Source organism: Mustela lutreola, chromosome 1, assembly GCF_030435805.1.
Source record: "Mustela lutreola isolate mMusLut2 chromosome 1, mMusLut2.pri, whole genome shotgun sequence".
NCBI classification, from domain to species: domain Eukaryota; kingdom Metazoa; phylum Chordata; class Mammalia; order Carnivora; family Mustelidae; genus Mustela; species Mustela lutreola.
The window spans coordinates 258,252,160-258,324,248 of NC_081290.1; the positions used below are offsets into that span (position 1 = coordinate 258,252,160).

General features: G+C 38.9%; 1 protein-coding gene across 2 annotated transcripts; it reads left to right on the forward strand.

Moving 5' to 3' along the window:
• The first annotated feature begins 11,337 nt into the window (after nt 1–11,337).
• ARL14EP (ADP ribosylation factor like GTPase 14 effector protein) lies at nt 11,338–30,546 on the forward strand. 2 transcript variants are annotated; one of them, XM_059138667.1, is made up of 5 exons: nt 11,357–11,460; nt 17,056–17,114; nt 23,610–24,109; nt 26,107–26,234; nt 27,270–30,546. In XM_059138667.1, the coding sequence occupies exons 3-5, from the start codon at nt 23,687–23,689 to the stop codon at nt 27,496–27,498; spliced, it is 780 nt and encodes a 259-aa protein (XP_058994650.1). In that variant the 5' UTR covers nt 11,357–11,460; nt 17,056–17,114; nt 23,610–23,686; the 3' UTR covers nt 27,499–30,546. The 2 variants fall into 2 exon arrangements, with proteins under 2 accessions (XP_058994640.1, XP_058994650.1); XM_059138657.1 differs by lacking the exon at nt 17,056–17,114 and having other exon boundaries at nt 11,338–11,460.
• Nucleotides 30,547–72,089: the final 41,543 nt, after the last annotated feature.

Genomic DNA, 72,089 nt, shown 5'->3' on the forward strand with positions numbered 1-72,089 from the left:
AGTTTTAAAATTCATACATTAACTTGCAGCTGGACATTGTTTTGTGGTCATCCCACAGGCCTCATTCTCCATATTTCCCAAATCAAATTCATCATCTCCACTAGAAGAGGTACTCCTGTTGTATATTCTCTGCTTCAGTGGGAGACACCATCACTCACCTATGATAGAAAGCTGGGAATCGTTCTTCACTCTCCCCCTTCACATCTATGTATAAAATAGCATAGTAATTTAGAAATTAGTATTGAACAGGTCTTTGCTCATAATGCATTACCTATACCAGCAAGTTATTTGATGGCAATTTCATATGGTTCAACCTAGTTCTCAGGTTCTTTAAGGTTCTTTTTTCCCTCCATCTATAAAATGGGGGAAAGTGTGATACATATTATGTAGAGAATTATTATGAAGATTAAATAAGGTAAAGCATACAAAACCCTCATCCTCCCACTTAATGTAAATGCTCAATATATATAGCTAGTTTTATCAAACTCATCAAGTCCTGACTATTTCCAAAATACATCATGAATTTATTTCCTCTATCTCATCACTATTTACTTCCTCACTCATTTATTGACTTAGCAAATTTTTATTGTAATATTGTTCCAGATACTAAGATGGAATTGTCTCATATAGTTACTTTGGGAATTCATGATGAACAAAGTAGATATGGCCCCTGTTCTAGTGGTACTTTCAGAATGGAGAGGAAGACAGACTATTACAAAGTAATTCAATGAAGCCATAAAAAGTCAGGACCCAAGGATTTTCTCTGGTTAGGGACAGAATACATTTTCCATGTCCCATCCCCTTCCCACAGGGTCCTAAGTGAGAGAACAGCACATCACAGGCTGGGAAAGGAGAGAAATGTTGAGGAAACTTCTGGCATAGTAAGCCATCTAAACCACAGATCTCACAGTGTCACTGTACAAACTATTCTATGGCTCTTCATTACTTTCAGGGTAAAGTTAAATTGCCTAAAATGACAGATTTCCCACTTCATCTGTCAGCATTCTTTCTTTCATTTTATGTCTTAACAATACTGAACTATTTATATTTCTCTATACAGGTCATGCCTTTTAAAGTTTCTATGTCTTTGCTTCTGCAGCCCGTGAAATATCCTTCACCCTCTCTCAACTTTGGTGACTCTTTATACCAGCTGGGATTCAAAGGAAAGAAAGTCAACTCATACTAGTTTAAGAAAAAAGAGAAACTTACATGGATACTGGGGTGTCTCATGAAACAGAACAGGTAAGTAGCTGCATATATACTGTGGTCAACAAGAGAACCAGAGGCTTGAATGCTGGGAAGATGCATTCTCTCCAGAGCCTGTCTGTGTCTCAACTTATGTATGTCAAGTAATGTCAAGGTTATTATGTTGTTTTCCTCTGACAAAAGGCAGAAGACAAAGCAGCCAATAATTCTCCAGTTTCACTGGTTCCCATGTTGAAAAATCCTAGGGAGGGACACCGTTTGGCCCAGCATGTTTCCAGTGTCCACTTGTGAACCAAAAACATTTAGCTTAGGAATGCAGAGTAATAGTTTACTGAATGACCACTCTCAACATAACTTAATCTTAATCTAATTACGATTAAGATTAAAAATGCATCAAATAGAATGCATTCATACTCATCCTTTATGACTTAGCTCAAGTGGCCCTTCTCCAGGAATCATTCCAGATCCCCTTACTGGGTTGGATATTTGCATTCCATGCACTCTTACTACCCAGCCTATATGCCTCACTGTATAATACTGCCATTAAATTTTTCAGTGATCTGTTTCTATGTCAATCTCTCATGAACTCTGCGAAGACAAGTGTGTATCACATTCAGTTTTATACACCAAACTCTGAAGATACAAAAACAAAGCAATAATGAAAGTGTAAATTTATTGGAGATTTCTGGAAAAGCTTGTACATGATTACTTCAGCTGACATGTGGGCTTTATTTATAAAACTCTAGATATAAAAAGTCATCATTTCAAAATTTCTCTGGATTCAGTTTACATTCATCCTCTTACAGAGCAAAATCAAGGGACTAATGAGAGAATTCCAAATCCTATTACACTGTTAGTTTCTCTTAGAAGTAATCTCTATATTTGATTATAGATATTCAAAATCACTAAGTTACCCAATATTATACAGAAAAGCATGTGAAGGCCACACATAAATTCCTAATATGCTTAAGGACTTTCCAAACACAGCTCACTTGATAGCCTGTTGACCAGTAAGTTAAATAAAACACCAACTCTGAAATAGAGGCATTCTCTACCCTCCCCCCAAAAGTAGGAAAAGGTAGCATTTTTCTCATCACCATCAAGGAATATATCAAATATGTGCAAAAAAATGAAAGAAAGGTAAAACAGCAAGCAGGAACTTGGTAAAAATTGGCAAAACAATGTTCTGCTCTCCCTCTGCTGGCTCCTAGGCAGTATTGCTCTTCAAAGATCTGCCCAAAGGCCTAATGAGGGTTCTCTCACATAATCCCTAAAAATACTTAGAACTGTTCATATTGTTCATCTAAATAAGCCCCCTCGGGCCAAAACATCCCCACCAAAACCGTCAGTACCCACTTCTCTCATAAATAATGGCCAGTATAGAAAGGCTAAAACGTGTAGACTCGAAGAGCTTGACTCCTAATTTTCCGAGAGAGTAATTCAAAGGACAGTTATATGTAATATTATATTTTCTGGTTTTCTAAGAATATGATTCTTACTCATAGATTGTTGTGTAGGCTGATAAAGCAGGGAAAACACTGCATTTTGAGTTAGATGACATGGGTATGAGTCTTGGCTTTCCCTATTACTTACTGGTTGTGTAACCTTTACTAATTGTCGCTTATATATTGGTTGTATAATATTACTATTTCTGGAGCTGAGTTTTATCAACCTCTAAAGGAAAAAGCTGTGCAACAGAACTGTTGGATCCTTTTCCAGTTCTAATATTTTATGATTCCAAGTGCTGTTGAATTACAAAATTTTAATGATTTATTTCTGCTTTTTCTTTATACCATTTGGGTCATTCTCAGACATAAGCAAAATGGTTTAAACTGTTTCTGTGATCATCAGCTTCCTTCCTTGCTGTAGTGCCAAACACACTGTGGACATGCAAACTAATCTTAATTGATTCAATAATGATTATGATGGCAATGAAGAGCCCAGTGATTTTAATTTGAGCCAAATTCTCTCCCAGTTATATGGCTAGTATTTTGAGTAGCAGCTGTGAACAGATCTGCATTTCCTTCCCCACGCCACCCTCACAACAGTCTGAAATCTTTGCTTCAAATGAGAAAAATCAGAAGCTAAAAATGCAGCTTCAATCTGTCCTACTGTCCAGTCATTAAACTCCCTATATCACATTTCTTTAAATCAATCAACTCTTAAATATTATTGCAAGGAAAAAGGGTACAAAGTGGTAAGAGGGAAGTCAGAAGATAAAGGTTCAAATAACAGCAAATCATAACTCAGGTTAATATCCATCTTTCAAGATTAGAACATAACATGTCATGAATGACAGAACATATGTGAGCTGATCACTCCAGTGTTTCCAGATATAATTGGAGGTTCATAAATAGTAGCAGGAGTAATTATAGCTACCAGTTACTGAGAGCTTACTGTGTGCCAGGTACTTTCTATATGAGTGTGTGTGTGTGTGTGTGTGTGTGTATTAATGAGATATATACATATACATGTGAAGGGTATGTGATATTATAATCTATAACAAGAAATTTATATTTGGTCTTGGTCTTCTCTTTTAGCAGGAATATAAACCCCTTGGAATTTCCTAAGTGGTCAGCATGATAAAAGTGTCTTTTATGATTCATAACGAGCCCCTTAAACCACACCATAGTTTATGTTAATGAAGGGACTATTGAAAAGGTACAAAGTTGGGGAGGGAAATGGGGCTAGAGATTAAGCTAATCACTGGTAGCCAGTAATTTAATCAATCATATCTACTTAATGAAGCCTCCCTAAAAACCCAAAAGCACAAGGTTCAGAAAATCTCTCAGGTTGGTTAACACATGTAAGGTTCTTGGAAAATGCTGTGTCCCAGAGATGGCAGGAAAGTGCCTCTTCCTACATACCTTGTCCTGGGCATCCCTTACTTGGTGGTTCCTGTTATATCATTTTCTAATAAACTGATAATCTATTAAGTAAAATGTTTTCCTGAGTTCTGTGAGCTACTCTAGCAAATTAATTGAACCTGATTTATAGCCAGTGGCTCAGAAGCACTTATGATTCGCATCTGAAGTGGGGAAGCGGCAATCTTGGAGGACTAGACCCTTAACCTGTGGGACCTGACGCTGTCTCCCAGCTGGTGTCACAGAACTGTTGTAACTATTAGTACTAGTGCAGCATCGTTTGTGTTTATAATACCTTAAACTTAGTCACCAACAGAAATCACAGATTTTTTTGTATCAAATTAAAGTTGTAACAGATATCTTAAAATATTACTTATATTCATAAATATACTTTGAAATTATCATAGTTACTAGATTTGATACTAGACTATGCCATTTTATGCAGTTTTTAAATATATCTGCAAATTATTTTTATATTCCTCCCATCAAGAGGTAGGTGCTATGTTCCTATCTCTTGAATCTGGACCAGGCCCAATGACTTGCATATAATCAATGGAATGAGGTGGAAGCGACAATACACGCCTCCAGGGGAAATGCCATAAAAGGCTATATACAGTTTTCCCCTTGCTGGAACACAAGCACTGGGAGCTCTGAGCCACTATGTAATAAATTCAGGTACCCTACGGTTAGTTACCATGCTATGAGGAAGACCAAACAAGCCTAAGTAGAGAGACCTGAAAGACAGACAGAGTGAGCAATTTGACCAGGCTCCAATTATTCTTGTTTTGATTGGTAGAAATAGGTGTATTACAAGGTCTCTCTACTCTGGCTGATGGGAACACAAACTATTCCCAGCCTTGTGTAAACATCAAAAAGTGTTTGGCCTACTGTTTTTTGGCACCAGGTCTCATGGAATTTCAGTCTTCATTGCACAGATTAATACACAGCCAAACAACAAGGGGAAGGCTATACCAAGCAGACCAACCTCTCTCTGTGCCGCTTCCTCCTCTCTGATATCTTCTCACGGGTTTACCTCAATTCCCATCTCTGTCTCCTCCATTCAGTGAAACGCCTAGTCTCTGTTTAAATTTCCTCCCAGTGAAACAACTAGTCTCTGTTTAAATTTCCTCCCTGTTCTGCCCTCCATGCAGTAGGCTGGAGTCATTGTAGGACTTACCTTTTTTCTCTTCTCTCAGGGATCACAATTACGTATTGCCTGTTGTCCAGTGTTTGAAAACAGTCACTTCATACATTATGCCCAATTTTCTAGTTGTTTCCAGGGGAAAGGCAATTCTGCATAAGCAGAAGTTCAAATATAAATGTTAAACCTTACATTAAAAAACTGAATTATGCTGTCTTAAATTCATCTTCAAAAGTACAAAGAGCCCCTCATACTATATTATTAATAGCAAATATTCTCAACAATGTTCTCTATGGTAGCTGTTATCATCTCTAATTTCTCATTCTTTACCTGGGTATATTCTGACTTCCTCACTGAAAGAGTTCTTATCACACTATCTATGATAACCCTTATTACTATAGCTAAAGATTATACTTCAGTTCTTTTCTTACTTGACCTTCTACAACTGTGATACCCAATATGGTAGCCACTAGCCACATGTAGCTACTGAGTACCTGAATTGTGGTGAGTTCAAATTAAGAGGTGCTAGAGGTATGAAAGACACATCAGAGTTCTAGGACTTTGTAAGGAAAAAGGATATAACATACCATATTAATCTTATATGAATTACATGTCCAAATGTTCTAGATATAATCAGTTAAACAAAATAGTTTTAAAATTATTTTCACCTGCTTCTTCTTACATTTGTAATACTGCAACTAGAAAAATGTGACTCTCATTGACGTCTCATGACCAGTACTGTTTTATAGCAACCTCTTGTACTAATAAAACCCCTGCTTTCAACTCTCTCCTTCCATAGTTTGGGGACTCTGGTCTTCCCTAGTTTTCCTGCTCTCACTGTCTGCTCCTCAGACCTCTCTTCTGAGACCTAAAACTATTGTTCTCAAATTTTGGCATGCCGCAAGATCACTGAATTGCCTGCCAAAAATGCAGATTCTTAGAATTTATCTGTAGAGATTCTAATCTAATCTGGTATAAACCTTTCTTATTAAGAAGATTCTCAATTTCGTTCTCATCTTCTGTTTTTTTTTTTTTTTTTTTTTTTTTCCAGCTGCTTACTGCATATCTTGGGGATGTCTCAAACTTAACATATCTAACATTTATTTCTTTGTCTCTATTTTCCCTAACCCTTTGTCCTCCTAGTTACCCAAGCTAGAACCCTAAAATCATTCTCTCCTTCTTCCTCACATCTATATCTAATCAGTTATAAAATCCAACTAAATCTAATTGCTTAACCTCTATCCTCTTTATGCTTTCTTAAATCCCTTACTTCTTCTCAATCTTGACACTATTGATATCACAACAGTTCTTTGTTGGGAGGGATTGTCTTGTGCATTGTAGGATGGTTAGATGTTTCCCTGTCTTTACCCCAGGAGTTATCAGTAGCACCCCCTAGCTTGAACAATCAAAAATGTCTCCTACATTACCAAATGTCTTGGGGATGTCATAGGAATTACCTTTTCTCTCTCTTATTTTTTTTAAACAGATTTTTTTTTTAAGATTTTATTTATTTATTTGACAGAGATCACAAGTAGGCAGAGAGGCAGGCAGAGAGAGAGAAGGAAGCAGGCTCCCCGCAGAGCAGAGAGCCCAATGCAGGGCTCAATCCCAGGACCCCGGGATCGTGACCTGAGCTGAAAGCAGAGGCTTTAACCCACTGAGCCACCAAGGCGCCCCTCGGAATCACCTTCTAACTCCACAGAGCCACTACCTTGGTTGATTGAGGCCTTCATTATTAATCACCTGCATTAGGGCAAGAGATTCCATCTGGCCCTCCTGCCCAGAACTGGACCTCTTCCCGATTTCCCAGTCTCCTTATAGTTTTGCAGTTTTCTTCAGTATAAAATCTAGTATTTCTAATATGCAACAAAGGAGGTACTATCTGTCCTCTACTTACCTCTCCAGCTTCCCACTCCAATTATACTGAATTCCTCACAGTTTCCTTAAGGACGGAAGAAAGTCATAAAAAGTGTTAGTCAGAAGAAGTGTTAAGCACACTAGTAGCTTAGGAGATAAATGCAAAGCTCCTGGGATGTTTTATATATAGAATATGAGTAACTATATACTTTGTGAAACATAGGCAGAATTTTGTTAAATATACATAGTAAGTTTGTAAACTATAAGGCATGCCAAAGTTAAATAAAAAACATGATGGGAGAAGGTCATTGATAGTCAAAAAGGGATAAAAAAGCTAAGATATGAGTAACTGTGCCATCTCTGGTCTGAAAGCTTTGTCAGCCCTAAATTAGCTACCCATGACACATAGTATAGTTTCACATGTATGTGCTCTATCCAAGAAATGCAAATAAAATCAGCGCTCTGTTCATCAAACTAACTAGTAGGCTCTGATTGTGGTCAGGCATGTTTCCCTGCATAGACAACAGAGCCGGGTGTACCACTAGCCCAAAGCACTTTCCACCTGTGGGCCTCCTTGGTAGGATCTTAACTCTAGTCCTCACAAGCATATCATCAGTGGAAAAGGCTAATGTGGCAGACAGAACATCTGAGTATTGCATAACTCATGATTCGGGTGATGCTGTCCTTCCACTTGCTTGTACCCTAAGTGTGTGAATTACTCCAATTATTTCCCTTGCTTCTCATTGGGTATTTAAATTGATTCAATAAACAAAGTTATTCAAGCATCTTAATTTGGTCTGTAAGCCTTCTGTTTCATTACCTCTAGGATAGCTTAACTAGTACTGTACTTGGAGACCACCAGTGTATCAAGTTGTTTTTCCATATGACAGCTCAAGTCAACCATTAATCTCCCCCATTGAATGCCCCTGATTTCATGCCTCTCATTTTATCCTGTTCATATCTTTGTGTTTCTATTATGACATTTATCACACCACCCTGTGATAAACTGTTTACTCCTCTGTCTCTAGTCTGAGTTCTTTCAAAGCAAAGACACATTTTATTCTGTTTCATTATTTCTTAGCAAAGTACCAGCCACAAAGTAACAAAAGAACGATTGAATGTGACCTCCTTCAGACACAGTCAAGGGGATTGTCCCCTGTTTTTGCCTTTTCCATTCCCTGGTTCTAAGACTGACTTGATTTTAGTGAGCAGCAAAACCCTGTCTGGTTGCAGGGCAGAACAGAAGGCATAGGATGGACCATAGCTAGGCTCACTGCCTTAAAACAACTTCATAAAATCTATCTATGAAAAACCCACAGCAAATATCATTCTCAGTGGGGAAAAGCTGACAGCCGTCCCTCTGAGATCAGGAACACGACAAGGATGCCCACTCTTGCCACTGTTGTTCAACATAGTCCTAGAAGTCCGAGCAACAGCAGTCAGACAACAAAAAGAAATAAAAGGTATTCAAATTGGCAAAGAAGAAGTCAAACTCTCTCTCTTCACCCATGACATGATACTTTATATGGAAAACCCAAAAGACTCCACCCCCAAATTACTAGAACTCATAGAGCAATTCAGTAGTGTGGCAGGATACAAAATCAATGTATGGAAATCAGTTGCTTTCTTATACACTAATAATGAAAATATAGAAATGGAAATTAAAGAATTGGTTCCATGTACTATAGCACCAAGAACCATAAGATACATTGGAATAAACCTAACCAAAGAGGTAAAGGATCTGTACTTGAGAAACTACAGAGCACTCATGAAAGAAATTGAATACATAAAAAGATAGAAATGCACTCCATGCTCATGGACTGGAAGAATAAACATTTTTAAAATGTCTAAACTGCCCAGAGCAATCTATACTTTTAATGTCATCCCAATCAAAATTCTACCAGCATTTTTCAAATTGCTGGAACAAACTATCCTGGAATTTGTATGGAACCAGAAAAGACCCCAAATTGCTAAGAAAATGTTGAAAAAGAAAAACAAAGCTGGGGACATCACATTGCTGATTTCAAGCTTTACTGCAAACCTGTGATCACCGAGACAGCATGGTAATGGCACAAAAACAGACACATAGACCAGTGGAACAGAGTAGAGAGTCCAGATATGGACCTGCAACTCTATGGTCAAATAATCTTCAACAAAGCAGGAAAAAATATACACTGGACAAAAAACAGCCTCTTCAATAAATGGTGCTGGGGAAATTGGACAACTATGTATAGAAGAATGAAACTGGACCATTCTCTTACACCATACACAAAGATAAACTCAAAATGGATAAAAAAGACCTCAACGTGATACAGAAATCTATCAAAATCCTAGAGGAGAATACAGGCAGTAACCTCTTCGACATCAGCCACAGCAACTTCTTTCAAAAATATGTCTCCAAAGGCAAAGGAAACAAAAGCAAAAATGAAGTTTTGGGACTTCATCAAGATAAAAAGCTTCTATACAGCAAAGGAAACAGTCAACAAAACAAAGAGGCAACCCACGAAATGGGAGAAGATATTTGCAAATGACACTATAGACAAAGGGCTAATATCCAACATCTATAAAGAGCTCCTCAAACTCAATAGTCAAAAAAACAGATAATCATGTCAAAAAATGGGCACAAGACATAGACACTTCTCCAAAGAAGATACACAAATGGCTAACAGACACATGAAAAAATGTTCATCATCACTAGCCATCAGGGAAATTCAAATCAAAACCACATCGAGATATCACCTTACACCAGTTAAAATGACCAAAGTTAACAAGACAAGAAACAACAAGTGTTGGAGAGGTTGTGGAGAAAAAGGAACCCTCTTACACTGTTGGTGGGACTGCAAGTTGGTGTAGTCACTTTGGAAAACAGCGCAGAGATTCCTTAAGAAATTAAAAACAGAGCTACCCTATGACCCTGCAATTGCACTATTGGGTATTTACCCCAAAGATATAGATGTAGTGAAAAGAAGGGCCACCTGTACCCCAATGTTCATAGCAGCAATGGCCACAATTGTCCAACTGTGGAAAGAGCCAAGATGCCCTTCAATGGATGAATGGATAAGGAAGAAGGTCCATATAGACAATGGAGTATTATGCCTCCATCAGAAAGGATGAATACCCCACTTTTGTATCAACATGGACAGGAATGGAGGAGATTATGCTGAGTGAAATAAATCAAGCAGAGAAGAGTCTGTTATCATATGGTTTCACTTCGTTGTGGAGCATAAGGAATAACATGGAGGACATTAGGAGAAGGAAAGGAAAACCGAATTGGGGTAAAATTGGAGGGGGAGACCCAGCATGAGAGAGTGTGGACTCTGAGAAACAAACTGAGGGTTTGGGAAGGGAGGGGTGGGAGGATGGGTGAGACTGGTGGTGGGTGTTAAGGAGGGAATCTATTGCAGGAGGCACTGGGTGTGGTGCAGAAACAATGAATCTTGGAACACTGAAAAAATGTTTAAAAAAATAAAATAAATTTAAAAATTAAATTAATAAAATAAAATAAATCAACCTACATCGGTGTGTTTCCTATTACTAGCAAGCTGGCGTGTTGGTGTGCCTTATTTCCCCGTCTCACATTTTGACCACTTGCCTGGTCAAAACCGCAACCGTTTGGGTGCCCCTCCCCGCACCCACACGCACCGGAAAATCATTCGAGGCTGAGACCCTTCAGTCTAAGAGATTACAAGCTCTCCAGAACTCTGGATGAACAAAATCCACTTTAAAAACCGAGCACCTAAACTGCGGCAGACGTAAGGGTCCACGAAATACACGGTTTCTTCCCTCACAAATTTTACAAGCATCTTCCTGGAGCCTACATTTTACTTTTAAGTAATAAACATAGCTATTTTTATAGTTTATAATAAGTGAGATGCATTGGGGAATACATTTCGTTTGAACAAATGAAATCACTGAAAACGTGAGGCTGTAAATAAAGGGTCTGTTCTTGTAACTCGTTCACCTCTCCAGGGATTAGAGGAGGGGGGTGCAAAAATCTGGCCTCGCGCAAGGGCGCCGAGCTTTGCGAACACAATCTAAGTCAGTTGAACCTGCATCTTATAAGAAATGGCCCCAGAGAGCTCCCAATTCCCTAACCTCAGAGCACACACACGGAGCCCACCGCTCAGCTAAGGTAGATTCTGAAGCAACCCTTGCCTCACGTTGCATCTTCCGCCAATTAACGCCGCCCCGCCCTTTCCGCCCTCCCGGGAGGCGGGCCAGGCTTGGGTCGCTCTAGGCTTCTCCCTCTTTATGGTAACGCTGAGCCTCTCTAGCTCTCATCCGCCCTCCTCTCAGTGGCAGCGCGGGGAGGTGAGGAAAAGCCGGCCGCCCAGTCCGCCCTACGTGAATGCGGGTGCAGCCCAAACTCCGCAGAGGAGAGCACGAGCTAAGGTGGGAGGGATTGCGGGGGAGGCTCTGGGAAGGGCGCGACCGGTCGGTGGAGGAGAGGGGGAGCCAGGGCCGGTTCATGGAGGTATGGAAGGAGAGGTGGGCGAGGAGGCCCGGACACGTGAGAGTGACTTCCAGCGGCTGGCTGGGGCCTCCCGCAGCCCGCCACCCTGCAGAGCGCCCGACTTGCCCTACTTCATCTGCGGGTCCCTTGTGTCAGGACCCAGCACAGGTTCTGTCGCATCTGTGCCCTCCGCGGGTTGGTCGCCTCTTTTCGGAAGACCGGGGGCCGGCAAAGCTGTGACTTAGGCTTGCGCTGCTTACTAGAGGGTAATTACGGCCTTGAACCTAGTTCGCGCCAGTTTCGTTTTTTTATTTCAATTTATTTTTTAGTGAGCACCTCCCTAGCCCTAGCTGTTCGGTTGAGGCCGAAGGCCGATCAGTATTCATTTTCCCATCCCTGTAGGATAAATACAATAAATGATCCTTAGATGTATGTGGGAGCTTGAAACACGACGTGGCTGACAGCTGGGGGCGTCATGCTTGTGCCCACCGTGCTGCTGAGGTGGGAGTAATTGTGCAGCATCCTGCGGACCTGCTCACCCCGATTTGGAGAGATTCATCCTCCTCGGTGAGATTGTGGCAGTTTCAAAACGTGTATTCCAAAGACGCTGTTTACGAAGTGCTGGCGTTGATGCCAGAGAAGCCACGACTGTAACACAGGAACTGGGTGATTCCTTGACCTCACTGAGCTTAATATGTTATTGAAAGACCAACAGTACAGTTCCTCTTTGGCCTCAGGTGATGCGGAAAATATAACCATACAGCTCCTGCCTTCCCACAGCTGAGAATAGAGAAAAAGTCTTAATGCACCGTTAAATTGTTCTGCAGTCACAGAGAAGGAAGAACCTATTAGTAATAGCATTTGAGTAAGGCACACCAGATAGGCAAAAGACATGGTGCTGCCCCGAAAAATAAGTTAGCATTACCTGGCGCAGAAAGATCCGTGGGCTTTCCAAGCAGAGAAGAACCCTATAAAGTGAACTTTGCAGGTCATGTAGTTTGACCTAGAGCGTGTGGCGTATGAACAAGTAATGCCATGCTAGATGGTCCAGACTCTTGTTTTTTAGGAAGAGATGAACGTTTTTTCAAGGGAATGATTTAGAGTTTGGTTTCACGATCACTTACTCAACAACTGTAGTGTTAAGTATTGTTTGACGGTTTGGGCCACATCCAGAATCAGGTAGAATAAAGAGAACTTTGCTAATTTTTCTTGGTCTGGAAATAATCTCTCGGTTGTTGAAATCCCATTTCAGTTCTCTTTGGCCTTTAAAGACTAGAAGATTAGAGACAAATGACAAATCTGGAAGCCTGAAGGGTTTGCTAAATTGTTCCCCAAGTGATCTGAAAGTATGCTAGACAAAGCATTAAAAAATCTGAGGGGAGTACATTAGGTAAACCTAGAGTAAATCATTAGGGCCTGATTAAGAGGGGTTCTTCATATAAAGTAAAAGTAGTGTTTGTGGTTTTTTTTTTTTCCTTTTTTCCGTTAAGCAAGAACTTGAATGGTTTAACAGGCTCTGTGCTAGGCATGTAAGTAGAGCTCTTAAGTTTCAGTTTCATCATGTGTAAATGGGGATGGTCGTACTTCATTGTTGTCAAGATTAAAGAGATGATGTTTGTGCTTGGTGCTGTATCTGGCACTTACTAGCCTCAGGCAAATATTTAACCAAATATTTAACCAAATATTTTAAGTGGTACTATTGACTATATTTTGGTTTGTAATTCTTTACCTTCCTTGTTGGGCCTGACTCTTTGAGGATTAAAGACTATCTCCTTTGGCTCTTTACCCCTTCTAGTGTCCATTGACTTGTGTGAGTAAGTTAGTATTTGAAGATAATGGGTACAAAAAGTTGACAGTTGCAAGAGGCATGACGAGTATGTGTATGCCTATGACTAAAACTGCTGATGCATAAAGGAGGGGCAGATGATTGTTTTTCCCATTAAATAAGAGATAATCTGGGAAAATGCCTTGTAAATTTCTAAGACACTCTCCTGCCCCCCCGCCCCCAAAAGAAAAAAGGCATTTGTCATGAAAGGGAAAGACTCTTATTATAAGTTGACCTAAAAATTCAGCAAATTTCTTGTTTGGCTTAAATTTTCTCTAATGCTTTTTCCCACTAATTAGGAAACTGGAAAAGCTGTATTGAGGGAAACCAACATATTGGAAAATATTTTGGGAAATCTCCCTCTAAATTTTGGGAAGGAAAAAAAAAACTTATCTTTCCCTGTTATGTTAGTGGCAGTGATGGCTGTGGTGTCCTGTTTCAATCCTGTAGGTGCCCTGCAGTAATGTCCTAGACCTTGTGTTACTAGGAACGCTTGTTAGTGTGATTTCCTTATATGAGCATGCTCAGATATATCTAGCCTGCCTGCCTTAGAGTTTGGTAATGGATAGCAAGTGATAATGCTTAAAAGCTTATTCCATAGAATCCAAATATATACATGTATAAATTTTATTTTTTTAAGATTTTTATTTATTTATATGAGAGTGAAAGGGGGAGGGAGAGGGCACAAGTGAGGGAAGGGGCAGGGGCAGAGGGAGAAGAGGACTGAGCGGGAAGCCTGACAATGAGCAGGAAGCCTGACGATGAGCTCAATCCTAGTACCCTGAGATCGTAAGTCTAGCCGAAGATATACACTTAACTGACTAAGCTACCCAGGCGCCCCCCATATGTATAAATTTTAAATTATTAAAAAACAAAAAACAAATTCATAGAACAGATTGGTGGTTGCCAGAGGAGGGGGGTGAACAAAATGGCTGAAGGGGGTCGAAAGGTACAAACTTAACAGTTATAAAATAAATAACGGAATGTAATGTAAGCATAGTGACAATAGTTAATAACACTGTGTTGTATATTTGAAAGTTGCTAAAGAAGTAAATCTTGAAAGTTCTCATCAGAAGAAAAAAATTTGTAACCATGTGGTGATGGATGTTAACGACTTACTGTGGTGATCTTTCATAATATATGCAAATGTCGAATCATTACCTTGTACACCTGAAACTAATAATGTTACATGTAAATTATACCTCAATTTAGAAAAAAAAAAAAAAAAAAAACTTCTTTCTTGAGTTTGCAGTGTTCAAGTCACACAAGGAACAAATAATTTTATTTACTACCTAAGGTGGTAGAAGTAAAACAAGGGGTCTAATCTATTCCACACTTATTACCTTGTCTTTTGACTCTTCTAGAGTGCTATAAGAATATTAAATGTTAATTTTAGAATCAGAAAACATACTATATTTAGGCACTGAATAAAATGTTGGCAACCCTAAAGCACCAGAAACCCAAAATGCAAAAAAATTTTTAGGGATTTTTCAAATAAAAAAAAAAATCCAGAATTAGTAAAGACTTTATTTGAAAGGGTTATGCACATAGGGGAAAGGGAACTATTGCAATGGAGAAAATTCTCAAATCAAAAGATCTACGGGCATCTCAAGGGAAGAGTAAAGGTTGCTAGAAGAGACACCTTGATTGGATTACAGATTCTAGAATGTTTTGCCCTGAGGCCAGCCTCTTTTCTGGAGGAGTTATTTTGGGCCCTGGTTGAGGGTGGACCAAAGTTCTGGGACTTGGGGGGCAGGAGAGATACTTAAAATATAGCTAACAGTTGGTCACTTTTGACATGAAGTTAAAGTTAACAGATTTATAGGGGCGCCTCAGTGGCTCGGTAAAGCAGCAGACTTTTGGTTTCCACTCAGGTCATGATCTCTGGGTTGTGAGATAGAGCCTGAAGCCCCCCATTGGCCTCCCCACTCAGTGGGGAGTTGGCTTTCCCTTTCCCTCTGTTTTCCACTGGCCCATGTGTGCTAAACTGTGTGTGGTCATACCCTCTCTCTCTCTCTCCCTCTCCTTTCTCTCTCAAATAAACAAATAAATCTTTAAGATTGACAAATTTATAACTGAGTCAAAGAATCTTTCCTAGTCATCTGTAAACAAGGGAGTATCCTCAGAGTCTTGTAAAAGCCATTAGGAGAGGAATGGAAGGTTTCTTTGACCATGACTCTTAAAGAATCACAAACACAGGTTCCAGATAAAATTAACTTCTCAAAAGGCATTTTTGCTATTTGAAATGGAAAATAAGTATACAAATAAAATTCGCCCACACCTCTAGAGGAAGGCCTTAGGAGACTTAGTGACTAATTAAGTATTAGTATTTATAAATCCTACTTTACTAGGTGTAGTTGAAAAAAGTACTTGAAGACCTAGATCTCATTTTTATCATAGTAAAAATCTTCCCAAAGGTGGGGCAAAAGAACTAAATTAAACAGGTCTAAATGAATGCATTTGAGGTTTTTCATTTGTTACTGGTTTTCATCTTACCCATTAAAAAGCAGTACTTTTTTTTCTTCTTCCATGATGAATACTAAATATTTTACTGGTAAAAGTGATTAGCTAAAGCAAATTAATCTCTTGCTATGTTTAAAAGAATTTTACACACACACAAAGTTCCACAAAAAGAGGGGGCAGAAGTAAAATCATGACTGTCGCACACATTGTGAAATTATGAACACACAGATTTTGTTTCCCTTACTAATGAGGGAACTGGTAAGATGTTATAACCAGTTTAAATGACAAAAGAACAGACATATTTCTTGATCAGGAATATTAAAATAAATGAGCACATGGAGGCAAAATGGTCTTCTACAGTGGGCCAGGGAATCCATTGAAACTCCCATTAGACAGAAGTTACAAGAATATAGACAAGAATTGCATTTGCCTTGCTAACCTTTACAGTTGTCAGCTCTGAAATAGTGGAAGCAAGGCAGTGGAAGACCCACAGCTCTTGTAATCAGAACGTGAAAACCTTGACATCTCTGCTTTCAACAATGCATAGTTCTCTATACATCTGTTTTATCAAATTTATGACTCTCCTCCCTTCATAACCTTCCTTAAATGTCAGACTTCCTGGAAGGCAAGTTCATGTGTGAGTGTGTATTTTCCTTTTTTAAAAAATACACTTTACAAATATGGAAATGTTTGGTTAATATTCTCTTAACTGAATTACCTAAAGCAGTGGATCTCAAACATATGCTTACATATAACCTGGGGATTTTTTTTTTTTTTTTTAATATGGATCCTGATTCAGTAGGTCTATGGTCCATACTGAGATTCTTCTTTTCTAATAGGTTCCCAGCTGATTGTGAAGTACTGGTTCGTAGACAGTGAATAGTAGGGCATTTCTGATTGTTAATTAAGAAAGGTGTTAGATTAATCATTACATCATTACCTGGAGAACATTGCATCATACAGGTGAAGACAGCAAAATGAAGCTATTGGATTGTCACTTGAAGAAAATAATAAATATTCATTGTGGCCACATTGCTAGAACATAGACCAAAGCTAGGAAAAGAAGTTGCTGGGAAACAGATCCAAGGAGCTCTACAGCAGAACTTTAGGGAAGGAAGACAGAAATAAGGGCATTGAGTAATACAACAGGGGAGGAGCAGCCAGAGGCTGTAATTTTTAGAAGGCAGGCAGTAACCACTGGCTGAAATTTTGTGCACCTTGAGCTAACCTGACTTTTTTCCTTTAGCCCTGCGTTAACTGTGCATGAACAAATTGCATAATAGTAGATCAGGAAACAAACTTAAGGTAAGACTTTAAGCAGTAAGACTTCATTAATTCAGGTGTATACCTTTTACTATGACAGTTTTAAATGAGTGGTACAGTTGTGCCATTGAGTTTTATCAGTGTGGAAAATTTATTTTTTTTTACTGTAATTGGAAGTTTACCTTCTGTTAGGACATTTTAATTTTAAACTGAACAGGTCCTGTGATCTATTAGTGGGGAGTTCAGCTTTCTTTTAGCAACAGGTAAGAAGTAGGGCATAATGTGAAGCTGATACCAAAGAAACATCTCTACTTACTGGAAGATGTAAAAAATTCATAGTACATGAGGTTACCAAATTTAGCAAATAATATGGGATGTGCATTTAAATTTGAAATTCAGACAAATACCAAATTACTTTTTAGCAGTATTTGGGATACAATTAAAATATATGCATTATCTAAAATTCATATTTAACTGAGCATACTGTATTTTACCTGGTAACTCTAATAGTAAATTTACTTTAACAGTGAGACCTGAGGAATGGCTGCTAATAAAATGGTATTGTGCAACAGTTTAATTCCTTCAAGTGTTCCTCCAAAAGTTCTAGTACTCAAAAGTGTGCCAAGAGCTCAAAATAGTTGGAAGCACCTGTTTACCAGAAGAGGATGTTTTCAAGAACTGATAGGGTCATGGTTAAGTTGAATTAAAAACACATTTAACACTGTACTCTCCAACTAGGAGTGCAGGTTCATAGTGATTTAAGGTTAATAAAAGAATTTATGCTGTTGTGGAAGATGTCCAAGCAAGTACTTACCAGAAAAAAAAATGATTTAGTAAGAGTTTAATCATATTTCTGATTTTATAAGGGAGATCACTTAAGTACACTGGCACAACTTAGAGTCTTGCTAATAAACTCATGAACTATGTAGTAATTTAGAAAAGATAAAAGGAAAGTAAACACATGAACAATTGCTTACTTGGTCTTTAGAGATTGCACTATTTCAGTGATCCTGCGGTACACATTCACTGGAATTTTTATTTCTTATTTTCATTTTGTTATTTAAATTTTAGTGAACATGCAGTGCAATATCGGTTTCTGGAGTAGAATTCAGTGATTCATCACTTACATATAACAGCCGGTGCTCATCACAAGTGCCCTCCTTAATACCCATCCCCCATCTAACCTACCTCCTACCGACCTCCTTCAATCAACCCTCAGTTTGTTCTCTGTCATTAAGAGTCTCTTATGGGTTGTTCCCTCTCCCTTTTTCTCCTTTCCCCCTTCCCATAGAGTTCATGAGTGAAATCATATGGTATTTGTTTTCTCTGAGTGACTTAATTTGACTTAGCATAATATACTCTAGCTCCATTCGTGTCATTGCAAATGGCAAGATTTTATTCTTTTTAATGGCTGTCAGTTTTTCATGTGCTGTCTGTTGTCTATATATCTTGCTTTTTGAAATGTCTACTTAAGTCTTTTGCTAATGTTAATGGTTTGTCTTTTTATTGTTGAGTTACAGTTTTTTTAATCTGGATGCAAGGATTTGGCTGATAAATACTGTTTGCGTATTTTCTCTAAATTTATGGCTTTCCTATTAATATTTGAAATTTTGACTTCCATTGAATAAAAGTAGTCTTTATGAAACCTAATTATCATGTTTTCTGTACGGTAATTGCTTTCCGTTTCCTGAGGAATCTTTGTCTACACAGCATCATAAATATGGGCTCCAGTGCTTTCCCCAGAAGTCTTTAGTTTAACTTTAGTGTTGAAGACTATGAACTATCTTGATTTTCATCTGTAGTGTAGGGTACTGGCCAATATTCATTTTTCTCATATGGATATCCATTTATTTCAAAGCCACTTGTTGAAAACCTGACTTTTCCCATAGGATTGGCTTTATACCTTAACCAGAAATCACTTGTGCATATAAATGGGTATATATCTCTTGGGTTTATATTTGATCCCACTGATATGTATATATCTGTCTTTAAGATGATTCCATACCAGGGCACCAGTCAACAAGTGTCTGCCTTCAGCTCAGGTCGTGATCCCAGGACCCTGGGATCAAGTCCCACATTGGGCTCCCTGTTCATCAGGAAGCCTGCTTCTCCCTCTCCTGCTTCCTCTACTTGTGTTCCTCTGTCGCTGTCTCTCTCTCTCTCTGTGTCAAATAAATAAATAAAATCTTTTAAAAAAAAAAAAGATGATTCCATACCATCCTGATTAGAGTAAGTCCATTCTGATTGGACTGGAAGGCCTTCCAGCTTTATTCTTTCTTATGGTTGTTTTGGATGTAGGAAGTCCTTTGTATTTCTGTGTAAATTTTAGATGAAGCTTATTAATTTATGATTATGATTGCATTGAATCTATAAATTAACATGAGGAGAACAGACAGTCAACCAGTTTTGTGTCTTGGGGTATGGTATATCTCACTATTTATTTTGGTCTTTTAAAATATTAACAAATTTTGTAGATGTTAGTGTAGAGACATTCCATGTTTTGTTAAAATTATTCCTGAGTATTTCTTAATTTAGTGACACTTTTTTTTTTTAAGATTTTATTTATTTATTTGACAGACAGAGATCACAAGTAGGCAGGGGGGGCGGGGGGGAGCAGGCTCCCTGCTGAGCAGAGAGCCCTATGCGGGGCTCTATCCCAGGACCTGAACTGAAGGCAGAGGCTTTAACCCACTGAGCCACCCAGGCACCCAATTTAGTGACACTTTTGATGGTTGTGACTTGTGGATTCTGTGTACTAAATTGTTTTTATGAATTTTTTGCCTATGTTCACTAGGAATTTTGGTCTTTTAAGTTATTTATTTATTTATTTATTTCCTCTTTTGGAATGTCCTTGGTCTTGTATCAAGGTAATACCTGCCTCAAATAAAATAAGTTGAGAATGGAGAAAAAAAAAATAAAAGGAAACTAAAGGAACAAATTTCCCAGTAGCCAAGGAAAAGAATTCCCTAGTGGGTAAAAATGTATTAGTTCTATGAACAAACAGAATTTCTAAAACAAATTTCAAAGTTCCTAGATGCTTTTCCTATTAAATATGGTCAAGGTAGTCCAAGTCTTTGAATGCTTAGAAATAATTTTATGTTCAGAAAATCACAGATCAGTGGCTACAAATTGGTGATAGTTATTACAAATGTAAGGAATCAAGCATCAATGAGAGAGAAAACATTAGGAGTTTCCATAATGTGTTAAGGAGGTTGTTAATCAAGTTTCTTTCTTTGTGTTGATTGTTAAGGTCAGAGCCAGACTTCTGTCCCATGTCTGTTATAGTACAGTACAGCATAGTTTGTTGTTTTATAACTGTATCTCTGGCTTCCTCTCTTCTATTCCTTCATTTATTTTAACCCACAATTCTGTTAAAAGAAATTTAATTATTTGTATAATACAAGCTATTTTATCTGATGCACTAGACACCACTACTAGGAAGTTAAATTTTAAAAGTTGGTTGAAATAGAATAAAAATATATAAATATGCTCCATCTTAATTAGCTTTTAAACATTTTAGGTTAAAAATATCCAGTGACATTTTGAACTTTAGATTATATTCTATTTTTTAACTTTTTAAATATAGTATTTTAACTGAGAACAGATATATATGTATTCACTATTTTTTATTACATGAGACCAGAGTCATCTTTGTATGTGGTTTTATATGATTCTGGTTTTTTTCTGAAGAAAACGCTGGGAAGTATCTAAGCTTTCTAACCAGTTTTGTTTGTTTGTTTGTTTGTTTTTTAATATGGAGCAAAGTTTAAAAAAACACTTGCGAAATAGCAGAATCCTAGCTATTTCAACACTCTGCCACCACCCAGATTTCAGTGGTTCACATATATTTTCAATACTTTTTTTTCCTACTGACTTGTATTTGTGACTTTTTCCTTAAGAATTCAACTTAGTTGGGGCACCCGGGTGGCTCAGTGGGTTGAGCCTCCACCTTCGGCTCACGTCATGGTCCGGGGTTCTGGGATGGAGCCCCTCATCAGGCTCTCTGCTCCGCGGGAAGCCTGCTCCCCCGGGAGCCTGCTCCTCCCTCTCTCTCTGCCTGCCTCTCTGCCTATTTGTGATTTCTGTCTGTCAAATAAATAAATAAAATCTTTTAAAAAAAAAAAAAAGGAATTCAACTAAGTTTTTGTATTTGCTTTGAAAAATATTTATGAAAACTTTTAGATGGAAAGTACAGAAAATAATGAAAACACTGTGTACATGCCTTCAATTTAATCTTCCATAAATCTCTTTTTTAAAAGTTTCCTTCCTCCTTAGAAATATGTGTACCACAGAGGTACCTGGGTGGCTCAGTGGGTTAAAGCCTCTGCCTTCAGCTCAGGACATGAGCTCTCTCTCTTCCTGCCTCTCAGCCTACTTGTGATCTCTGTCTGTCAAATAAATAAATAAAATCTTTAAAATTAAAAAAAAATATATGTATACCACAAAATTGTTATTTATTACTCAAGTATATTTTAGCATGGTTCTTATTTTCATCTATAAACCATGCACGCTATTTTGTGTGTTTAAAATTTTACATAAATGTATTCTTTTACAACTTTTTCACTTAGGATTATCTTTAAGATTTATCCATGGTGATTCCTATAATTCCTGTGGTTAACTGTCCTATAGAAGTGTTGAGTAATCCATGGTTTCTCGTCCTTAAAATTAGGTAATTTCCAGCTTTTCACTGTCAAAGACAGTAAATGCTCAAATGTAAATACACAGTGCTCAAAGACAATAAATACACAAAAGTCCTTGTGCTCTTTTGGGACATTTATTTTTTTGGCAGACATCTAGACCAGAAAGTACAAGGTCCTGGGATGTGGACTTGTTTAATTTTGTGAGAAATTGCCAGAAAGACTCTGAAGCAGTTAGAGTTTACATTCCTGTCAATGTATAAGGAGCATGTAAGAGTTGGCCACATTTTAACCAGCACTAGGTTATCAGATTTTTAAAATTTTGCTCAGCAAGTGTTTGAGAAATGGTATTCAGTTTGCGCCTTTTTTTTAAAAAATAACTATAAAGGTTGAACATCTTTGCATGCATTTATTGGCTGTTTTGTTCTCTTCCTTGAGTTGAGTATCTGTATTTGCTTAGTTTTTTTTTTGTTGTTGTTGTTGTTGTTGTTTAAGATTTTATTTATTTGAGAGAGAGAGAGGAAGAGAATCATGAGCCAGGGGAGGGGGGGGGAGGGTGCACAGGGAGAGGGAAAAGCAGACTACCCGCTGAAAGGTAGCCCAAAGCGAGGCTGGATCCCAGGATCTTGGGATCATGTCCTGAGCAAAAGGCAGACCTTAACTAACTGAGCCACCCAGGTGCCTCTGTTTGCTTAGTTTTCTAATGGGTTCTTTGTCATTTTCTAATTGATCTGTAAATGTCAGAATTTTTAATGTATATTTGGGATAATAATCCTAACCATAGCTTTCAAGTGTGGCTGTTTTTCCTCCTTTAGATTTATAAGGAAATGTTTAATTTTGACATATAATCAAATGTATCCATCTTTTCCTTTGTCTTGTTTGAGACATTCTCTATCCCAATGTTGCAAAGTCTTCCGTGTTTTCTTAGAAACATTAGTACAGTTTTTCTTTTCTTGTTCCATTCTTGAATCCATCTGGAGTTGATTTTTGTGAGAAAGAGATCTTAGTCTTGTCTTTTTCCATGTGGTTAGCTGCTTACCCCCTAATATTTCATTCAGTCTTTTCCCCATTAATGCACAGTACCCACTGATTTTATAAAATCACATGTCATATACTACACCAAGCCCGCATCTTTTTATGGATCTATTCGTCTATACTATTCTACATTTGTCTATACTACTGTTATACTAAACACCACACTTTTAATTATAACAGCTTTATGGCAAATAAATACCCAACTTTGTTTTCCTTCAAGGCTATCTTGACTGGATTTTTACTCATCCATATAAACCAACTGCTGAATTCCAAAGGGGAGTGGGTGGAATACCTGCTGGGATTTGACTGGAATAATATTGAATTTACAGATAAATTCCCAGGGAGTTTATATGCCTCAGTAAGATTTCCCATGATTAATTTCTACATTTATTTAGGAGATCCTTTTTGTATTTTTGTTTGATGATTTTCTCCGTAAAAGTCTTGCATGTCTTTTGTAGGATTGATTTTGTAAGGTCTCTTAATGTTTTAGGTTTCCAGCATCATTGTTGAATTACCTAACTAGTTTTAATAGCTCATCTGTTGAACCTTTTGTATTTTCTGTGTAGATATTTATGTCATCTTGAGTAGTACTTCTTCTTCTCAATCCCTGTTAATACAATGTTAAGTGGAAGCTTTAATACAGTGTTAAATAGCAGGTATTCTTTTGTAATCTAACTTTAGAGGGAATGCTTCTAATGTTTTATGATTAAATAATGTTTACTGTAAGCTTTTGGTGAATGTCTTTCTAGTCCTTGCATGCTAAGAGTTTCTTTCTTTTAAATAAGTGTGGAATTTTATCAAATGCCTTTTCAGTTTCCCAGATAAAAATTTTGCAGCACAAATCTGACTTCAGTGTTTTCTCTAGGGCAATCAGCACATGACCTACTAGAGAGCGATCCCGAAACAAAATCAAGCAGGGGAAATTTGCTGGAATCCAGAGTGATGGATCCATGTTCAGTTGGAGTTCAGCTTCGTACCACAAACGAGTGCCATAAAACCTACTACACTCGTCACACTGGTTTCAAGACTTTGCAAGAATTGTCATCAAATGATATGCTTTTACTTCAACTTAGAACTGGAATGACACTTTCTGGGAACAATACCATTTGCTTCCATCATGCAAAAATTTACATTGACAGATTTGAGGATTTGCAGAAGTCATGTTGTGACCCATTTAACATACACAAAAAACTAGCCAAAAAAAATTTGCATGTAATTGACTTAGATGATGCCACTTTTCTGAGTGCAAAATTTGGAAGGCAGCTTGTACCTGGTTGGAAGCTTTGTCCAAAATGTACACAGATAATCAATGGAAGTGTGGATGTTGATTCTGAAGACCGGCAGAGAAGAAAACCTGATTCGGATGTATGTATAGCATTCATTTTTTTCCTGCTGTCTTACTTTCACAGTGTGCGGTTTTGTCGAATTGTAAAGAAATAATATTTATGTTATTATTTATTATACTAATTATGAATTAAAGCTGGGGAGGTAAAAATAAATGGTGTTTATAAATATTTCTGTATACCCGGACTGGATAATAAAATAAGCTTGAGAATGGAAGAGAATGGAATAGCGTATTATGTCCAAGACTCCAGCTATAACTCCTAGGGCTAAGATGTTGAGGGTGGCTTTTAGAACATTCTGGTAAAGCCAGGACTTAATTGTTATCTTAGTTTCTTTTCTAATACCAAAGTAACTCAGTGAGACCTGCCAGCCAGTGAGGATCTGTATAGCAAAATGAATTCCCCTTTTATATGAAGGACTTAAAAATGACCACTTTAAAATGAACACCAGAGAAGTGATTTGCAATAATTGTTTCTTCAACCTTTCTTTCTCCTTTGGCACAATTACCATTTTTGTTTGGGTTTTTTAGTTGCTTGTGAGTTTCCATTGCTTCTAGCTCTGAGTTCTTATTTGCTAATTTAAGAACTCCCTATGGTCAAAAAGCATATATTTTTACATTGTAAATACTAAATATTTATAACTCCCTTTTTCACATTCCTACGTTTTGATTATTTAACTATATGAGAAAAAAACTGAGATTTCATAAAGCTATCTTTGGTGTAGAACAAAGACAAGTATATCAAAGGAGCATTTCTCAAAATTTCTACTTATAACCAATTTATAATTCTTGCTGCTGGGATATTTTTCTCAATTTCCTCCTTTTCATTATATTAATAAGCCAAATTAAAAGATAATTAAAATTTTAAATTATATGTAGTGCTTCCCTTTTGTTCACCCCTCAGAGGCATATCTCTAGGACCCAGTGTTCTCTTGCAGTTCATACTAGGTTCTTGCTGCTGTCACTTTAGAGTTTTGTCCATTTCATTTATTTGTTGCTCTTGTCGAATATATCACATAAACTGTTTTTTTCCCCAAATTGTGAATCATTAATTCATTATATATGTATAATACTATAGAATATTATATATATAAATATATTTATATATTATTTATATGATATATATAGAATTCATTATAATAATGATGGTTAAATTCCTAACCATCAAAATTTTGTTTTACCAAAGCTTTTTAAAAAGATGATAATACTATTTCAGAACTTGAAACCATATTACCTCTCTGCTTTTAAAAATATATAAAATAAAAATTAAAAAATTAAATAAAAAATTTAAAATTAAATATATATAAAGTAGAACCTTTCCTTAAGAACTCAAGATCATATTAGGAACCTCAGTTTTGGTTTATTTATTTATTTATTTGTTTATTTTCAAAGATTTTTTTTATTTATTTGAGAGAGAGACAGTGAAAGAGAGCATGAGCGAGAAGGTCAGAGAGAGAAGCAGACTCCCCGTGGAGCTGGGGCTCAGGATCATGACCTGAGCCAAAGGCAGTCATCCAACCAACTGAGCCACCCAGGCATCCCAGTTTTGTTTTTTTTAAAAGATTTAATATTTTTTAAGTAACTTCCAGACCCAACATAGGGCTCGAACTCAGCACCCCAAGATCATACATATACTTGAGTCATACATATACTCCACTGCCAGGTGGCCCAGGAACCTCAGCATTATGCCAATGGGTTATACAGCAGTTTTTCTTTGTTTTCTCCCATCTCAGCAACAGCCATTGCAGTTTTTACCATGCCTATTGCCCCTCCTGATATGCCAGAGACTAAAATTAGGTAATGAAAATATTACAACTAAATTAACCTATAAACTTCGAATATTGTCTAGGGCTGTATAAAGTTTGCACTTGGGCTCTAAAACCTTTTTCTTATTTTTTTTTGTGAATTCCAGACTGTCCTTCAGATTAAGGAATAATCTGGATTAACATTAAGTTAAATATTAATCTCTTCATGGTAGATTGTCAAGATTTGAGTTGAAAATTTGTTTACCTTTCTTCAGGGAAGAACTGCAAAAGCTTTGAGGTCATTGCAGTTTGCAAACCCAGGGAAACAAACTGAATTTGCTCCAGAAACTGGTAAAAGAGAAAAAAGAAGGCTCACAAAAAATGCAGCTGCTGGTTCTGACAGGTAGGCTCTGTGTTCACTGAAGACCTATTAACTTGCTGCTTCAGATGGAGTTGTATTGCTTCACTATTTTAAGTTTTGAATTTTCTGGGTAGATGTTTTAAATTAGAAGATCTAGGATTAGTAAGAATATCCAAGGACTGCATAAAAATCAAGGCATCCCTTTCAACTCTAAAAATTTATTTTTAAGAAAGAGTCAACAAAGTGAACAAGTTAACATTTTTGGCATGAGAATTCAAATTTAAACATATTACACCTAAAACAATTTTTTAAAAGTATTGGTATTATATAATTGGTATATCACTTCTCTATGGGTGGCAGCCAAAAAGTCAATCTTAGAAGAATTCAAGGTTGCTTTTTATTTTTTACATGTCTGAAATAGAAACAGTTATGGTACAGTCAACAGAATGATTGAGAAAACTAAACTGTTTAGAATATGACTTTTTAAATTGAACATTTCTAAAGTACAGGTTGACAAAGAAATGTTAGTACAATCATTCAGAATTATTTTCTACATATGCCATTTATTCCATCTGTTAAGATTTTCCACTGAGTCATTTAATTGTTTTTAAGCCATATTTGCTAGAGTATATTAAAGAACAAGAAACGGATTAATTGCAGTATAAAAACAAGTAGGGTCATAGAAAGAGATTGGTAACCAACAGAATGTCCCACTATTAAGCTGCCATTCTCTGTTGTTGCTGTTAAGATAAGGGGATAATACTTCAAACAAATATATTTTTTGGAAATACTAAAGGAATGGACTGAGTTGACTTTTAAATGGACTTCTAGAAGCATATTCAGGCTTCTTGGATTTGTCTCCACACTTTAGAATGAGGTCTCTTCTCACAACAGAGTTCATTTACTACTAATTATAGTGTAGGCTTGAGTCTGGTAAGTTATGTACTAGTTTTGTAGGACATCATCCCTAATTCAAAATATTACACCTTAAATTTGTTTTCATTACCTTATTTTCAAAAACATGTTCAAAAATATTGTGTTTGGGAGGTATAATTCGTCTTGTGTTTTATTTTACAGACAAGTGATACCAGCGAAGAGTAAGGTCTATGATAGCCAGGGTCTCCTAATTTTCAGTGGAATGGACCTTTGTGACTGCCTCGATGAAGACTGTTTAGGATGTTTCTATGCTTGTCCTGCCTGTGGTTCCACCAAATGTGGAGCCGAATGCCGCTGTGACCGCAAGTGGCTGTACGAGCAAATCGAAATCGAAGGAGGAGAAATCATTCATAACAAACATGCTGGATAATTTGTGGTATCAAATTATGGGCTCTTTAAAGATGGCTTCTCTATTTCTAAAACTCTATCATCCTAAGATAAATTTTCAAAGTTGATTGCCAAATGACAGAGAATTTGAAAACCACCTCAACATACACTCACTGGGCACTAAAGTTGCATTTAGGGTGCTTTAAGATTCATTATCTGATGTAAATTTAGATGGGCTATTCCTCAGCAGTCCTCTTTAAGCCTGTCTGGGTCAGTGTTAACAAGGAGGCAAACAAAGACAGTCCTCCATTAACACAGTTCAAATTTCAGTTAGCACGGTCTGTACTGTGAGCAGTTAGGTGAAGTACAGACTTCCCTGATAGCACTTTGGTCCAAGGATCGTTATGTAACAGACGTGCTTCATCATCACTGACCAATCACAGTACTTCTCTCAAATTCTGCTAGTGATTAGTTACTGCACATCTGTCACTCAGTGCACTCACAGCAAAGCATGTGGTTGTGTTGTCTCCTTGTCACCCATGTGACATTTTGCAAAAGTAGATCATCAAAAGAGCTGGCCAACAAAGATAAAAATGAGTGAAGAAATGAAAAATGGTAATGCTAGATGTGAGATTTGAACTGAATGGTAAGTGGAGTTAGAAGAAATCACTGATGGGAATGTTGAGTCTCAGTATGCAGCTGAGGGAACCTCATGGAGACAAGCTTCATGTAATAAGGAAATTGGTGTGACGAGAAGGTTGAATAGGTCCCAGAGGAAGTGATGGTAAAAACTTCACGTTAAAGATTAGTTATTTTGCAACATTGAAAGTACAAATGATAAAATGGTGGAAACTGATCCAAACTTGAATATGACAGTTTGCAATGGCATAGAATAAATGCTTACTTAGTATCCTAAGTTAACAAAAAGGCAAGTACTGTTCAAACCCCTTTTGATTCGTTTTTTACAGTGAAATAATACTTTCTCAATGTTTCTGATGTTTTAAATTACAGTATACCAACATACTTTTTTACAGTGTTTTCAGGGGTTTTTTGTTTATAACTGAGTGAGTTTTTAATATTTTGACAGATTTTTTAAAGGTCACAGAATATTTTTCCCCCATTGATTATTAAGATTGCTTTGAATGGCTATTTTTTTATGGTCCTGCACTATTATGCAAGCTAAGGACTGTAGCTGAGAACAGTGTCCACCTACTACAGGAAAAATTAATTCTGATAAAACTAGGTGGTTGATTAAAAGTATTTTAAAAATGATCTACATATCTAAATGCTAAAATTTATCTCACAGTTTACCCTTAAAAAAAAAAAGCCTTAGTATTGTAAACCTTTCATTGTTTAGACCAGACGTTCTTGGTAAAAGTATGTTCTTGATAGAAAAATCTCATTCTTTGTATAAAGCATGGATAGCATGGATATACATATAATACATAAATAGGGATACATTGTATCGATGGTATTAAAGTTTTATGGGGTGGTAATTAGGATTAAAAGGCCTGAAAGCTGTAAGGGAGTAATAATGAGGGAAAAAAAGTTAGAGAAACACTGGTTGAGAGAGAGTATAAATTATTTGAAAAATGCATCTTAATGTACTGGTTTTTATGGGATTTGTATGGGTGCTGTTTGGAGGATGAGAGTGGGTGATAACTGGTCTTTTTTTAAGCAGCTACCTATCTGTCTAAAATCTTACCATCTAGGACATTGCCACTAAACTAGGTTTTTGCTTGGTTTTCCCTATATTAGAGTACTTTAGTTTAATCAGATGAACTTTTAGCAGTTTGAAATACTAGCCATTAAAACGAAATTTATACGACCAGTTTGATTAAATTGACTAGTAGAGGTTTATTTTTACTCCTGTATACTTCTGGTATCTGTTTACTTTGATGGAATGCCACTTTGAACCATGAAATTGTAATTAAGTTACAGTTGTCACTGGCCTAGTTATCAGGAGTATGGTTAGTAGGTATGGTTAATATCAATTCACATTTCAAAAGAGCACTGGCAAAAAGAATATTTTGGCTTTATATACTTAAATTGGATGCTAGATTTTTTTTTTTTTTCTGAATTAAGGAAAAATTTTGTTATAGAGGACACACAAACTTCTAATTTTATCTGAACATCTGGGTTCATTAGACATTAGTTGCATTACTGCCAGTGTTTTGTTGGTTCAAAGTAAGTATGATTTAGTATATTGCTTAAGCTATTCATAAGGGACAGATTTAAATCTTAGGTTTTTTGTTGTTTAAAACAAATATATTTTCAAAAGAATAAATGACTTTAAATTTCAAATTGTTTCTATTTCAGCATTCCTTAGTGGAACATTTCTGCATTATTTTTCAAAGATGGTAATAGTTAACTTAAGTTTCAAGGGTAAATTTCTTGAACAGTTTTGCTTTTATTTGTTCATTATACCTATTTAGGAAACTGGACTTTTCATGAGCATACACAATGTTTACAGAGAGAGGTATGTCTAATTTAGGGTACGCTATAATAAAAGCTGTGTTTGGGGAAAATTACATCATGAGTTCACTTACTATTTTTTAATACAGAATTATAGACATGCAGAATACAATTAAATTGTCTAGATTCTTTTTATATTTTGCCTAAGTATAGTTCCAGGTGACTAAATTATTTTCTGATACTATTAGTCTAACAAGTAGAAATAAAGTGATACAAACACTTCTGCTGTATATAGATCCTGCTGGAGAAGTTAATGTTAAGACCATAAAGATTGGTCTTACACAGTATTGGCCACAAATGTTAAAGTAAAAATGCATGTATATGTTTGAAGTAAATGGCATCCCATGTGATTCTATTCCTATTTCTTTTACAAGTATAAGAAAAATTTAGTTATCTTTGAAATATTATACTTGAGGGGCGTCAGGGTGGCTCAAGTCATTAAGTATCTGCCTTTGGCTCAGGTCATGATCCTGGAGTCCTGGGATTGAGCCCTGCAACAGGGTCTCTGCTCAGCAGGAAGCTTACTTCTCTCCCAGTCCCCCTGCTTGTGTTCCCTGTCTTACTGTGTCTCTCTGTGTCAAAGAAATAAATAAAATCTTTGGGGGGGGGGAAGAAATATTACACTTGAGATTCTTCTGTTTTAAAATGTTATATCTACTTCTTTATAACAAGCTGTTCTACCACCTGACAGAAAATTCTCCAGAAAAATGCATTAATGTCCTCTCGAATATTCCATGTTCATAACCCCTAAACACATATTGCAGAGCCCAGGTAATATGAGTGTTCTGTAAACAAACACACAAAAAGTTTGTTTTTTCTAACGGGAATGGCTGTCTGAAGTGTATGTTTGTTACATAACATGTTGTAGGTGAGTTTTGTTGGACAAAATCTGGGCAGCTCAGTTCTTTGAAAGAGCTGTTGCTGTGCTGAAAAGGCAGATGGATCCACTGTGGCCTCTCCTCCCCACCTATCCTGGGCCTGGGAACGATGTGTTTGGGAACAAGGTGCAGGTAATTGGAGATTTTCTGTTTACATTGCGAGTACCCTGAAAGAAATAGCTTAAGGTCCTTGGCCGACGTCTTGTGGCACTGCCTTAGTTTTTGCTGACATCTGCTGGTATCTGGATGTAAGTAAGCTCCGCTGCTGCTACTTAATGCTTAATCTCTTTATTAAACTGTGAACACGGGTAATTACATTGAAGTGGGATCTTTTAAAGAACCCTGGAAGTAGAAAGGTTTCTCTTTGTAACATTCTTAGGTCCCACCCGGCAGGACTCAGCCAGGTTTCTTTTTTTAGGAGTCTAAGGGAGGATAGGAAAGTACGCACGGGCACTTCTGGATTTCACTTATTTTTATAAAGTTGAGAGACTTGGAGAAAGTAACGCTTTTATCTACTTAGAAATTATCAAACACTCCATTGAACGTTTAGTTTGAAAGGCATAATAAATTCCTATAGAATTTATACCCCCAATTTTTAGATGATTTGTAATGGCATAGTTGTGAGGGTTGACTGCGAAGATGAAGGAGATTTACCAGATAAAATGTTACTAACGCAGTTGAGTTAGTAATACTGCATCTTGAAGTGCAGTTTGAAAGTATTTAATCACAGCCCTATCAATGGCACTTAAACTAAGTGTATTAATTTTTTTCCCCTTAAAGCCTTGAGGGAAAAATTTCTTTGTAAGACACTTAATGATTTTAAAACTTCAGTTTTCTTATTTCATATCACTGCAAGCAGACAACTGTTTAATTAAAGAGTTGGCCATAATATTCAGCTATGATTTTGAGATAAATGGCCTTATCAAAAGTAAAATGCTTACAAATACTTTTAGAATGTCTAAAGCCCTCCAGTACTCCCAACTTTGTTAGCTAATGCATGGTTTTCATTGTAAACACTCTGGATGATCCTTCTTTTACTCAGTTCTTTGTTCAGAGACACACTTTGAGGCAAGGGCACACTTCTTTAATAAAATAATATGAAAACTAGACCCGGGTCAGAGTTGCAGAATTTTTCTTTAAGAGAACTTCTCTAAAACCAGGATGGAAGCATACGGCCAATAAAAGGAAACAATTCAGCAGGTAAATACTGTCTCTGTAAGTATCCCTTTGTTACCAACAACGAATCAGTCACATTAAACAACTTCGGAAATACACATTAAATTTTGGTTTTAATTATATTTTGGTAGCCCAAGTTTGTGATTTAGACTTCAAGGTAGTATTTAGTTTTTGTTTGTTTGTTTTTTTTTAATTGAATCAGTTTAGTTGGTAGCATAAGATCAAGTAATGGTGGCAATACTGGTACCATGTGAGTGAGTTCTGCCAGTTTTTTGGTGAAGTATAAATTTAATCTTGACGTTGAGAGGTAAAACAGTTCGGGAATATTCAGTGAATTCTGGCATCATTAAGCGTTTTTAAGTAACAAACTCGTGCTTACCCAGAGGTTAGTTAACCTTTTCATTTGGACTGAACTTTCCCATTTTTCAGTTCAGCTTAGTATAGTGAAATCAGACCAGTCATTAAGGTTTTATTTATTATTTATTAGAAAGCACGGTGCAAGTACTCCCACCAGCAGGGGGAGGGGCAGAGGGAGAGAGAGAGAGGGGTTCTCAAGCAGAGCACTGAGCAAGGAGCCTGACAGAGGGCTCCATCTCATGACTGAGCTGAAACCAATAGTTGGATGCTTAACCTACTGGGCCACCCAGATGCCCCTAGATCAGTTATTAAAAGAAAACCTGGAGGGCCAGTCTGATGATCTGGAGAAAACTTGATCACTTGAGGTGGCTTTTTAGGAATTTTTTTACCTTTTTGGTAAAATTACCAACATGCTTTCGTCATTTATGACTTAGTGAAGGGGACTATGGAAAGAGCCCTTCTGCATAAAATATGGGCCCTACAATGTGGTGCATGCAAATAAGATGATTTTCCATAATATATAGCTTATGGCTTTTCTAAATTTGGCCACAAGACTTACCTATAGCAAATAACTGAAAGGGAAACATTCCCAAAGCTTTTCAGTAAAAGTTTCCAACTCATCCCCGGAAGTTAGAGTTGAATAAATGCTTAATTTGTCCTTGATGTCTTTTTGTATCAAAGAACTTCACATAGATTTAAGGGTCAGAGAACAGCTAAACATACCTAACAGACCAACCTTCCCAATGTGTGACATACCCACAGCCCAGGTTAGGGCCCTCAGACCCTTAGGAAAGGAAATGGCCCTAGGAGATTCTTACTCTGCATTTTGTTTTCCCCTGGTCCCAACTGGTTGACCTTGGTAAGAGACCTGAACCAAAGGAAGCCAGTTTGGCCAGCAAAGCTTACAAGTTAAGGGAACATCATCACTAAGTGATGAAAGAGTTGGAACCAATCAGATGCTCTCAAAATTTTAAACAAGGTAGAGGAGAAAGAATTCAGCGGTTTGTACAAGGGGAGATGAAAAGACCATTGCTAAGGCATGCTAGGGTTCTAGACCTACACTTGGAAGGCAATAGCTCTGGAAGCTGTCAGAGCTGCTGTCAGATTCCTTCGTCTGTTGTATCTTGTAAATACCCACTTGGTGAAACCTAGCCACAAAGTCAAGATTCCATAATTTTCATTATGTATCCTTGTAACAAACACTCGATTACTTAAGAAAAGCTTAATGAGTTCTTTCATTCGAGGAGTCTTACTAACAGACCCTTACTCTTCTCTTTTTTTTTTTTCTTTTTTTTTTTTTTTTTTTAAGATTTTATTTATTTGACAGATCACAAGTAGGCAGAAAGGCAGGCAGAGAGGGGAAAGGAAGCGGCTCCGCACTGGGCAGAGAGCCTGATGTGAGGTTTGATCCTAGGACCTTGGGATCATGTCCTAAGCCGAAGGCAGAGGCTTTAACCCACTGAGCCACCCAGGTGCCCCAACCCCTACTCTTCTGATTAAGAGACGTGAGAGTGGAGGTGTAGTGTTACACTCCTGCATGTGTTAGCATTGTGTCACTGGAGAACTCTAATTCGGTGTTTCTCAAATTTGTGCAACCATCAGAATCACCTGAAGGGCTTGTTAAACCACAGTCTGCAGTGCTAGGGTTGAACCCAGTTTCTGCTTTAGTTAAGTCTGGAGTAGGGACAGTTTGCATTTCTATCACATTTGTAGGTAAGGTTTGTAGGTGAGGTTGAAATGGCTAGTCTGGAAACCAAGCTTGAGGAACCACTGCTCTACAAGGGTGATACTCAGCTTTGGATGCACATAGGAGGAACCGGTAGAACATAAAAAAAAAAAAAATACCTTTATCTGGGCCTCACTCCCAGATATCTGGTTTAATTGGCCTGGGGTTTGACTTCAGCATTGGGAGGCCAACTCCCTTCTGGCTCAGTGTGGAGATCCCTCAGAATTCAAGTGGATTACTGGGATGGTTGATTTTCTGTGGCACCTCAGGTAGACGATGGTATCCAGTTTTTCATCAAACATCATTCTAGATTTGCTATGAAGGTATTTAGATCTGATTAACATACATATCCGACTTTTAGTTAAGCAGATTACCTTCCATAATGGGAGTGGCCATCATTCAACCAATTGAAGGTTTTAAAAAGATGGATGAACCCCAAAGAAGAATGAGTTCTGCCTCTGGACTGCCTTCAGACTCAAGCTGCATCGTCAACTCTTCCTTACACATTTTGGACTTGCCAGCCCCACAATCATGCGAACCAGTTCCCTAAAAAATCTGTGTGTGCCTTTCTGTGTGTCTCTCCCTGTCTCTTTAAATCTATACACACACACCTTCTTTCATTTCTCTGGAGAACCCTGGTTAATACAATAACCCAGTTAATCTCTATTCCAAATTGTTTCCCAGAAAGATCCTGGCTCTAAATCAGAGTGTGATTTCCTTCATTAGATTTTTTTTTTTTCCTATATCTCTGGCTTTCAGTGAGTCCGTGAATATGTTAACTCAATCATTTCCACTCCTTTCTACTATCCGTATTATCAAATCCATTTAGCTCCTCCTCGGAACTTTTTTTTTTTTTTTAAGATTTTATTTATTTATTTATTTGAGAGAAAGAGCATGAGAGGAGAGAGGGTCCGCGGGGAGAAGCAGATCCCTGCTCAGCAGGGAGCCTGATGTGGGACTCCGTCCTGGAACTCCAGGATCCTGACCTGAGCTGAAGGCAATTGCTTAACCAACTGAGCCACCCAGGTGCCCTCCTTGGAACATTCTTTTTTTTTTTTTTTTTTTAAGATTTTATTTATTTATTTGACACAGAGAGAGATCACAAGTAGGCAGAGAGGCAGGCAGAGAGAGAGGAGAGGAAGCAGGCTCCCTGCTTCCCTGCTGAGCAGAGAACACGATGCGGGGTTCGATCCCAGGACCCTGGGATCATGACCTGAGCTGAAGGCAGAGGCTTAACCCACTGAGCCACCCAGGCGCCCCATCCTTGGAACATTCTTGAATACGCTTTGGTTTTTTTTCATTCTCATTTTGTCTATCATTGTCATTTTGGTGTCGGCACCAAAATGTGCCTCTGAGCAACCACCCTAGTACTCTCAGCCTGTGTTCAGGTGGCATCGACCTCACTTTGTGATTCCACGGGTGGGCACATCTCCAAATCCTGGCCTTTGAGAGTGCAGCATCTCCCCAAATTTAGTGATTGTTTCAAGGGTGAATACATGATCAGCTGAGCCGATCAAAGCCAATAAATGGCAGCATTGCTGGGCCCAGAGAAGAAGAGATACTTATTTTTTAGTGAGAGTTTCTAATGTTACAGATAAAGAACTGGACCTGTTGGTGGCTTGTCCAAACACCACTTAAGAATCGACCTTAGAGTGAAAGCAACATAGGTAAAATCAGAAGCCACAGACAGGCAGGATTTGGGGACCTGGATCCGGCTATGTCTGAAGTCAGTCTCGGACTATTGAGTCACATGAGTCAGTCATTTTCACTTTTTTCCCCATCATTGCCCATTAAGTGAATAAAGTAGTGACCAGAAGGAGAGTTAACTCCATACCAGGATCAAAACCACCAGAGCTCAAGGGTAAAATGGCCTGTTTGAAACGCATGCCCTCGGAATGTTCGTGCATTTTGAAGAAGGAGCACAAGTAGCTGTGACCTACAGCCACATCTTTATTCCTCCTCCAGATTCGTGCAGAAGCGGCTCACTCTCCAGTTCCCATGGACCTTAACACAACCTCCTTTGAAGGATGAATGTAGCGCGGACTATGGTAATTTGCCACTAGGGTCTGAAATTCTATAATAAAAAATGAGAGGCTTTTCATTAAGACATCAGTGTTCGGTGTTTCGGTTGGTATTACTTGCTTTTTTTTTTTAATATTTTTATTTATTTAACAGACAGAGATCACAAGTAGGCAGAGAGGCAAGCAGAGAGAGAGGAAGGGAAGCAGGCTCCCCGCTGAGCGGAGAGCCCAATGTGGGACTTGATCCCAGGACCCTGAGATCATGACCTGAGCCGAAGGCAGAGGATTTAACCCACTGAGCCACCCAGGCGCCCCGGTATTACTTGCTTTTAAAGCACTTAAAATGTTTGAGAATTGTTTGTAAACCTGATGCGTTTTCTCTGTAACCCTATGTCTGGTAGTTAGAACTCCTTCCTAGGTTAAATGATCAGAAATGTTTAATAGCTGAATCTGAGTTCATTGACTTCTCAAGCAATTAAAGATATATTGTTGCCTCAAATTAGTGATTTATAATACATTTCTAGCAAAGTGAAATTTAAGCGTTAACAGCTCCAGTTCTTCCATTCTGCACTGAGCAGGGCACTTAATTCTGTGTGTTGAAGTAGAGAATGTGAGGCAGTGGTTTTACCAGGGAAGGGGAACAAGACACAGTTCAGCCTTTTCTGTGTGTCCCTTCCAATGAAAATAGTGCCAAAAAACAAAATGTACAGTGACCTTCTGATACTGGTATTTTAGAAAGCTGGATATTCTAAATCACTTATGATAGAGATATTTGGATGCTTGCTTTTTATATATATATATATATAATCTATACTGATATATTTTTTAAAAACTTTTTTTCAGTTTTGAAATTAAATAAAACAAAGCATAGATTATCTTTGTCATAAATTTCACAGGTTGGCATATTTCTCAGGTTTTTGGTTTTTTGTTTTGTTTTTAGTTTGGTTCCAAAATATTTTTGTAGGGATATTTCCTTTGAAAAATATAAACCTCTAACATTTGTATAATTTATTTATTTATTTTCTTTCTTCAAAATCTTATTTCACTAACTTGAGGTCCAATTTCCATAACTGTTTTCTGGCCAATTTAGTATCCATGCTTGGCTTCCTTAGAATGGTAGGATTTGTTGGGTAAGGAGAAGAGACCATTTTAAGAAGCACCACATTTACTCATCTTCCACAAGACAAAAGAGTTGAGCATCTGATTGTTCAACAAAACCCTCCTGGATGCTTTCTCAGCATCCAGGAGGGCAGGCAGGCAAAGCAGGTTGCAGGCACTCTTGCATTTGTCAACATCAAGCCAGAGAAAACCTACTCCACACAGATATGAAAAGGATCACAATTCAGCTCATCTTTTTCTGTTGCCACAAAATTTTTCTTCAATTTTCATATCATGTCATTTCTCAATTCCTTCCTTTAGTCCATCTCCTATGATTGCACAGGTGAGCTGCAAATACTAGGGAATTGATGAGCTCAATTCACCCATAGAATTTCTCCATTTCCAACAGAGACAGTGAATTCCTCAGGTCTTGTTTGTTAGCAGCTCCAAGTATGGGGACTCTCTGATTTTCTGATACCCTGGCTATGTTATGAAGTTCAGTTGTAGCTTCTCCCATTCTTTCAACATCAACAGGGTCTACAACAAACACAATGCTGTCCGTGCATCTGGCATATGACTTCCACAGTAGCCCGAATTTCTCCTGGCCACCTACATCCCAGAAGTGAAAAGTGACTGTTTTAGAATTTCCCAAGGTTGCCTTAATTTTTTCAGTGTTAAATCCTTTGGTAGGCACAGTATTTACAAATTCATTGAACCGCAGCCTATATAATAAAGTGTCTTGGGCCACCTGGGTGGGTCAGTGGGTTGGGCCTCTGCCTTCCACTGGGCTCACAATCTCAGGGTCCTGGGATCAAGTCCCACATCGGGCTCTCTGCTTGGCGAGGAGCCTGCTTCCCCTCTCTCTGCCTGCTTGTGATCTCTCTCTGTCAAATAAATAAACAAAATCTTTTAAAAATGATAATAATACAGGTGTCTTTCCAGCACAGTCCAAACCTGGAATAACACTGAGAAAGGACTGAAATGAAGGCAGGCTGGACAGAAGTCTAGTCTGACAGTCCATTCCCCGTTTCCACATGCAAGTAAGTTATCCAAATTGAAATGCTTTCTTACTGCTTTAGTACTGCTCTGCCTAGTAGATCTAGCTTCAAGACTCTGGAATTGGAGTCTGGGTCCAAATGAGAAAGCATTTGGTAAGTGATTTTTACACAGAGTTTGAGGGGAGAAGCACCCCACGTCCCCTCAGCTTAGCTCTCCACGCAGCTCAACATTTGTATAAATTAGAGACATATTTAGTTGTTAAACCTTTGCTATTAGCCAAAACTTGGGTAAAAATAAACACAGTTCAGGAAAAAACAAAAAACAAAACAAAACAAAATAAAACAAAAAAACCCTGATCTTATACTTTTATCTTGTTGACTTTTGGGCTGCTTCTTTTTTTTTTTTTTTTTTTTTTTTTTTTTTTTTTTTTTTTTTTTTTTTTTTACTTTTGGGCTTCAAATCTAAAAGAACTGATTCTATACAATTAAGAATTGGGACAGACCTTACAATATAGTACCGTTTTATACTTAATGAGTCTAACTCTTAGCAACATGCTATCCTTGATAGGCATTCTCTCATTTCATCTTCCCACCTGTCCTACTTAGCTGCCACTTTTTCTTTTTCAATTACACAGTACAGTATTAGCAATTATAGTCACCCTATTTTATGTTAGATGCTGAGACCTTATTCATCATCTAAATTGAAAGTTTGTATCCTCTTACCAACCTCTCCGTATTTCCCCTGTACACCAGTCCCCCTACCACTCCCACCGCCCTCGCCCAGCTCCTGGTAACCACTTTTCCTTGCTCTGTTTCCAAGAGTTTTGACTTTTTGTTTGTTTGATTCCACCTATAAGTGTTAATCATGAAATATTGTTTTTGCCTGGCTTATTTCTTTTAAGCTTATTTCACTTAAGCTGCTACTTTTCTAATTATGATTTAACAAATCAAGAAACTGAAGCTGAAATAATTCAGTAACTTGCCTAAGGTCACATACTTCATAGATGAAACAGAAGTGAATCGCATGGGGTCTACTTGACTCCAAAGTTCAAGTGCTGACCTATATTCGATGTATGTATTTGTTTTCCATTTAACTTATGAATGTGAACTTCCTATACAAGATTCATTGGAACTATTTGATTCTGATGGTTTAGGCATTATTATGGCTTGTTAATATAGTTACGATTCTATTCAGGTATTATAGTTTCCTTAAGGTGTGTCCTGTAGTCGCCAGCATTCAGACACCTCCATAAAAATGGATGGAAAATGATTGCTTGGCCGGTTCCAGAATGTCTTTTGGCCTCCATTCTGAGGAGTCTTTGTAGAATAAAATATACACCTGATAAACGATAAAAACAGCGTATCATTATGTCATTGGGCACATAATTTTACTTTTGTTCTGACGTTTAAATCCTTTGTATCCATCTCCAATGTATGATGCCCATATGCCCATAAGAGGGCGATGTTTTACTACAAACTTCCAGTGAAACGTCCTCCAACCTGCTTTGGACAAAGTATACAATTTAGAAACAAAATTTCTTAAGGTTAAATTGGAGTTCCATTTGCTTGAGCACCATTTGCTTAAACCCTTTGGGGGGAAAATATTTCTTCTAAATATTATATGGAGAAAAGAAAAATTTTCTTTCTCAACCATTTCATTTTTATATAAGTTCTTATTTCAGCTGGAACTCAAATATTTTATTGAAGTAGATTGTAGTGGAATATTCTAGAACCAGTCAACACTTCAATTATAAGTATTTCTACAATCCAGAGAAAAGAACATAGGTTTTGGCGTTAGAAAAACCTGAATTTGAATACTGTCTCTATTCCTTCCTGGCTCTATGACTTTGCATAAGTTACTTGGTTTTTAGAGGATTCAGTTTTCCCCACACGTAAGACGTGAACAGTGGTACCTACAGGAGAGCAATGTTGTGAGGATTAAATGTGCCTGCTTCAGAACCTAATACAGATGCTCAGTAAATGGCAATGTTCTACAGTTCTGAAAAATCAGCCGATCAGAGCAGAGTTACATGAAATTTTCTTTTAAGATGAGCCTTGGTCATTTCTATCTCCTGTTGCATTAAGAACAACACTTGGCACGTACTACACATTCAATCCATTTTGTTGAATAACATATTTTAAAATATTAAATAATTACACTGGGGAAAGCAGGAAGCTGGAGATAAACTAGTAGTATGGTCTACCAGATGTATTTCAACTTTCTTTCCTTTTTTCCTTTCCCCTCACTGTCTCCAATAAAAGAAGTTAATCCCCTCCTTTCTTTGAATAAGGAAAGGGAGTTTGACCAAGTAAGAACTAGGTTTTGGAAATGAAGAGGAAAAAGAATAAAAGAAAGTGTTTTGTTTGTTGTCCTCTGTTTTTTCTTTGGTAGGGGAGAATCTGCTGCCCAAGGAAGGCAATGGCTTGGGGCCACAAGAAGTGCAGTGTCCAGAGCCTGGGCCCCAGGAGGCAAGAGCTACAGGTGTCAAAGACAGATGCCAAGGGGACCCGGTTCTGTGGCAGCCAGTGGTGAGCTCTGAGAGGTGCAGGACAGCAGCCACACATCAGCTCTCCGTGCTCTCTCCCCTTTGCTCATCCCTCCTTTTTCTGGGAAATCCTTAACAAACTGAGCCCAGAATAGACAAAGGGGAGTGGCTGCGGGTCCTGTCACTTTGCCTGCTGTTGGCCTTTGGTCTGGGTACTCACACCCCCAGGCCCAGCTGCATCTACTCCCAACAGGTACACTGTGTCAGCTCCAATGACCCGTGAAGGTCATCATGATTAAACAACCAGAAGATGTAAATGATGACACTTCTCCCAGGAGGAAATCACCTCTAAATGACAAATATGGCTGCCATTGAGGGCGTAAAAAAAGAAATTTTGTACAATGATGCTCATCACACTTAAAACAGCAAAATTTGCAGACTTATTTTCCAACAAGAGGAAAACTGTTGAATAACTAATGGTATAATATTTATGTATTATAAATATTTAACCAAATAGGTTGGGTGGAAAAATTTTAATGACATGGGGCAATGTTCATGAAGTTAAATTTTTTTTAAGGCAGAGTACAGAACAAGATAAACAGGACAACCTCAAATTGTTAAAAAGCAAAATGAAGGGGCACCTGGGTAATTCAGTGGGTTAAAGCCTCTGCCTTCAGCTCAGGTCATAATCCCAGAGTTTTGGGATTGAGCACACCCCCCACCCCCCCCACCCCCCACCCCTCCCCCTCTGCTCTGCAGGGAGCCTGCTTTCTCCTCTCTTTCTGCCAGTCTCTCTGCCTACTTGTGAAATCTGTCTGTCAAATAAAAAAATTAAAAAAAGAAGAAGCAGAAAAACAGGTACTTCAAAATGCTAAGAGAATTTCTCTTTGGTTGGATGTTATTTTTCTTTTTTCCTATCATATGTTGCACAGTTTTCAAATTTCCTGTATGGAACACTCTAATCAAAAAAATACAGCTATACAAAAAGCTGGTAGAAGCTGTTGATGCTAATGGTTTGTATCCACTCTCGTACAGCAGATGAGGCTTGGGTCTGTGGTCAAACATTAAAGGTCTTCGTCAATTCTCTTGACAACCATGACCCTCATTTTTTGCATCCTTAAAATGGGCATAATTTCATGGAGTGGAGGTAGTCTGGAGGGACTTCATTCAGTTGTGATCATTCAGTGAGATGATATATGCAAACACCTTTGCTCAGCTCACTGTTTGGTACAGAGGAAACAGTCAATCAGCTAAAATAATTATTATTAAAGAACAGAACAGAGGAGTTGTTACCAAATACATTTGCCCAACCCCACCCCACCCCCACCCACCCCCGCCTGCTCACGAGGCACATTCTCTCTTGCAAGAGAGAGCACAGGTACCCAGACCTGGGCAGAAGTGTGCATCTCTCAGCTGGGCTACCCAACTCAGCCCTCCACCACTGAGACCCAGAGGGCAAGAGGAAACAAAACGAATGTGAGCCACATCAGGGATTTAGGTTAAGTGCTTCTTTTGAAATTTTATAATAGCGTTCTGGGTAGACAGACACTCCAGAGGTAAAATAATATCAGCGCAATCCCTTCCATGCAGAACCCAAAGTGAGAAGCTCCTGGGAGTATCTAGGCCAAGGCCACTTTGCAAATTCTGACCATGGCTGGATTTGCCCAATGTACTTCACCCCTCCCGTGGCCCCACCTCATGCCTCGGTTCCCACCCACATGGCCTGAAGCCCCAAAAACTATTTATTATCAGGCCCCATCAAGGGAAACCCCTCAAAAATTTTCTGAAAAACAGAATTTGGAGAGGGTCCAAAGATTATCACATGAACCACCCTGAGATGTTTTGAAAATCCAGAATCGAAGTAAAAGATCATTAATTTTTGTAGTAATAAGTATAAGCCCGGCCCCACACTGTGTTGTAATACTTACACGGCCATCGAAGGTAGGTGATTCAATTATTTCCATTTTGCAGACGCATGAAAACTCGATGAGGTAGTTCTGTTTTGTTCCTTCTTCTGTCTCAGTACCTACAACACTGGCCACCCTCTGATTACTCAGTGAGCATTTGTGGAATCAATGAACGGAGCTAAGCAATTTTCGTAAACCACACAGCAGGTAAGTCACACCCAGAGTGTGAAGCTGGAGTCACACCCAGGCTGACCTAACTCCGCAGACTGAGTTCTTACCCACTGCTTCTGTTTACCTTTCTCCCACGGACAGCCTCCATCTGGGAAAGAAGACAAGGGCCTTGCTGGTGGAGGTATTTCTCTGCACGACGCTTACAGTTGGTGCGTCCGTAGATATGACTGGACATAGTGATTTCTCCAGGGTCAGTGTTTAGACATTACTAACAGGATCCAGGTGTCCTCTGCTTTGGGAATATATTTACATATCAGCTGGAAAAGCCGAAGCCTTCTATATAATTCTCCAGGCTTTCTGTAATAATGCAGAATGATAAATTATGGGCTACTTACCAAAAAATGTCTAGATGCAGGCAAACATATTTCTATTATCATTTAGCAATTGCTTGAGGGCTTTGAAAGCCTCTGGAATATAGGCAGTTGAAGAAGTGTCCCCTAAGAAATTATCAAGATGAGGGCTTGGAAGTTAAATGCACTTCCTCTACCTTTTAGGCTCTATCTATTCAAAGGTGAACAGATTGAGTTGCATTTCTCTGTGTGATTAACATCAAGCACCCTGTGTTGGTTGAAAAGGTTCATTATCTGGAGAAGAACTTAAAAGGCAGGATGGACAACTTCAATTTAGATAATTGTTGGCTGTGATGGAGTGCTCTTCAAATGGGTCTGCGTGGGGCGGGGGTGAGGAGTGACATCCACGAAGCACTGGAAAGGCTTTCAGAACCCACAGGCAGCAAATACCTTAGTAGAGGAAGCATGATATATGGGATCAGAAACCCTGGTTTCAGCTCCAGCTCCATCACTTACTAGCTTGGTGGCCTTAAGCAGAATCAATCAGTCTCTGAGGTCAGTTTTCCCATCTGTAAATGCAGGAATGACCAGGCCTGATTTTCAGGTTGTGGGAAGGATCCAGCGACACCGCTGAGAATGCCCAGTAAATGTTCCCATCAGGCTTACGAAGCAAGATTTAGGAGGATTCAAAGATGAGCAAGATGGTTTTCTACAACCTGAAGTTAATACAGTCTTAAGGGCCTCTTTAAGAAAAGAATACAAGATTAGAAGTAAAAATTAAATACATTGTCTTGGAAGGAGCTTTGTTGGACTTGCAGGAAATGCACCTGTGCCTTCATGAGAAGTGGAGTAGTAGTGCTCAGGAGACTGGATTAAGGAGGTGCAGGACCTGAGTTCAAATCCTGACTCAGCTGTGTGACCTCGCGCAAGTTATGAAACCTCGGTGGGTCTCAATTGTTCATCTGTAAAAAATTTTTCACCTGTACTGAGGATTAAATAATTTCATATAGGCAGTGGTGGGGCGCCTGGGTGGCTCCATCATTAAGCATCTGCCTTCAGCTCAGTTTATGATCCAAGGGTCCTGGGATGGAGCCCACATTGGTCTCTCTGCTCATTGGGGAGTCTGGTTCTCCCTCTCCCACTCCCCCGGCTTATATTCTCTCTCTCTCTCTGTCAGAAAAATAAGTCAAAGTCTTTAAAACAAATAGGCAGTGGTGTCAGCCCATAGTAAGAAATCTATGTATTTGGGGCACGTCAGTTAAGCGTCTGCCTGAGGCTCGGGTCATGATCCAAAGTCCTGAGATCACGTCCTGCATCGGGCTCCCTGCTCCGATCCTTCTGCCCTTCTCCCTGCTCATCCTCTATCTCTCTCTCACTCTCTCTCAAATAAATAAATAAAATCTTCCTAAAAAAAGAAAAGAAAAAGAAAAAAAGAAAGAAAGAAATCTACATATTTGCCACCACCATTTTAAAAAATTTTTCTTTCAAGGATCTTTTCCCTGGGAGAATGGAACATAACAAGTACAAACATTACTTAAGACAGAGTGTGGTAAATGCCCTAAGGAAGTACAAACCATCAGTTCTGGGAGTCAGAGGAGAAGACATTTCTTCTCGGGGGAGTCAGAAAAGGCTTCTTAAAGGACAAATAGGAAAGGTTGCAAAAGGCAGCACATTCTGGGTAGTGGAAAGGCCCACACACAGACTTGGAGGGGAGGGGACCGAGTTGGATAGGGGAGACCGGGGAGACGGGGGAGACAGATCTGGAAAGGCAGAATTTGGCCATAGTGTGAGGGGCTTTGGGTGCCCAGATGAGGGGATGCAGGCAGTGGAGAGCAGGCTTGAGGAAGATAAACCCAGGAGCATTAAACCAAGAGGGATGAAGTGGGTTTGGTGCCATGTCATCATCCTGGCTAGTGGTCACCAAAGTGACTGGGGTCCTCCTACATTAGCAACTCAGACAATTTGGAATATGCCTCCAACAACAGTCATTTCTCTGATATGTGAAGAGAGAACTAACTCCTAACTGATAGTTCTCCCATTCATATTAGTGGCTGAGTGGAGTTTCCCAATCTGTTACATCAGTATGAAAATGGGAGGGTGGAATTATGGCTCACCCCAGGCCAGAGCCTTGCACTCATAGGCTCTGACACACAGAAGGGCTTCTCTGGCATGCACATATCCTTTCTCCCAGTGGAATTTTGCCACGCCCTCTCATAGAAGATAAACATTTGGCAAGATAGATTTTGCTGCTACCTCTTGGGGGTATATTTCCTTGAGAAATGAAGTGCTTTCATACAGCTGGCTGGCATTTAGTTTTCTCCCCCAGGCCAGTGGGGCTATTGTGCAGGGCACTGTATACAACCAGAATGACCGTTGTGTGGTAGCCTGGCCACCGGGTCAGGGCCTCACCGCAGAGGACATTCTGCGGGTTGGTTGCCAGATGTTTCCTCTCCTTTGGGAAAGGCAGCTTTTACATGTTCCCCTGAGGATTCTGCCTCCCTGGCCTCAGTTCTCCCACTAGTGGGCACCTCTGCCAAGCCAATCAGCAGCCTTCCCTGAATTGCTTAGAGCTGAAACTAAGGAGAGCATACGCCTCCTCTGAGTGGTGGAAGCAACAGAATTTGAAGAGTGGGAGCACCCATCAACCAGGTTCCCAGCCCCTGGAAGAAGACATTCTATCCAGCAGAGAAGGGCGCCACCCCAGGAGAAAGGTCAAGTCTTGGTTGAAATTGAGTCCTTTTCCAATTTTCCCTGAGGACTAATTCCACCCTCATTCTACTCTAGATTGTGTGTGATGCCCACTCTTTTTCCTAAACTATTCTGGGTTGGACTTCTTTCACTTTTGATCTAAGGGTCCTGATTCATATACCTGTCCCTTACGCCGTGCTCATCAGTAAGAACTTATTCAACATTTTCACCTTCTTTTCAGTGTCCTAAGGATTGAACAGATGACCTCATCACTGCTGACAAAGAGAACAATGTGTTAACCCTTAATGATCACAGGAAGCACTCACACACTACTTTTCAAATTTCAAAATAATTTTTCAATCAGTATTTCACCCAATCCACAAATCATCAGGAAGTGAGGGCAGTTATGCTCTTCCTTACTTTACAGAGGAGAAAAGTCAGGACTGGATTAATTCATTAACTTCTGACACAAGAATTTTTGCCTAAATCCCATGCCCCGCACCCAGTTATTTCCTGTCAGACTCTAAATTTCAACCCATATCATTGTCTCCAAATCCAGTATATACTTTCCCCAGTACCTTCTTACATGAGGAAGTGACCCAAAGCTTTGACTTTGGGTTATGGTGAAAGCCAATGAGGAAGATGGTGTGGTCAAGGAGACTTTCATAGGATCTTCAGAGCCCTCTGGTTAGGCCACTTTCTACTCTGCCTACAAGAAAAGGGGTAGTGCTGTCACTTATGTTTGGTGGGATCAAAGCAAATAACACTTGGGCCAAGACAAGGATGAAGCAAGTGAGGAGGCGAGGCAAGTAGGAAACACTTATGTTCAGGGTCATGCAAGGGCTTGCTCCGGCCCTATGATACCATTAAGTTCAGAGCTGCAAAATTTGGACTTCAAGTGTCTATGAATAAAGAACCCCTGAAATAAAGGCACCACTTCTCCATGAAAGTAAATGTTTGGTGGTTTGAATGAAGAATCAGATTACTGGAAGTCAGCACTAGTAGTCAACTCTGTCATGCCCAGCATTTAGACCTCATTGTTCTAATACCTTGGCTCAGTAATTGATTCGCTTAGCTAATCACGCTCTCAAGAAATGTATTTTTTGCACTCATCCTGACACATAAATGTCCTAGTGAAGGAAAATTTCAATCACATTCTGTGGGGAACCTAGCAAAACCCAAACAAATACTAAAAATCAATATATGTATATATTTTTTTTCAAAGATTTTATTTATTTGACAGACAGAGATCACAAGTAGGCAAAGAGGCAGGCAGAGAGAGAGAGAGAGAGAGGAGGAAGCGGGCTCCCCACCGAGCAGAGAGCCCGATGCGGGGCTCTATCCCAGGACCTGGAGATTATGACCTGAGCCGAAGGCAGAGGCTTAACCCACTGAGCCACCCAGGTGCCCCTAAAAATCAATATTTTTAACCCTAGAGCAGATCCTAGAGATAATCTATTTCAGGGTGCATTTCGGTTACTTTTGACCAGAGTCCCAGTTACTATACCTATGCTTTTAGGCTGTTGTTATTGATCAAAACTTACTTATTCTGTTTCCCTTTCTCTCAGTGTCAGGAAATTGAAAATGATAGGGCATAAGTGGCTTTCTCAAGGTCATGTAGCCATGCAGTAGAAAATCCTGGATTAGAATCCAGGTCTCCTGAGACATTCTACTATGCCTCAAGTCCTAGAGGGTTATTGTCGAATGTACCAAAAATCTTTAATACTAATCATTTCATATATGTATAGTACTTAGAACTTTTCTAAGTGCTTTTGCACTTGGTATTTCATTTCCAACTCACAAAAGTTTTGTGAGTAAATTATACCTATGATAAAGATAAGAACATTGAGGCACATATTAAATGTTATGTGACTTATTTAAGGGAACATACTAAGAAAATAACATAGCTGCTGTTTCCCTCCATCATTGTTCATGTTTTTCCCTACCAAATAACATAGCAAGCCAAACATATCTACAATTATTTGTTTGTTTAATAACCATTCTCTCCTCTCCTGTATTAGTTATCTATTGCCATATAACAAATTACCATGAAACTTAGCAGCTTCAAATAACAAATTCTTATTACCTCATTGTCCCCGTGGGTCAGAATCCAGTTGTCACTCAACTGGATACATGTGACTTAAGGTCTCTCCAGAGATTGTCATCAGGTGTCGTCTGGGGCCACAGACTCATCTGAAGGCTCAACTGAGCAATGATTCACTTCCATACTATTGGCAAGACTGGGTTCCTCGTGGGCTGTTGGATGAGGGCCTCTATTTCCTGCTGGCTGTTGGCCAGAGACCTCAGTTACCACATGGCTTCTCCACAGGGCAGGGCTCAACATGGCCGTTGGCTTCTCTCAGAATGAGCGCATGAGAGGGCAAAACAGAGATGCCCAAGACAGAAGCCACAGCACTTTGTGTAACCTAATCTTGGAAGTGACATCCCATTACTTTTGCCATGTTCTATTCATTAGAAACGAGTCAAAAGGTCCAGCCCACACTCGAAGGGAAAAGATTACAAAAGGGCGTGACTGTCAGGAGTCTGAAATCACTGGAGCCTTTTTAGAGGCTGCCTTTCGCATATCACATCCTCCAAATTAAGAATACACCCTCAAGAAGCCTAAGGTGAAATAAGTCTAGAGTTAAGTTTATTATCCTCCAGTTTCAAGAAGAAACATATTTTTATTATAAAGCAGAAAGGATTGTTCATCCAAAAATTATAGCTGGCAGCTTGTTTGATATTTTGAAGCCATTGTGCAAAGTGGACACGTATCCCAAAGGGATAAATCTGTGATTCTGTCATCCATCTCTCCCTCTCCTCAGAGCATGCTAATTTCATAGCTTGATTTTTTTTCCATCTGAACCGAAAGTCTTGCCTTCCAGACAGCAACGAGTGAATGACACTGCCTGCACGTCAGAAATTGCAACTGACATTTCAATTTTGCTTAATTTTTTTTCTTTCTTTGATAGTATTATGGAGAAAATTTACATTTGAATAAAAAGCAAATAGTGCATGTCAGAGTAAGCATCAGGGAATGTCAAATTGTTTTTTTCCAATTACAACTCTATTTCAAATAGGGTAATGCAATTAAAGGATAATTACTAGAAGCACAAAGCCAAGGTTACGATCAGAAATGGTTACCCTTTCACTTTAAGTCCTGTCTTGCTAAATAAAATATTCCTGAGGGGCAAGTTACTGTTTGAAAATAGAATACACTCATCCAGGAACAACCAAACACTTGGCAGTGTTGACCAAAACATGTATTTGTGCATAAATACCAGTGTTTGAAAGAGATGAAAAGACACTAAAGGTGAGCCGCATTTTCCTTGGCTTTATCACTCTGATTAATAATGTGATAAATTAGCTGTAGGATGCAATATTAATTAACAGTATATTAGTTGCATTTTATTGCCAATAACATAACAAGCTCTGAAATAGTAGTCAGAATAAACTGCTGACGTGGGCTTTTCTGCAAACTGAGCTGTAGTTTGATTTCTCATTTGTCCAAGTGAAGCATCAGCAACTGAGTAAAACCAATTACCTCAAAACCCACCAAGCCCTCGGCAGCAACTTAGTGCATCTGAGCTTTGTCCAAATGTTATTACTTCCAAATTAGAGCCTGGTCTGAGATGGGGCACCGAAGAATTTCTACTGCTGAAAATAATTCAATATGGCAGTCTACTTTTGTGATCCTTTGCAGAGCCAAATAGAAAGCAAAGACTCTTTCCAAGTTGGAGACATCTCCAATCTATAGCTGTCCCCTCCCAGAAGGCAAATATGTCGTAGAAGTCCCAGGCTGTAGTCTTCATTTCTGAGGTGAAGTCCCGGGTTTAGGTGGGGGACACTTTAGGGAATAGGATCCGAGGCATAAGAAGGTTTGGATAATGGGAGTTATGTCACCTCACTACACAGTGAGAAACTCTATAGCACAAAGATCCATCAGGTAAGGAGAGAAGTTACTGAATTAGCACCTGGTGAGAGGAATTAAAACAGGCTGGGAAAGGTGCATTTACAGGTGCTTGAAGGAACCTCTGTCCATTTATTCATTTGTCTCCCCGGTCTCCTCCACCTTCCCCATCCTTCTCTTTCCTGTCACAGACACAGTCATTTCCTACCCCTTTATCTTAACTTCCTTCGGGGCACTTATCATTATCCTAAATTCCATTTTATTTATTTATTTTTAAAGATTTTATTTATTTATTTAACAGACAAAGATCACAAGTAGGCAGAGAGGCAGGTAGAGAGAGAGAGAGAGAGAGAGAGAGAGAGAGGAGGAAGCAGGCTCCCTGCTGAGCAGAGAGTCTGATGCGGGACTTGATCCCAGGACCCTGAGATGGGGACCCTGAGATCATGAACTAAGCCAAAGGCAGAGGCTTTAACCCACTGAGCCACCCAGGTGCTCCCTAAATTCCATTTTAGATTGTAGACTCATTCATCACTCATGTATTTGCTTATTGCCTGTATCCCCACTGAACTGTAAGCTCCATGAAGCCAGGGAATGTGTCTGTCTGTACATTGCAGGACACTGACTGTCACAGAGCAGGCATAAAAGTAGGCAAAGCAAAGAATGAAGCCGTTCACTGTACATTACCACATGTGCAATGTCGAATTCAAAGGATTTGAAGATGATGAAGTCATAACTGTCATTCACAGGAGCTTCCTATGTGCCCTCAATGAGCTAAAAAATGAGCTTTGAATATAATGAGTCACAGCTTAACATAAAATACCTTACTTAATCTCACAACTCTGCAAAGCATGTGTTTCAATTACTACCCCCCCCTTTTTTCTCTTCCAATTAGATAAAGATATAGCAGCTCAAAGAGCCTGGTTCACTTAATGCCACAGAACTAGAAGGACATAAAACCATGAATTAGTGGGTTTGCCACTCTGACTCTAGGCATTGTATTCAAAGATGAATAAGATACAAACATTCTCTTCAAGAACCTTCCAGTCTCATGGTTTGGATTTGAAACATCATTGTCTTGGAAGGACATCTTTACCCTGCCTGGCCAGAGGAAGAATCTAGCAATGAATCCTAGAAAATGGGACATCTGCTCTTGTGGGAATTTCAGGAATGGTCTCCTTCCTGGCAGGATCTGGTATTCCCTGTTCTTTTGCCTCTGGGTGAGGTCAGATTCTATTAGAGGTTCGTGAGAGCAACGTATATTCTCACATCCCTGGTTCCAGGTCTGTGTATGAACTCAGCATCTGTCAGGGATTCTATTTACTTTTAATAAATCCAACAATGAGTGATAAATAAGTGATGAGTCTTCTGGCTCAGAGAATCCAGCAAGGGTAGGACCCAGCCAGGTGCGTGGGGAGCCAAACTCTTTTTCAGCATTCATAACTGAATTCTAAACAGCTGACACCAAACTCCACAGTCAGTTCAGACTACAGTTTCTATATATTTTCTACGAACTATCCCTCTCTCTAGTCCTCTGGAATAAAAGGAAGTCCCTCAGCCTATTCATCCCATGAATTAAAAAAAAAAAAAAAAGAAAGAAAGAAAGATTTAAAAAGGTCTCCCTCAGTTACAATGCTGTTCATGTCCTTTGACCAGAAAGAGTTAGAGAAAAACTTCAGGATTGATCTGAGGGACGCAGAGCCCAGGTTCCATTAAAGTGTATTAATGCCAAGGTCTGTGCAATTAGTGAAAAGTCAATTCCCATTACTAGTTAACACTATTGAATATCTGCTTTCTTTAATAAAAAGCCATGTCCAGTACAAAGAGAATAAATCAATAGGTTCGCTGCATTTAGATCCATTTTGCCTTCTTCTAAAATGCACAGAGAAACTCTCTGTCAGAGCTCCACTGTCTGTCTGCCAAACTCGGCCTGTGAGCTGGCAACAGGCCCTGATGTTTTTGCCTGGAATCTTTCATTAGCACTCTCTCGCCTTAGCTCTCATTTCTCTAATCAGAAAATGTCGAGTTTACCCCCGTGCCTAAAAATCCTCTATTTGAGCTCAATCTTGATCTGTCTCTGACTTGGACTTGTTTAGAAAACAAGGCGAGAAGCAGCGATGGACCTACTTCGAAGCCCCAGCGCCGGCTAGCAGCGGCCCTCCCTCAGGCTAGGAGAGGGCGAGGTGGACACAGTCTCTCACAAGAGCCCAAAGAATCCCTAGGGCATGAAAGAGTTTGTCCCTTTAGATATACCTTTTCCTTCCTTTTACAGCTGGTTAACCTTTTTTTGCTGCCAATTTTGGAGATAGCCTGGAATGTTCCAGATCCTCAACTGTGAAGAGCAAAAAAAGATACACCTGTCCCTTGATGTTTACAAGCCCTCTTGGTTCCCAGCATTTTCCCAGAGGAAGGACACATTCACTTCCCTGTTTTTGGAGCCTAAGCCAGGCTATTCATCTTTGGTGTGGACCACAAGAAGGGGAAAACTGTTTAGACACTACTCTCATTATAATGCAATGTTCATTTATTACAAATCAAAAGGACATTTTGAACCCAACTGTCTCTCACGTACCTGATTATATGTGAGTTACTCCTAAACGGAAATATTGTATTTCCACTAAAGTGACTTACATTTCCCCAAATCATTTCATTTTATTTACCAAAATGACTAGTTTTGATTGAGAAAAGGAGGATTGATATCATTCTGCTTTAGTCGGGTTTACTGCACAGAATTATTTGATGTTCGTTTTTTATGCTTTGGTCCTTATTTTGATCAGTTGGTTCTCATTCACTGATTGAATCCTGCACCCTCTCTCCCCTCCCAGAGTGTGTGTTTGCTAAGGTGGGCAGGCTTGGTGGTAATGATTTGGGTCATGATTTCAGTAGTACAAAATATTTGAATTCCATTTTTTTTCCTTTCAGAATTCAGCAAATTAGAATATATTGTGTTTTGATCTGTACTAGAAGTATAGATTGTCTAATTAGAGAATACTAAACAAATAGCATAGATGGGTTTTTCAGTTGGCTCAAGTCTAATATTTCTGCACCAACGAGGGCAGCTCTATCTAATGAAGCAGGAGCCAGCTGAACCCATATCTGTCTATTCTTGTTTCAGGGATCCTTTTATGCCATTTGCCACAACTCCATTCCTAGTCCTGAGGTCTGGTCTGGCCCTGCAGATGATCACAAACCTGGCCCTATTCTATGAAACCAAAAGATGACCCCACTACTATTTTGGATGTTTCCTGAAGCCAATGAAATCACCTGTATTCCTGTCCCACTTCACAGAGCAGCAGTGAAACAAAGAGTAGCCATTTAGACCTGCCTAATACAAGGGTGGGAACTGTTCAGTTCGGAAGGAGCATTTATGGCTACACAAACAGCCAGCTGTTCTTCACATTCGAGGTTCAAGATTTTGATAAGGCAGGTTGATTAGTGAGGAGGAGAGACTTAAAAGTCATCAGACAGGCTGGTGGCACCCAACAGCTCTGGTGCCTCTGCCAGAGGGCTACTGACTAAGGGACAGATGACTGGATCAAGGGACCACAGATCATTGCCATCCCAAGTAGCTCGATGCAAGCTGCTCTCTGGGCCAGAGGCAATGACTCAATTCCCATTTTGGGATTGTGTTCACAAAGTGATGGGTTGGAATTGTCAAGAAATTAATCCGAGATGAAGTATGGTAATGAATGCCGGGAAGTGAATAAATGCAGTCCCAAACAATCTGCCTATGTGAGGTTTGCACAAGAAAACTGCCTTTTAAGGGGTTCATAGTTGTCTTTGGTCCCTCAGCAAACCCTGCTGTGACAATCTTGAAATGAATAGCAGGAGGTAGAATTGAATTAAACTATTTCACTTTTCAGAATGTAAAGAGATGTTTTAAAAGTTCGAAATTCACATAGTTGCTTCAAATGCTGCAAACCTTATGCAACACCACGGAATTGAAGCCAGGGGGTGGGGGGAGGGGGGTCTGAGATGTTCCTCACTCTGAGAACCATCTTTTGCAAAAGAGTCAAGGTGCCAAGTTAGAACTGGCAAGAGACTTATTCCATAAAATGAGAATGGAATGGAATGCTCTTTCACCTTTGAGTTCAAGTGCATGTTAAGATTTTTATCTAAAATGAATTCTGATTAATATCAACTTGGACTAAGGAAAAAAAGACATTCAAACATGTGTTTATGCTTGTGGACATGGTTAAGGATACACCTAAAATCCGAGTCATAATAGAGAAATGCATACTACTGATACAGTCTTACCAAGAAAATCAACATTCCAAATCCCCCAAGAGACGGGGAAATTTGTTTCAATGATTGCCCAGTTACTCTACAGCCATAAGAACAAGCTACACTAAGTGCCCTCAACCCTCCTCATATCACTTAGTTCTTTTTAGTTATTGACTCAGTTCTTCAATCTGAAACTTTATTTTCCAATCATTTCAAGAAAAAAGAGAAACAAACATACCTTCCATGGATGCTTTAGAAGACTTGTTGCTGATACAGAGAGAGGAAAGAGGGTTGGCTTCCATATTCTTAGGAGAGAATTTATGTCCATGGGAATGGACATCACACCACACACACACACACACACACACACACACACACACAATAAAACAAGCTCATCTTTTGGGATGATGCTTGCAATAAGCTGTCTTCATTAACTTGAACCACTTATGTCTCCCTAATGGAGACCTGTCTAATTCCCTAATGGAATTCCCACATTGTTAAGATCTAGCGCTTGGCTGGGTAAGACCTGTCAATAAGAAGCAGCAGGTTTCTCCATTTCTCCACTCTTAGCTTATAGTTTGCCTCCCTTGGATAGACAGTCTTACATTACCTGTTGCTTCTTTCATGATTTCTTATCAGAAATTATTTTAAAGGATTTGAAACCATCATATCGAATGGCTTCCCATCTCACTCAACGCCCATCATCAAGCCACCAGCCATTAACACACCATCTTCATTCTTTCCCCAGCCTTCTCCAGGCACAGTAGCCTATGTGTTAGTCCTTGAACACTCTAGGCATGTTCCTGATCAGGGCCTTTGCACTTGCTAATCCCTCTGATTAGGTTACTGTTACTACAGTGTACATGTGGCAAAACTGGGTCTTAACTCAAGTGTTGCTTTCTCAATAGTGACTTCTTGAGCTGTCTCACCTAAAATTTTATCCTCCTCCACCTCCCAAACAATTCTTATTCCTTTTCCTAACATAGCGTATGATTCATTTTTTCAATCTTATTTAGTCTGTCTCCCCACTTGAATGTGGAAAGGACAGTGTTTTATTCACTGCTGTGTTCTTAGTGCCAAGAACAATGCCTGGCATGTAGTAAGGACTCAATAAATACTTGGAATGAATAAGTGAACATCAATGATTTACCAAGGGAGGTAGCCATCTCTCCTTTAATCATATAAAGGCCTTTTTCTGGGACAGTAGAAGCATCAACATGATACTCTTCATTGTAAATGCTACGATCTCTTACCATGTATCCAGCATTATGTGAAATGCCTTACATGTGTTCTCTTAATCTTCACAAGCAACCCCTGAGCTGAGTGTGATCATTTCTAGTTTACAGCAACTAAATGAGAAGCCAAGGATATCAAGTAATCTGCTCACATTGATGTATTAGTATGAGCCAGAGCTCAAATGCAAGTTGAAGTGTGTCTAACACATAAGTTTCAACCAAGGGAGATTTGGCACCACCCACCCCATCCGCCAATCTCTCCAGGACATTTGGCAATGTCTGGAGACCTCTATCATTGTCACAACTGGAGATCGCTGCTGGCATCTAGTGGGTAGATCCCCAAGATGCTGCTAAACATCCCACACAGCACAGGCCAACTTTCCACCATAAAGAATCATCCTGCCCAAAAGGTCAATTGTGCTAAGGTTGAGAAATCCTGGTCCAGCCCTATAGACTGTTCTTAGTCACTTCACTGTTTTGCTCGATTAGTTGCTAGTGGCAGTGAAAATGGCATCAACTCCTTTATAAGGTAGTATGAGGAGAGTGTCTCTCAAGAGTGTCAAATGTTTTCATATCTTTTGACCCTGAAATTCTACTTCTGTAAATCTGGCTCAGGAAGTAATCTGAAACATAGAAAATGTCCTCAAATATATACCATGACATTATTTGTAATACCAAAAAAATAAAAACCACCTAATGTCTTGTAAAAAAAAAAAAAAGGTATCATTAAGTAACTCTGGAATATCCACTTGTTGGAACATTAAGCAACCATTAAAATGTATTTATTAGCTGTTTATAAGGAGATAGGAAAATGCTTACATAGAAATGGTAAATTTTAAAAATCAGTTTTCAAAAGTATGTATGCAGAAGGACTATTTAATATCTGACAAAAATTTTATAAAATTACACAAAAGGGGTGAAGCAGAAATACACTGAAGTATTAATAGTGTGGTACGTCTGGTTAATTTATTTCTTTTCTCTTCCAGTACTTCTAAAATGTTCAATAATTACAATGTATTCATTTTATAATGGGGAAAAATTTATTTTTTTTAAAGTGAGGTTTTTGTTTTCTATTGTAAAAAAAAAAGAATGGTAAATAAGACAGCAGTCCCTAAAGTGAACATCAGTCCTGCTGTGGTGGGTTTTTCTCGCATATGGATTTATTAATTGCATTTAATTAGTTTTCATTATGGTTCTTAGGTAGCTGTCATTGTTGTATGAAGAAAGTAATGGTTAGTTATTTTATGATGGCTGGAACTAGCTCCATCTTTGTCAGTGCATAGCTATCCAAAACATTTCACTCACTCGTCTTAAATTTTGTTTTCTAATGTTTTAAAAACAGTTGAGCCCATTAGATCAAAGAATTCCCACCCTTAGTTTCCCCCAGGACTGCTGTCAGGACAGGTACTATTTGGAGCCCTGAGGGACACCAGGAGGATGGGATGTACATGGTGAAGCTCCTTTGTATGGACATCCAAAACCAGGAGCCATGAGTCTGGTGACTATGAGTGGGCTCTGCTCTCCAACAGGCTTCAAATTCAGACTCACACTCACTCTCACCAGCCCATCTTTGAGTCAACTCTTACACCTCTGTACCCTCTCTGGGTTCCATGTCTATGTTTAAATCCTCACTGTGAAATGCTGTTAATGACTCACAGATTCCATGCTCTTTGGATACTGTGACTTGGGACCAACCACATACGAAAACTTGTCTCACAACCAGCCTAGTGTCTTATCCTCATCACGCACCCCACTTTCATTTGAAGGAAACTTTAGGCATAGCCCATAAAAGTTATGATACCACCTATGAAACTCCATTTAAGATGTTCTGCCTTTGGATTTTGTTTTCATTCAAACCTGCCTTCACCCTGTGGACTGCCAAGGGTAAGACTTGGCTTTCTGGTCAACCTGAGAGGCCGCCTGGGACAAAGAAGGAACACAGATGAAGCGGCTACAGAGGTGGCACGATCCTTCACTCACACACTATTTAGGAAATAAAAGAATGGACACCTCAGTTATTTAATTAACCCAGGAGTCTCTGGAATGTAAACATTGTCTTTGTAAAGCCCTGAGACCTCTCTTGTTTCCAACCAGCAGGCCTTTATTTCTGCCTTTCCTTCTGTTCTCTCTGCTCTTGACCCCTCTGTAATGCATTGTTAGATGACTTGTTTGCACAGGATTTTTTTTTCCCCCCAAATTCTTGAGGCATCAGAAATTTTCTCCCTTATCAATTTTCCAGGGACTGGCCCTCTATTCCCTAATGGCACTGGGTTGGTACACAACGCAATCAGTGCCTCAGAAACAAAAAGGAAAAGCAGGAAGATAGAGATACACCGAGCCAGCCTCCCTGGCTATTCCCAGTGTGTCCCACTGACAATGCTGTGTGGAAGGGAAATTGTTCTATCAGCGACTGTGTGAGATTCATGACCCCACCACAACCTTGAATTGGCCTTTAGTTGTCGCTGATGGGAACTGAAGAACAGCGCCTGTCGACATGATTGCTACTCTCCAATGAATCAGAACATACAGGGCGAGGAGCAGCACATTAAACCAGCAACAGAAATATATCACTGTACTTTTATATAGATGTATTGCTTTTGCCCAGGCATATAAATGATTGGGCCAGGCACTTATTTTTTTTTTTCAAGGACTATAAATTAAAAATAAGCTAAGGGTTTTTAAATTATGTTCTTTTTAAAAAAAAAAAATCAGGGTAGCTATTTTAAGGCAACAGTCAAATATTTAAAGATCATCTTATATGGATATTTCAGCCACTGTCACTGGGAAGAAAATCAGCCCTTGCCACCTGCACTCAGGTTACTTAATACATGGGCACCAAGTTATCATGTGCTGTCATTTGCTCATTGATCTTTTTTTTTTTTTTTTAAAGATTTTATTTATTTATTTGACAGACAGATCACAAGTAGGTAGAGAGGCAGGTAGAGAGAAAAGAGGAAGCAGGCTCCCTGCTGAGCAGAGAGCCCAATACGGGGCTCGATCCCAGGACACTGGGATCACGACGTGAGCCAAAGGCAGAGGCTTTAACCCACTGAGCCACCCAGGTGCCCCACTCTGAGCATCTTTTTAATGCATAACTCTGACTCGTAGGTCAGATGATCTTTCAATATTGAATGTCCATGTTAAGAAGGATAGCCATGCCTCTATCCCCTTTGTCCCTCGGAACTCCAAATAACAACTGAATTGACAGCAGTCTTGATTCTGAATACGTGTAGGAACTCTCTGATCTAATAGAATCAAACTGTTTTAAAACATTAGAAGGAGGGGTTCCTGGGTGGCTCAGTAGGTTGAGCGTCTGACTCTTGATTCTGGCTCAGGTTATGATCTCAGGTTGTTTGACAGGGAGTCTGCTTGAGATTCTGTCTTTCCCTCCCCCTCTCTCTCTGTCCCTCCCCCCCCCCCCATACTCTTCCCCTCCACCTTAAATAGATAAATCTTTTGGTAGCTATAACTTGGCAAAGACTAAGCCAGGTCCAGCCACTGCTACATAACTATCACCGTGCCAGGACTGAACTCTCTCATAATAAAATTCTAAGAAGGAGTTTGGTCCAGTTCAATATTGAAATGCCTTTTTGAAAAATGAACCTAGCACTCTTCTAGTGCCTCTGATAAAACTCATGCTCACAGTGCTCTCCTCCAACATCTGAAATCTATCTTCTTGCCAGCAAACTCCTCTCTCCTTTTTCACACTGCTGGTGGGAGTCATGCTTTCACAAGTACGGTTTGGCTATGGGGTATCAAAATGCTCTAAAAACTATGTAGATTATAACCAGTAATTGGACTTAAGATTTGATCAGGAGGAAATCAGAGATTTATATGGCAAGGTTTATATGGCAAGATAGTCACAGCAGCTTTATTTATATGGTGAAAAATTGAAAATAATCGGAAAGTGCTTGTAATCTCCCAAACTGTGTTCTGTGGAAACGGGTCTCCTAATAGTCTCCAAACACACACACACAGGATCGGGGGATTAAATGAGCTTGGGAAACACATACGATATCCCTTTTGAGGAGTCACAAAACATACAGGATAAATCTTTTTTAAAGAACTCCTACACTAAAGAAATCTATTTAATCTTGTTGAACTTAGTGTTTCTTAAATTTATTTTTTAAAAAGATTTTATTTTTTTATTTGACAGAATGAGAGAAATCACAAGTAGGCTGAGAAACAGGGGGAAAGCATGCTCCCTGCTGAGCAGAGAACAAGATGCAGGGCTCGATCCCAAGAGACCATGACCTGAGCCAAAGGCAGAGGCTTAAGCCACTGAGTCACCCAGGTGCCCCAGTGTTTCTCAAATTTATGTGGCTATGGAACCCCTTTATATGTAATACTTCTTGATACATTCCAGAAATAGGGCTCTGCAAATAACTGTTTTTATTATTGTTAATTTAATATTTAATTATAATAATATAACAAATAGTATAATAATAATTTAAGTATTATTTATTACTATTATTTTAAAATATATTTCAAGAAATACTAGATTAAATTAGTTGACATATCTGTATTAAGGAATACTTCACCAGTATTCAAGACAATGTTAAAGAAGATTAATTCTATGGGATAAGTACTGATGATATATCATTGAGTGGGTGAAAAAAAAAAACAGGTTACATAATAATGAATATTTGATTAATGTAATTTTGGAAATAAAATGAGTACGTGTTCAATTATACCAAAATAATAATAGATTTGATCTTTTGGTAATGAAATTACTGATGGTTGTGTTTTTTTTCTTTGTCTCTTCTAAATTTTCCCCATTTTCTATAATAAACAGGTATGAATTTTGTTAAAAGGAAAATATTGTATATTTTTTAACTTTTATTTTGAAATAATTTGAGTTAACTGCTATAGGCTGAATCTATCCTCCCCAAATTCATATGTTGAAACTTACCTCTTACTGTAATGCTATTTGGAAATAGAACTATTGGAAGGGGATTAGGTTATGAGAATGGAACCCTCAAGAATGGAATTAGTGCCCTTATAAAAGAGACCCCAAAGAGAACACTTGCTCCTTCCTCCATGGGAGGACATAGCAAGAAAACAGCTGACTACGAACCAGGAAGTGGGCTCTCACTAGCTCCAAATCTGTCAATACCTTGTCCTTGGCTTTCTCAACCTCCAGCACCTATGAGAAATAAATTTCTGTTATTTATAAGCCACCCAGTTGATGGTATTTTGTTATAGCAGCCAAAATGGACTAAGACACTTATAAAATTGCAAAAAAACAGTAAACAGTATAGTAAAGAGTTTCATACACTCTTTACTAAGAGTACTTCCCCTTGTATTGGCATCTTACAAAACCACACAACAATGATTGAACCCAGGAGCTTAGCGCTGATGGAATGCTCCTGTGAATTTCACCAGTTTCCTAATAACCTTCTCTCAGGTTCACAATCCAACCCAGGCTCCCACATTGTGTTCAGTTGTCATGTTTCCTTACTCTCTTACATTCTCTGACAGTTTCTCAGGTTTTTTCCTTGTCTTTCATGACCTTAATACGTCTAAATAGACCTGACTACTTATTTGAAGAATGTTCCTCAACTTGAATTTGTCTGAGGTGTTCTTAGGCTAGTTTCATGCATTTTTGACATTTTTGCAAAAATGTCACAGAATTCATGTTATACCCTTCTCAGTGCATCATATGAGGAATTACATAATGTCAGTATATTTTATTACTGGTTTCATTAACTTTGATCACTTAATAAGTATCTTTTGGGAACTATTTTGAGATAATGCAAATTATCATACTTTCACCTACTAATTTTAGTATCATAATGATTCTTAACTATAAAAGTTATTACTGTTGTGTTTCCTAATATCATTCTACATTTATTAATTAGAAATCTACTATAAGAAAGAGTTTCCCTTTTGCTTCCATTTATTTATTCAACTATTTTTATGTAAATGTGGACTAATGGTTATTTATTTTATTCGTGGATCATCAATAATGATTTTGGTTTCTGAAACCATCCCCTATGTGATCATTCAGAGCCCCTTCAAATTCACTCCAGTGTGCTTTTAACAAGTCCCTATCCTTGTTTTCAGCACTTCCTTGCTTTTTGGCATAGAAAACATTCCAGAATCATCTTGTGCTTTCCTCTCCTCAGCCCTGGAATCAAACATTTCTCCAAGAGAAACCAAGATGTGTGCACAAGATGTGTCCATTGCTATCAGGGAATCATTGTTTCCAGGCCCTCCCAAGTGGACAGGGCTTGGAAATACACAAAGTATACTCACACATGCATTCAAAGCTATCTTTATTTTCATATCTACCCCCTCTACCTATCTATCACTGACTTCACGTAGATAATACCTCGGATTCCAACCAAACTCTACAGCATTAATTCTAGTCTCCCCACTTTTACTATTTGTAACCCCTTTCTCTGACAATGAGAAAACTGGCTTTCATTATCCACAATACATTTGTTTGTTCAGTCCTAGAACACACAAAAAGTTCCAGAATTTCTAGCCCATACCCTGTGAAAAAAAATAAACTCACCAACTGGAGTACAGTATTCATACAAAATTATTTTGGTCTTTAGCTGAATCATAAGTACTCCTTCCCAATGTGACTTAGGTTAGTTCTCCTCCTTTTGGAGTTAGTTTTACTCCTTTTTGGAGTATCTTTAATTTCTCAGGCTCATTTTTATTGTTTGTATTCCATTGGGGATCTCACATACTGGTTGATTTAAACTTTATAAATTTATTTTGGGGGGTATGCAAAATATACCTACGAGTCAGAGTTATGCATTAAAAAGATGCTCAGAGTGGGGCACCTGGGTGGCTCAGTGGGTTAAAGCCTCTGCCTTTGGCTCAGGTCGTGATCCCAGTGTCCTGGGATCGAGCCCCTTATTGGGCTCTCTGCTCAGCAGGGAGCCTGCTTCCTCTTTTCTCTCTACCTGCCTCTCTACCTACTTGTGATCTGTCTGTCAAGTAAATAAATAAAATCTTTAAAAAAAAAAAAAGATGCTCAGAGTGTCTGGGTGGCACACTGGGAGCTTCTGACTCTTGGTTTCCACTCAGCTCCTAACCTCAGGGTCAAGAGACCGACATCCACATGCTGGGCTTTGAGCTCAGTGCAGAGTCTGCTTAAGATTCTCCCTCCCGCTCCTTTTGCCCCTCTCCCCACACTCCTTCTCTAAAAGAAATAAATAAACCTTTAAAAAAATATACTCCAAGAAGTGCCACAGTCCCTGACACTTACCACCCTTATCCTGTTCCCCCATTCTTTCCATCCCTTTCCCACCCACCACCTCTCAGTAACTAATTCAGCTAGTTTTTAGTTTTTCCTTTCTGCATTTCTTTTGCACAAATGAGCAGATACTTATATATTTTTTATATCTCCTTCTTTCTTACCATGAGAGATAACATGCTATAAATATCCTTTACACTTTGCTTTTTTTTTTCTATTTAGCAGCATATCCCAGAAATCACTCCGATTCTTTTAGTTATAGAGCACTTCATTGAGTGACTATGCCATAGTTCATTCAACTACTTCTCTAAGTGTGAGTATTTAAGTGCTTTCTAATACGCTGCAAGCACAACTAATGTTGAAATGAATAAACTTGTGCATATGAGTTTACATATTATTGGACGTATATCTTCAGCAGAGATTCCTAGAAGTGAAATCATTGCAACAAAAAGTAAGTGAATAGGTAGTTTTGTTAGGCATTGCCAGATTAACCTCAAGAATGGTCAGGCCAATTTGCATTTTCGTCAGTAATATATAAGAATGTTTCAGGGTGCCTGGCTGGCTTCATTTGTAGAGCACGCAACTCTTGATCTTAGGTAATGAATTTGAGCCCCATGTTACACCTAGAACTTACTTTAAAAAAAAAACAACAGGGGCGCCTGGGTGGCTCAGTGGGTTAAAGCCTCTGCCTTTGGCTCAGGTCATGATCCCAGGGTTCTGGGATCGAGCCCCATATCAGGCTCTCTGCCTCCTTCCTCCTCTCTCTCTCTTTCTCTCTCTCTCTCTCTGCCTGCTTCTCTGCCTACTTGTGATCTCTCTCTGTCAAATAAATAAATAAAATCTTTAAAACAACAACGAAAAGAATGCTGGGGCTCCTGGGTGGTTCAGTTAGTTAAATGTCTGCCTTGGGCTCGGGTCATGATCCCAGGGTCCTGGGGTTGAGCCCTGCATCAGGCTCCCTGCTCAACAAGAAGCCTGCTTCTCCCTCTGCCTGCCACTCCCCTGTTTCTGCTCTGTCATATAAATAAGCAAAATATTTTTTAAAAAAAGAATGTTTATTTCTCCATTGTCTTGCCAACAGAATGTGCTTTCTGAGGGTTAATTTTTGCCAATCTAATAGGTGAAAAAAGGAAAGTAAGTGGCATGTTGATTCACTTTGCATTTTGCTAATAATGGCTGGTGGTTTGAATATGTTTTTATATGTTTCAGAGCCATTTTATATTTTGTGTGTGTGTTGTCTTCATGCCTTTTTCTCATTTATGTGTCAGGCTTTTGATCATTTATCCCTTAGTTTTTAGAGTTATTTATGTTCTTAAGTGGATTAGCCCTTTGTGAATATGTGACAAATATTTTTTTCCAGCTTTGGTTATTTTTTACCTTTTTAGAAGACATTTCTGCCTTGCAAAATTTTTAGTTAACTTTATGTAGTCAACTTTATAAATTTTTTTTCTCTGAATTTCATTATAACATTTTAAGCATATGCCTATTCCTTAGCCAAAAGACTTGGACACTGTGCTTCAGTGCCAAGAAAAGAAAGAATTTACTCTAGGGCATTTTAAACCTGAAAGAGAGTAAGGAAGTAGAAAGCTTAATGACTCTGCAATCAGGTGGGCTTTATACCCACCTCATTCACTTTCATCTTTTTAGCTGTGAGAACTTTGGCAAAGTAACCTCTCAGAGCTTAGTTTTTCTCTTCTGTAAAATGGGATGGTAAATCCTATCTTGTGCTTTTAAAAAGATTTGAAATGCTTATTTCAGTGCTTGATACTAAGGAAACATTTGTTAGTAGTAGTAGTAGTATTCATAATACATCTAATTCTGAGTGATAATTTAACGAATATGTCAAAAGAACTATCTGATGTTTTGCTGCCAACATCAGCTCATCGAGATTCTACCACTTTTATAAAAACACAGAATCTAAAAGATTTTCTCCTAATTACCTGTATGTTCATCAAAATTGTTCTCTTTGCTTTCTGAAATACCTCCTCTTTTGAAATGCTACCGTGTCTCTGTTCTATGATGCATTCAGAGACAATGAGGATGAAAGAGTTAACATCCATAAGACACACTGACCTGACAGATAAGACCATCAAAATGAGTTCCAGAAAGGATCCCAATTAACCCAATTCATTATCACCTTATCTCGCCAAAGCCCTTTCCTGCCCCCCAGATCCAAGTTCAAAGTTTTGTGGTTGTTCCCAAAAGACATATGTTCCATAGAACCAGGAATCTTCAGCTGACACTGGTTATCGTCAGTACCACAAAGGTACTCATTGGAATTCCTGCTGCCAAACGTGCTCTTGCCCTAAAAGGCAATTCCTTTTCAGTTTCCCTGTGAAATGAAACAGATGCCCATAGGGAAGTCTGATGTCACCTTTGTTTTCAGTACCATTCAAAGCAAACACAACCAAGACTATTCCCCTAATCCTTTGGCAGCTGCTTCTAAATTATTTGAACATGATGAAGTTCCCATCAACCACTAAGTTAATTAGGTGGATGTGTGTCCTTATAGAGTACAGATGTCTTGCAGGACAAAAAAAGAAAAAAGTTAAAAAAAAAATTGTCTGAGGGCCCCATGGGTGGGAATGGATTTTCTTCTACTCCACTGATGTTTGTTTTTTTCACTACCTTATTCCCAAGGGGGTGATTTGGACATAGTCCTCCCACCACCCTTTTGCAATTCCTGAGTGCCTCGGGGCACATGCAACTGATAGAGGGGAAAAAAGGGTAGCAGTGACAAATCAAAGGCAGCTAACTTTGATTGCACATCTACTACAGTCTGAGTGCTACATTAGCTACTTAGAGATGTATTATTTCAATTGTCCTTAGTCAAAGGGATACCACCCTCAAGAGGCATTTGGAAAATTTGTGGAGCCATTTTTTTTTTGTTGCTATAATTATTTAAGAGTACTACGGACATTTATCGAGTGGTGTGGTATAATAAAAAAACAAATACTTGTCCATGTTTTCTGGCACAGAGCCCCTAATATACTTGGAATCTCCCGAGCCATAAGAGTATATTTTGTCTTCCAATGAGATAGTTATTAAGCAAGGAGTGGGGAATGATATGGGACAATGGGGTGGTCATGGGGGCCCTACATACCTTCAGGATGAGAGGTGGTCACCAAAAAGACCAGCCATGGATTAGATGGTTGGAACTTTACACACTGCCCTTCTCCACCCCTGCCTCTGGGATGGAGAGAAGGGCTGGAGATTGAGGTCAATCACCAAAGGGCAATGATTAAATTAACCATGTTCACGTAATAAAACCTCCACAAGCAAACCCTAAACAATGGGGTTTGGAGAGCTTCCAAATGGGTGAACATATCTCCATCCCAAGAAGAGCGGTAGAGAGGCATGGAAAGGTCAGGAAGCTCTGCACCTCCCTCCACCCCAGATCTTGCCATATGCATCTCTTCCGTTTCTAAATTGTATCTTTTATTTATAACAAATCTGTAATGGTAAGGATAGTACTATCCTGAGTTCTGTGAGTCATTCTAGCAAATTATTGAACCTGGAGTGGGGAGATGTGAGGACTCTCCAAGTGTGGGGAGGCTTGGGCACTCCATTTGCAGCTGGTGTCTGAAATGGGGGAATCTTGCAGGAATGAGTCCTTGACCTTGGGTTCTGCACTAACTCTAGATAGCATCAGAATTGAACAGAATTGTTGGATACCCAGTTGGTTTTGGGAGAATTGGTTGCTGGTGCTGGAAAAAGCAACAAAGGTGGGGACCAAAGATGCCTTGTGCTTGACATCTTGCAATGCATGGAGCAGGTCTGCAAAAGGAAGAATTGTCCTGTATGCCACATGGATTTCTCGAGGCTCACTAATGCAAACCTCTTTTTAATTATCTGAGCCTAGAACCTGACTTCGTTTTCCTTACAGAGTGTGTTTGGCATAGTTTTCATATAACTTTCCAGAAATGCAACTATTATGTAAACTGAGGGAAGACTGCACTTTATTTTGTGCTCTGTGATGCTTGAGTTGCTCATATAACACACTTGCATTGGTCTGCATTTGTACCTGTCACATATATGGTGAAAAATGTAGGTGTTAACACTAGGCCACTTCATTATATTGTCTAATATAGTTGTGCCTGAGTATTTATAAAGTTTTTTTTATTATAAATTACTTTGCTTTTATATCTTACTTATTTCACATATGGGCATTTTTGATTTTTAGTGTGTGTGTATATGGGGTATGTTACTTAGGAATTATATTTCAGGATAGCAAAAGAGGCAATGCAGAAATTTATAATAAAATTACAACATTTGTTCTAAGAGGGTTGAGACTCAATGTATTATTTCATCTACTCCTCACAATGATTTTGAGATCTCTTATGGGCCCCTTTTTACATATGCAGGAATTGGAGACTAGAGTGGCTAAGTCTTTTGCCCAAAATCACACAGCCAGTAAGTGACAAAGCCAGGATTCAAACTGTTTCTTCCTGGTTCCGAAGGCCCAAATTCAGCAAAAATAAAAGGACAAAGAATAGAGGATGTATTAAGGAAGAAGGATAGGGAAAGCAAAATGATTGAGGAAAAAAAGTATGGAGGAGAATAAAGATGCAAATTAATTTTCATTTCAATTGTTAAACTCTGGGGAGTCATCTAAATATTGGCAAAAGGCTTTCACTGGTGTTGTTTGGTAACTGTTGTATATAATGTATATTAAAAATACTGAGGATACAAAATTTTTATTTTTATTTTTATTTTAAATTTAATTTCATTTTAATTTTAAGTACATGACACAATCCTATTCTTGAAAAACCTATAGTTCGAAAGATACAATACATCCACTTAAACAAACAACACGGTCTAGTATATATTAAATGCAAAAAGAGAGGGACAACATCATTTATTAGTCCAAATGCACAGCCTAGTTTCAGATAATAGCCTTTCTTTTTCATGCCACAGCCTAGAAATGAGAAACTAAATGGTCATACGTTCAATGAAAATTTCACATGGCAGGATCACAACTTTTTTTCCCTCCTAAGTAAAGCTGATTCCTGTATTTGAGGCTGATCTTGGCTTTTTAAGACACAACTTACTGCCAGTTTACTTTTCCATTGCTGACGCTTGGGGTTACCCGAAAAAAAGTACCACAGGCCAAAAAAAGGGAGGATCAGTCAGGTTGCCAGTAAACGCATCATGCTTGGCGCCACATCCAAAAGCCACAGCTGCCACAGGGTAGATGAGTGGCCCACTTCCTGATCCTGGCAGCTCCTCCTGGTCTGCTGGGACCAGTGTTAAGGGAACTGCTATCCCTTTGCCCCAAGGGGAGTTATTTCCCTTTGAGGACTCACAGGCAGAGGCAGATTCCTGGGAAGCTGAAGAAGCTTAAGATTCAGAGACCTTCATTTGGGAGGGGGCATCAATATGTTCACATGGTCATAAGGTTTAGTAACATTTGCAGAAGTAAGTATTATAACTACAATCAGTTAAAGCCACCGTCTCTTTCCTTGTGGGCATCTCCTCCCACCCACACCCACAGCCCTTCATGGCAAGAGGGTGTTGGAGTGACAATGGGTATTTTCAGTTCCAGCTAAGAACTTGCAATGGGAAGCCATTTAGTTTGGGTAGAGTGGGATATATTTTTGTGGTTCGCTTTCACTTTTCTTTTCTAACCTTGGCCATTGTGTTTCTTTTCATTTATCTATCATCTATCTATCTATCTATCATTATTGAAATATATTAACATTACATACTAGTTTCAAGTGTACAACATAATGATTATATTTATGTGTGTATATATATATACATATATATATATATATATATATATATATATATAGTATGATGACTCACTTCTATACATGGATTAAGTATGTCTAGCCGTACTGAGATAAAAATGGCTTCCAAGAATATTCTTAGTGATAAGAATATTATCACTATATATTATCATATATAGTTATGCTGGCTAACCCAGAATATTATCATATTATTATATATAGTTACATAGATAGTCATGCTGGCTAACCAAGGATATTATCACTATATATTGTCATATATAGTTATGCTGGCTAACCCAGAATATTTTCATATTATTATATATAGTTACATATATAGTCATGCTGGCTAACCAAGGATATTATCACTATATTTTGTCATATATAGTTATGCTGGCTAACCCATCACTGATCATGTCATGAAGTCACAAAGTCACAGGGTGGTATAGTATTACCAAAGTGTCAGATGTTTGTAGGTAATATGGAGAAGCAACATACGAAATGTTGAGAGCCAGAAGTTGGTCTGTGGAAAATTCTTCACTTGATCTTAGCCAAAAGGCCGAAAATTCTTCTAAATCCTTCTAAATCCTAGAGCTCATATATAAAAGAAACTTACGGAGGCTTTCCCAAATTTGACAATATTTAAAATTAATTGATGTTACCCATCGTAACTGACATAGTTGAAAAAAAGTTTTCTAATCTAAAAGACAAATTTTGATATTAGAGGGAAGATTGAATTCTCTTCCTCTTCTTTTCCTTAGAAAATAGTATTACAAAATCATTGTCAAATAGTTATTCAGAATACAGATCCAAAAATGTAAGGAATGAAAACGTATTAGAGAGGTAAAAGTTCTGAGCACCCAATTTCAATGGATGGCAGCATTTTTTTTCTTCCCTTTACTACCAAGCAATTCTTGGAGCCCTGCTGATTGTCTCACAGCTCAATTCAGTAGTGGCCAATCCCACAGGTAAAAGGCTCAGTACCACAAGTCCCCCTGCCCAACCCAGGCTTATCCCCCACCCTCACACTTCAGACACCAGGCACGAGTCCAGGTTATAGACCAGAGGCTCCCATGCCCCCATCCTTGGGTTTGACTAATTTGCTACAGTGGCTTACAGAACTCAGAGAAAGATTTCATTTACTAGATTACTGGCTTATTATGAAAGGATGTACTCAGGGACAGTCAGATGGAGGAGATGCCTTGGGCAAAGTATGGGGAGGGGACATGGAGCTTCCAGGCCTTCTCTAGATTTCACTTTCCATAAATTTCCACCAGCCTGGAAGCTCTTTGAGCCCAATTCTTTTGGGTTTTTGTGGAGGCTTCATTTCATACGCATGACTGATGAAATCATTGGCCATTGGCAATTGATTCAACCTCCAGCCCTTCTCTCTCCCTGGGGGTCAAGAAGATAGGCCTGAAAGTTCCAATCCTATTGGTTCTCCAAGATAGGTTCTCCTGGCAACCAGCCCCCATTCTCACATGCATTCCCAAAATTGCCTCATAATATAACAAGATACCTTTATGGTTCTTATCACTTAGGGAATTCCAAGGGTTATAGATCCTCTGTGCCAGAAATGGGGACAAAGATCAAATATGCATTTCTTACTAAAAACCACAATATCACACAGGTTTATTGGGCAACTTATTTATAAAATTACGTTCTTTTTCTGGATGTTGTGATATTCGGGTTGTCAGTTCTTTAAAATGTATGATTTGTTACAATTTATTTTCTTATTCAAAATAAATATTTATTTTTGTACCTAACTTTTTTTAAAATCAGTGATCTTAGGTCATTTTTATTAAAGAAAGCCTTTCAGATTACATAAGCTTCAGGTCGCACAGGAGTTAGGTTCATCCCTGCTCATGAGCCTTGGGTTAGCTATTTTCAAAGAGTCGGTACGCAAAGATGGTTCATTTCATAGGGTGCAAGAAAGCTAGAGCTTTAATTCATGGTGGAAGTTAAGGGAGGAAATATTTCAGGTCAGTTTAAGACAAATATTTTATTATTCAGAGCCTTATAAACCTGAAGAGGGAAGCATAAGGAGTGGGGAGTTTTATGCAGCAGAACTATTTAAGAAAAAGATTCAAAATCATCTGGCATGGCCGTTGTCATAGGGGTCCAAGCTTGGAAGGCGGTTTGGGCGTAATGGGCTTGCAGGCAGATTTTGCTGCTGAGAGTATCTGCTTCTCCTGTCTGCTGTATCCTCGGACTCCTCCTTGAGCCCCCAACAATGCTCTCACAGTAGAATCTTTGGGAAATGGGGAATGAAACAGGCAGGAGTAATGAGGGCAGAAAACAAGGAACCCAACATTCTTTTTATGAAGAGGAACGGAGGGCTCAGAAGTGTGATTAATGGCATGGCATGTTCAGCGGTTGAGAGGGAATCCACAACAGACAGTTTCTCGAAACACCTTCTACAAGCTCCCCAAAGACCAAATAATGTCCTCAGGGAAAGGCCCAGCTTCTCACTAATGGCAGAGGCAGTTGCTTTGCCATTAACCTTTTCAAAGGGTCACTTCCACACCATGAGCCCAACATGCCACCCAGAAAATGTAACTGAACATCAGTTTTGCTTTTCCTCTTGCTTAACTGTTTTAAATGTCCTTGAACTGCATTTCTCCACCAGGCTTAATTTTATGGATTGTGGATTACATTTACTGCTCAGCACTTCTTGCTCAACCCTGGACAATGGCAGATCTACCGAGTTGTTAACTCACATGGTCAGCATTAATGTCTGAGACTAGTTATACCAAATGCCCGTAGCATAGCGTGATTAACACCTGGCCTAAGAGCGTCCCAATGAAATCAGCACTTTGGTTCTTCTTTTTCACCCAGTACAACCCCAGGAGGAATGTACGAGTAATGGCCTGGGTTAACTGTGCTTATCTTCCAAAGAGTTCAGATTTCTGCCTCAATCTTACAAGCCGTCTTATCTTGGAAAATTGTACTTAAAGGCTGCAGGATGGCCACTTTTCCCATCTTGCAGGCAGCTTGGAAGAGTCCCGAGAAAGGTGTGACTTCTTCATTGTCACCCAGGTCAGTAGGTGAGCCTGTTGTTTTTCTTTTTTCCCCACTAGCCCAAGTTACTTGGCAAAAAGAATGCTAAAAAGTTGTTGTAGAAGTTACAAAAAGCTTCAGAATCACGGAATCTTGTAGTTGAAAAAGACCTTAAAAGTCATTTATTATTTATATCTTTCTATCTGGAACATCTCAAATACAGGTGAGTAGAACCTGCTGCAGGTGTGACCTGCAGCCAAAGCCACCTTATGTACAGATCAGGAGGAAACTCTACTCCTGCCTGGTGAATAGACAGACTCAGGAGAGCAGAGCCCAGGGAGTCTAACTGGTCTCTGAGGGCACTCAAAATCGTTACCAAAGAGCTCCCAGTTCAGGGCAAATAACTTTGTCAACTTTTCTGGGTCTTTTTCTCATTTTGTCAGCCCCATTCAGTGTAGATTGTCGTTCTGTGAAGTCTGACATGTGCCGGGATGCTCAGGTTAAGGATGTCAGCGATTCTATTTAGGAGGAGGACAATCTGCAGCTGCTGAGACTGGGGAGAAAATTCTGAAACGTCCTCTCCTGATTCACTCAACCATCCCTCCTACCGCTCCCGTGAAGGGGAGGTTGACAAATTCCTGATATCAAAACCAGCTGTCAGAACAACACAGGGTAATAGCTGTCCTTGTCAAATGCACCAATTAATTCACCTGACTGTCAATGCTAGGATAATTGATAGACTCCACAATCTGGCTGAGTAATGAAAGTCAAAGGCATTACTAAGTCCATTTCACCTCCTAACAGGTCTTACAGTGGAACTGTGGCTCTCAGAGCTGGATGATATCTATAAACCCCTGCAAAACCAGAGCTTGATTTTTAAAAGTACGTGTGAGGGCATGGGGGAGGGGAAGGTCCCTAATCAACGATATCTGTTACTATGTGACCAGTTCCTAACAATGTTACCAGAAAATGCTCAAAGGAAAACAAGACAGATA

Excerpts from the sequence above, each read along its gene's own strand:
- ARL14EP (XM_059138657.1), top strand. The coding sequence starts at position 23,687 with ATGGATCCATGTTCAGTTGGAGTTCAGCTTCGTACCACAAACGAGTGC. Across the intron at positions 24,110-26,106 it reads GAAGAAAACCTGATTCGGAT|GGAAGAACTGCAAAAGCTTT; the intron begins GTATGTATAGCA and ends ACCTTTCTTCAG. Across the intron at positions 26,235-27,269 it reads GCAGCTGCTGGTTCTGACAG|ACAAGTGATACCAGCGAAGA; the intron begins GTAGGCTCTGTG and ends TTTATTTTACAG.